The 72,089-nt window shown below is 47.5% G+C and overlaps 1 protein-coding gene across 1 annotated transcript; it reads left to right on the plus strand.

Moving 5' to 3' along the window:
• Positions 1–409: 409 nt before the first annotated feature.
• Positions 410–57,988, plus strand: LOC141207884 (securin-like). The gene is made up of 6 exons (XM_073664449.1): positions 410–517; positions 44,458–44,641; positions 53,771–53,940; positions 54,427–54,502; positions 56,500–56,658; positions 57,915–57,988. The coding sequence occupies exons 1-6, from the start codon at positions 410–412 to the stop codon at positions 57,986–57,988; spliced, it is 771 nt and encodes a 256-aa protein (XP_073520550.1).
• Positions 57,989–72,089: the final 14,101 nt, after the last annotated feature.

Here is a 72,089-nt window from a genome sequence, read left to right on the forward strand (position 1 = left end):
CATTGATTCCAAGATGGTGACAATGGCAGTAAAGTCTGGGAGAAGAACCGCCTATCGTGGGAGTGGACGGCGCCGGAGAGCGCGAAAAGATGTCCAGCCCCTACGAGTTCCGGCCCAAAGAAGGATGGGTCCAGCAGTGAAGATGCGTCCCAGGATGGGACGTCCAGTGAGGAAGAGGGCACGGCATAAAGTGAAGTCCGGCCCCGTGAGTATCCGCGCGCACAGAGAAGGGGCGCGGCTGAAGGCGGAGCTGCCGAGAGTGACGAGTGACGCGTCGGTCGCATCAGAAAGCCGGCCCAGGAAGAGGAGTAGTTGGACGCGCAGGACTCGCGTCACTGGTAAGCGACCAGCGCCATTTTCTGTCCAGCACATGAGAGGAAGGAGGTGCTGCGGTGGATGCTCTGCGAAGATGGCAACCGGAGGATTGAATGACATGTCCGGAATGTGCGCCGAGGAAGAGATGCTAGAGCCTAGTACCCCAGGGGCTGCAAGCGAGAGTCGCTCGCGGATGCCGCCCGTGAGTCTTTACCCCCAGTGGCTGTCCAGTGGTCTACTAGGCCCGATCCGGAGCTGGGCCTGCTTATCCATGAGTTCCGCATGTGGTGCTGGAGCCGGATGCCGGAAGACCCGTCCCCCTTGGCCGAGGGTGGAGAACATTCTGGTGGGGCCGGAGAAACAGCTGCAGCGGAGCCTGACGGAGGTGAGCAGCCTGTACCCCAGCGGCCGGTTTCGCCTGCGGCGCCTGCCGCGACAGCTTCCACGGCGACAGGGGCCCCTAGGCCTGAAGGGGGTGGTGCGGAGGCGGAGGCGAGGCCTCCCAGGAAGAAGGCCCCGCAAGAGAGTTTTTGGCGGTGGAGGCAATCAACACCCCTTCGGCGAAGCGTTACGCCGAGCTCGGGAGTCTGAAGTGGACTGCCCGCAACCCCCCGATGACGCCACGAGAGCAGCGGCGATGGACCGACACCCTCCTCAGAGGCTGGCTGGAAGGGTCCAACGCGGCACGGAGAAAGTCGGTGGAGGCCTCCCAGACTCGGGGACGAGTCCTTGAGTTCCACATCCGTGAGGGGTACGGATTCCTGGAGGAAGAGTGGACCGGGCACGAGGTGTTCATTACTCGCGAGGTAATTAAGCGAGATTATCTGCCTGATTGCCTTCACAATCTCCGTGTGGGGGACATAGTGCACTTCGTTAAGTGCGAGTGTTCCGGAGGGTGGTACGCGGCTGCGCTCACCCGACCGTATGAATGGAAAGATGTCCTGGAAAAGGACGAAGAGGTCTTTAGAAGGCGGGCCAAGAGGGAGGCTAAGCAGCGCTGGGCTAAGGAAGCCCCTAAAGGCTTTCTGCCCCCACCTAAGGCCAGTGCTCTGCCAGCAGAGGAGCCTAGGAGGCGGCAGTGGGGGAAGATTGTGAGCGAGGAAGAGGAATATCTCGCAAGTGGCAAGGAAGCTGATTTCCCTAGTGAGGTGCCAGAGGAGGAGTTGGCGCCACAATACCCAGGAGGGGCTGAGAGAGCTGTCGGGGAAATTCAAGCTGTCACCAGTAATGTCGTCCACAGCTTTACAGTGACCAGCTACGACCCTACCCAGGTCGGCTGTGGCAGTGCTACATCCTCGGATGAGGACCCTGGGCCTACTAAGTACCCCGATCAGCCTTGGAGGTGGAAGAAGCCACCTTCCTCTGCAGCATGGGCCGCCTTCATGAAGGAACGGAAGGAGGCCCGGAAGAAGTGAGCTGGCTAAAAGGTCCGTTGACCTTTCACCTTTTCTTCTACTAGGACCCACCAGCTGTGGTCCTGATTCTGGGACTGTTTCACAATGGGGGCGGAGTGCCCCATGTTGAATTAGGTTGGAGAGAAAAATGGAGGACTGTTCCCCTACCTCCCAGGCCAGGAAGGCCTTAAGCAGCACCAAAGTTGTGTGCCCAGGAGAGCTCCTCTTTTTGTTTTTACTTTCTATTTTTCTTTTGTTGTGCTTGTTGCGCCTTTTTCTGTTGGAATTTAAAATGTTGAGGCACACCTTGAGGATGGATATCCTCCAAATCTAAGAGACTTGCGGCCTAGCGGGAAGAACGGGTGACCCCCGCTAGGGCCAAGAAGAAAGAGACTCATGGGTGTTACCTGTGACTGTGTGCCTCAGAATGCAGCCCTTGAAGGAGAATGGGGGCTATTGAGGTCTTGACCTGTCTTAAAAATATGGACATGGACACTGTGTTTCCAGGGTCCTTATCAAGATGGACCGGTACTTCTGAGAAGTTTTGAAAAGTTGATAATGGACTGTCCTGAATTGCTGTTCCGGGGCCCTTAACCGAGAAGGGCCGGTCTCCCATCTAAGAAGACGACTTCAGGACCAGTCGTATACTAAAGTGTTTTAGTAACTATAGTAATGTGATATGATGTCATAGCTGCTGATTTTTGTTGATTGTTTAGTGTGGTCGGGGACGACCAACATTAAAGTGTTGGGGAATGTAATAGTGGGGAAGGATGTAGCCTTCCCTAGGCAGTGAAGTAGTTAAGGAAAATGTTCCCTTAGTTAATCCTCTCTGAACTGTGGTAGGCCAAGCTAAGGGGTTAGCTTCAGTGGTCCAGTCAGTAGAGTAGAGGGGGAACTTAGTGCCCGGATCAAGCCTTGAGTGATATAGAGCTTGTTCCTGGCATAATTCATTGTGGGCTGCAGTACCTGTAAACAGCCATAAGATGCCACTGTCCTGGGTGCAGATGTCAGGTTGAGTTTGCTAGCAGTGTTACAGACAAGAATGAGTTAATGCTGTGTGATGACAGCTCACTGAGGGTGGGCACATTAGGAAAATCTCTGTTTAGTTTCCAGAATCAGGAAGTGATTCTTCAGTAAGAGATTGGACAGCAAATCGTTCAGGCAGCCTGACTATAGTGGCTGCTAGGGTAGACGGGAGCTCCATACCTTCAGACAGTGGGATCACCATTGTGCAAGTCTCCCCACACAAGAGCACGAGTCCTGTCAGCCGGCCGGGGAAACTCATCAAAGGTAGTGAGGACCCGGGGCACTTCTAGTCTGCAGGAAGCAGAGGAAGATAAATAGGACTCCAGGCTAAGACGTGGGGGAGAGATATCGGATCCAGGTCACTGTCAGTATTACAGAAGAGTCTCTTGGGCCAGAGATTAGAGTCACAGAGATGCTTCACTTAAAGAGGGAACCAGGGCAGAAGGAGTTACCAGCGCCTGTGAGAGAGATGATAACCTATCGGGCCTTATCCATTATATCTGCCTGTAAATATTGTATATATTCCTCTTACCCAAGTAAAGTCCAAGTTCTGGTTAAGAACCTCGTGTCCTCTGAATTTATTACTGGCCTGGTCCCAGAAGAGAAATGCCTGGAGACAGCCGCGATGGGATGGCTTGAAGTAAGTGAAGAGCACTACATACACAGCAACACTTCAGAGGGAGGACACGTATTGTCTGTAGGGTGCCATAGCGAGAGGGGGCTACAGCTCGCCCACGACTACCTCGCTGGGGCACCTTACATATACACGATATATACAAGCTGTATACAGGATACACACAAGCTGTATACAGGATACACACAAGCTGTATACAGGATACACACAAGCTGTATACAGGATGCATACAAGACATAACAAGCTGTATACAGGTTACATACAAGCTGTATACAAGACACATACAAGCTGTATACAGGATACACACAAGCAGTATACAGGATACACACAAGCTGTATACAGGATATATACAAGCTGTATATAGGATACACACAAGCTGTATACAGGATACATACAAGACACATACAAGCTAACATACCATTGGTCAGAATTCCACGAGGACAGCAGATCAGAGAAGAAGGGGATGGTCAGAATAAGGTCCAAGGTCAGGCAGCAGAAGATCAATAAACAGAACAAGGCACAGAGAACAAACCACACACTAGCTGAATGTACAGTACAGACCAAAAGTTTGGACACACCTTTTCATTGAAAGATTTTTCTGTATTTTCATGACTATGAAAATTGTACATTCACACTGAAGGCATCAAAACTATGAATTAACACATGTGGAATTAAATACTTAACAAAAAAGTGTGAAACAACTGAAAATATGTCTTATATTTTAGGTTCTTCAAAGTAGCCATCTTTTGCTTGGATGACTGCTTTGCACACTCTTGGAATTCTCTTGATGAGCTTCAAGAAGTAGTCACCGGAAATGGTTTTCACTTCACAGAGCGAGGGAGGCTGCGTGCACCAGCAGCAGCTGCAGGGAGGCCAGAAGACGGCGGAGCAGGACCGCGGCGGTAAGGGGGCCGGCGTCTCTGCCGGGTAGGAGGCAGAGACGCCGATGCTACAGTTCCCCCCCCTTTACGCCCCCTCTTTTTCAGGCCAGCAAGAAATTTTTTAAGGAGAAGCGGGGCGTGGATGTTCTCACTGGGTTCCCAAGTTCTCTCCTCTGGACCAAACCCCTTCCAATCCACCAGAAAAAAGGTTTTTCCTCTTGCCCTCTTGGTGGCCAGAATGTTTTCTACCTCATAGACGTCCTCAGTGGAGACCGAAGCTGGGGAGGTACCAGGATTGTCGGAAAAAGAATTAAGCACAACTGGTTTGAGGAGAGATACGTGGAAGGAGTTGGGAATCCGTAAGGTGGCCGGGAGTTTTAACTTGTAGGCTACTGGGTTGATTTGCTTGAGGACTTCAAACGGACCTATGAACCGTGGACCCAACTTATAGGAGGGTATTTTGAGACGAACATGTTTGGAGGAGACCCGGACGGAATTGAGGTGGATCCAGACATCTCTTATCAGCATGCTTCTTCATCCGCTCGGAGGATTGAAGAAGTGTGGATCTAGTGTCCTCCCAAATAGTGGAAAATTCGCTGACCAGAGACTCCGCGGCCGGGTTGTCCACTGAAGCGGAGACGGGAAACAGGATCCGGGGATGTTGACCGTAGACCACAAAGAACGGGGACTTGGAAGAAGATTCGCTCTCATGGTTTTTGTAGGAGAACTCGGCCCATGGTAGGAGCTCCACCCAATCGGTATGGTGAGCGTTGACAAAGTGCCGGAGGTAGCTGGTAAGGATCTGGTTGATAAGCTCCACTTGGCCAATGGACTGTGGATGATAAGCGGAGGAGAAATCCAGGGTGACATCCAGCAGCTTACACGTAGCTCTCCAGAAGCGCGAAGTGAACTGGACCCCTCGATCAGACACAATGTGGAGGGGTAGGCCGTGGAGACGAAAGATGTGATGGATGAAGTCCTTAGCCAGCACAGATGCAGATGGGAGACCAGGCAGAGGGATGAAGTGGGCCATTTTAGAAAAGCGGTCAGCGACCACCCAAATGTCTTTACAACCGGCAGAAACAGGGAGATCCGTAATAAAGTCCATAGCAATGTGTTGCCACGGGGCAGCAGGTATGGGAAGAGGCAGGAGACGGCCGGCAGGGAGATGTCTGGGAACCTTGTTGCGGGCACAGGACGAACAGGCCGTGACAAAGTCTACCACATCCTGGCGCAGGGTAGGCCACCAGTAATGCCGGGTAATAAGCAGGAAGGTTTTCTTCTGGCCAGCATGGCCGGCTAATTTGGATGGATGACCCCAGTGAAGAACCTTCTTACGATCCGGGACCGCTACAAACGTCTTACCGGGTGGGAGACGAGACAGATCCAAGGGGGCCACATTCATCACTTTGGAGGATCGATGATATGCATAGGCTCCTCCTCTTGATCAGAAGACAGACAGGATCGGGACAAGGCATCTGCTTTAACCTTCTTGTCCGCCGGGCGGTAATGTAGGGTAAAGTTAAAGCGGGCGAAGAACAAAGACCACTGGGCCTGACGAGAATTGAGTCTTTGGGCATTCTGAAGATAAGCCAAGTTTTTGTGGTCAGTATAGATGACCACCGGGTGCAGAGTCCCCTCGAGCAGGTAACGCCACTCCTCCAGCGCCAATTTGATGGCTAGCAGTTCTCGGTCTCCTATGGAGTAGTTGCGCTCAGACGAGGAGAAGAGCTTGGAGAAGAAGCCGCAGGTTACCATTCTCCCGGATGGAGATTTCTGGGTGAGCACCGCTCTGACTCCGGAAGAGGAAGCATCAACCTCCAGAAAGAACTGTTTGTTGCTATCCGGAGTTGCTATCCGGACGGTGCAGCACAGGGGCAGAAGAGAAGGCTTGTTTTAAGAAGAGGAAGGCCTCCTCCGCTTCGGACGGCCATTCTTTAGGATTTGCTCCCTTTCGGGTGAGCGCAGAGATGGGAGCAGTCAGGGAAGAGAAATGTGGGATGAAGTGATGGTAGTAGTTGGCGAAGCCTAGGAATCGCTGAATCGCCTTCAACCCCTCCGGACGGGGCCACTTTAAGATGGCAGAGACCTCCTGGGGGTCCATCCGTAGACCTGTCTTAGAGATAATATAGCCCAGGAACGGAAGAGAGGACTGCTCGAAGAGGCACTTCTCAAATTTTGCATATAGGTGATTCTGCCTGAGCCTAAGCAGGACCTGACGATGTGAGGGAAGATCCGGAGAGAAGACCAAGATATCGTCCAGGTACACCACCACGCAAGAATATAAGAGGTCACGGAAGATGTCATTAACTAATTCTTGGAAGACGGCGGGAGCATTACAGAGACCGAAGGGCATCACACCGTATTCATAGTGACCGTCCCGGGTATAGACTTCCGTCTTCCACTCGTCTCCTTGGTGGATCCGGACCAGGTTATACGCCCCATGAAGATCGAGCTTGGTGAAGATCTTCGCGCCTTTAAGGCGGTCGAACAGCTCAGAGATGAGCGGCAGGGGGTATTTGTTTTTGACAGTGATTTGGTTGAGTCCTCTATAATCGATAAATGGACGTAGTGAACCGTCTTTCTTTTTAACGAAGAAGAATCCGGTTCCAGCCGGGGAGGAAGATTTCCGGATGAAACCCCTAGCCAGATTTTCTTCGATGTACTCCGACATGGCCCGAGTTTCGGCCAACGACAACAGGTAGATACACCCATGGGGTGGAGTGGCACCGGGTATCAGGTCGATAGGGCAATCATATGGCCTATGGGGTGGCAGAGTCTCTACCTCCTTCTTGTCGAAGACATCAGCATAGGACCAGTAGGGTGCCGGAAGACCGGGTAAATTAGTCGGAGTCAACTGGGGTCGAGCCGGGCAAACCGGAATCAGACAGATCTCATGGCAATCCTGCCCCCATTGGAGCACCTCACCGGATTGCCAATTCAGAACGGGTTCATGTTTCTGTAGCCAGGGTAGACCTAGCAAAAGGGGGTGAGAGAGTCCGGAAAGCACATGGAAGGAAATCCTCTCTGAGTGCAGCATTCCCACCTGCAGGGTTACAGGCTCAGTGATGAGCAAGATGGTCACCGGAAGGAGTCTTCCATCCACGGAAGTGACTGCCAATGGTTCGGCCAGAGGTTTGGTAGGAATCTGATACTTCTCTACAAGGGACTGGGATACGAGATTCCCAGCGGCTCCGGAATCCAGATGTGTGGTTTCGAAGAAGTGGTTCTCTCCACAGGAGATAGAGACGGATAAAGTCAAGAATGGAGAGGATTTACTTTTGCCTAGGACGACCTCTTCGAGTGGTCCTAGACACTGGAGTTTCCCGGCTTCACCGGGCAGGAACGGATCAGGTGCTCCTTACTACCACAGTAGAAACAGCTCCCCCCGGCTCGGCGTGTCTCTTGGCGAGATTTGACCACCTTGGTCTGGTCGATCTGCATAGGTTTGGGCGAGCGTGCCCGGGGAGCTGTTGATTGAGAGACCGGTTTCTGGAAAGCAGGAGCAAGACGAGGAAATCTTCTCTCCCGGGTAGTCTCCTTAGCATGTTCTAGGAAACGGCGATCAATTCGGGTTTCTAGCGACACCAGGTCATCCAGGGTGGTAGGAACGTCCCGGCCGGCTAACTCGTCCTTAATCCGACCGGAACAGCCCTCCCAGAAGGTGGACACCAGGGCCTCGTTGTCCCAGGCAAGCTCAGAAGCGAGGGTATGGAACCGTATGGCATACTGTGCCACGGTGAGACTCCCTTGGCGGAGAGGTAGCAATGAGGAGGCAGTAGAGATCCTTTGTCCGGGTTCATCGAAGACCTTCCGGAAGGTAGTGAGGAAGGCCGGATGATTGGACACCAGGGAATCCCCTCTCTCCCATAGAGGGTTTAGCCATGCCAATGCTTCCCTGGTGAGGTGAGACATGATGAACGCCACCTTGGCCCGGTCGGAGGGAAACTGATGTGGCAGAAGTTCAAAGTGCAGTGTGCACTGGTTCAGAAAGCCCCGACATAGGACGGGGTCACCTCCAAAATGAGGAGGCGCAGAAAGCCGGGGTCCTAAGCTGGATGCCGTGGTATTGGTAGGTTGCGGCGCTGCCAGAGTGGGTGACGCTCGACTTGAGGCGGACACAGGTGGGACAGGCAGCGTGTCCAGGCGAGTGTTGACAGACCGCAGGTAGGTCAGGATGGTTTCCTGTTGGGATCTCTGACGAGAAACCTCCTGGTACAGGTCAGCAAGTGAAGGGGCCTGGGGGCCACCGGGTTCCATGGCCCGTGCAAACTGTTACGGATCCGGGTGGTGGAACCTCTGTGCTGCAGTGCAAGGAGGGACCAGAGGGGTGTAACTAGGTATCAACTCGGACCGACCAAGGCCGTACGGCGGCTCAATTGACTCCGTGACCAGGGAAGGACCGAGCAGAGGGACCAGGTGCTACTCTGGGGACCGACCTTGAATGAGAGCAGGTGACTCTCACGGGTCAGAAGGCAGGGACTGATCGGTACAGCAGATGAGCACGGATGGCAGGCTTACGGGTGACCCGGGCAGACGGACTGGCAGGCACGGCAGGTAACAAGCAGCAGCCTCCAGGTAGGCGGGCCGGTAGGCTCGGCTGGTAACAGGTAGGTGCTTCTAGGTAAGCGGGCTGGTAGGCACGGCAGGTAACAGGCAGGTGCTTCTAGGTAAGCGAGCTGGCAGGCACAGCAGGTAACAGGCAGGAGCCTCCAGGTAGGCTGGCTGGTAGGCAAGGCAGGTAAAAGGCAGGTGCTTCTAGGTAAGCGAGCTGGCAGGCACGGCAGGTAACAGGCAGGAGCCTCCAGGTAGGCTGGCTGGTAGGCACGGCAGGTAATGGGCAGGTGCTTCCAGGTAAGCAGGCGGACAGAGCCCATAGACAGACTGGCGGACTGGACTGTAGACAGACTGTCGGGCTGGAGAGTAGACAAGCAGACGGACTGGACTTAAAGTCAGGTTGGCGGACTGGACTTGTAGTCAGGCTGGCGGGCTGGACTTGTAGTCAGGCTGGCGGGCTGGACTTGTAGTCTGGCTGGCGGGCTGAACTTGTAGTCAGGCTAGCAGCGGGACTTGAGGGCTGAAGCAGAGTATCAAACACAAAGCTACAACCTTGCACGGGCACCTCCAAATTGGAGGAGGTGCCTTATATAGGGGAAGTCCTCCGGCCATTGGCCGGGGACTTTTTAGGAAGGCGCGCGCGGCCCCTTTAAGAGGGAGGGAGCGCGCACGCACGCCCTAAGCACAGAGCCAGGGAGGCTGCGTGCACCAGCAGCAGCTGCAGGGAGGCCAGAAGACACCGGAGCAGGACCGCGGCGGCAAAGGTGACGGCGTCTCTGCCGGGCAGGAGGCAGAGACGCCGATGCTACACTACCGCCCAGATAGCAGTTTTCCCATCAGACAGAGGCAAATCTGTGATGAAATCCATGGACAAATGAGTCCATGGTCTTTCTGGAATTGGCAATTGAGCCAATTCCCCGGCCGGCTTTGACTGACTTTAGAGCGTGCGCAGACCTCACAAGCAGATACAAAACTTTGATATCATTATGCATGGACAGCCACCAAAAAGTCTGGCAATGGCTTTCCGTGTAGCAGTAACCCCAGGATGACCACTGAAAACGGAATCATAAAATTCCTGTAACACATGTAATTTTAGATACAAAGGCACAAATAATTTAGACCCTGGAGTAGCAGGAGGAGCTAATGATTGGGCATTACGGATCTCCTCCTCCAATTTTGAGGTTACCATAGAAACCACAATACCCTGAGGAATAATTAATGGAGGATGGAGGTTCTGGAGGAGAAACTGGATCGAAGCTACGAGACAATATGTCAGCTTTCACATTCTTAGACCCCGGTCTGAATGTAATCGAAAAATTAAACCTTGAGGAAAACAAGGACCATCTGGCCTGTCTGGGAGTTAATCTTTTAGCTGACTCAATATAGGCTAGATTCTTGTGATCAGTGACCACAGTAACTGGATGAACCGCTACCTCAAAAAAATGCCTCCATTCCTCAAAGGCTAATTTTATAGCAAGTAACTCACGATTCCCAACATCATAATTTCTTTCCGCCGGCGAAAATTTCTTAGACAAAAAAGCACATGGACGCAAGTTAGTCAGAGTTTTAGGCCCCTGCGACAAAACCACCAGTACTCCGACCTCCGAAGCATCCACCTCTACAATGAATGGTTCTTGGAGATCTGGTTGGATCAGAATGGGGGCAGACATGAAACACTCTTGTAAATTTTCAAAACCCCTGATAGCACTCAGTGAGCATACCTTGAGATTAGTCCCCTTACATGTCAGGTCAGTAAGAGGTTTAGCAATCTGAGAGAAACCCTTGATACATTTCCTATAATAGTTGGCGAATCCCAGAACTCGTTGCAAAGCCTTAAGATCACGAGGCTGAACCCAGTCAATTATGGCCTGTACCTCCCCAGGGTCCATCTTAAACCTTTCTGTTGACAAGATGAACCCCAAGAATGAAATTTCCTGAACAGAAAAAACATATTTCTCTGATTTAGCAAACAAGGAGTTGTCCCTTAACCTTTGTAACACAACCCGGACATGTTCCTGATGAGAATCCAAGTCTGGACAGAAAATTAGAATATCATCCAGGTAAATCATAACATATCTTCCAATGCAAACAGAGAAAATATCATTCATAAGATTTTGAAACATAGCAGATGCATTGGACAACCCAAATGGTATGACAAGGTTTTCAAACAGACCCTACGACGTTAGAAACGCTGTCGTAGCACCGGCGTATCTGCCTCCTGCCGGGCAGAGACGCCGTTCCCCTCGCCGTCGCGGTCCCAGTGTCTTCCTGTTCTCCCACTGCTAAGGCGCGCACTGCACGCAGCTTCCCAGGCCGTGTGCTTAGGGTGCGCACGCGCGCTCCCTTTTAAAGGGGCCGTGCGGCATTCTAAAGAGTCCCTGGCCAATGGCCCGAGGACTGCCCCTATATTAAGCACCTCCTCCAAAATGGAGGTGCCTGTGCAAGGTTGTTGATTGTGTGCTAACACTCTCCTCGGCCCTCAGGTTCCCTGCCCGCCAGCCTGTCTAACAGTCCTGCCAGCCAGTTTGTCTAACAGTCCTGCCCGCCAGTCTGTCTACAGTCCTGCCCGCCAGTCTGTCTATCAGCTGTGCCCGCTAGTCTGCCAGTTACCTGCCATGCCCGCCAGCCTGCCTACCTGGAGCACCTGCCAGATTACCTGCCATGCCCGCCTGCCTACCCGGAGCACCTGCCAAGTTACCTGCTGTACCCGCCTGCTCATTAACCCGGAGTACCTGTCTGGCTATCTGCCTTACCCACCTGCTCATTTGCCCAGAGTACCTGTCTGGCTATCTGCCGTACCCGCCTGCTACCTGCCGTGCTCATCCGCTGTACCGGTCAGCTCCTGTCATCTGACCCGTGGGAGTCACCTGCTCTCACACAAGGTCGGTCCCAGAGTGTCATCTGGTTCACCTGCCCAGTCTCTCCTTGGTTCAGGGAGTTGACTAAGCCGCCGTGTGACCTGGGTCGGTTCGAGTAGGCACTTAGTTACGCCCCTCTGGTCCCTCCTTGCATCAAAGCACAGAGGTTCCACCACCCGGATCCGTAACAGCCGTTTTCCACTCATCACCCTCCCGGACGCGTATCGAATTGTAAGCCCCTCTAAGATCAAGTTTAGAAATCACCCTGGCCCCTAGAAGATGATTATATAGGTCGAGAATGAGTGTAAGTGGGTAAGTATTTTTAACCGTGATTTTCTTTAGTTCTCAGAAATCGAGGCAAGGACGGAGACCCCACCTTTCTTTTTTACGAAGAAAAATCCGGCAGCTACCAGAGAGGAGGAAGGACAGATATGACCCTTCCGTAATCTTTCAATATAATATTCTTTCATGGCGGTCCGTTCAGGCCCAGACAAATTGTAAAGGCGAGCTTTAGGCAATTTGGCACTAGGAATAAGATCAATAGCACAATCATAAGGACGATGGGGAGGTAGTATCTCCGCCTCTTTCTCCGAGAACACATCTCCGAAGTACTTCAGGTACCCCGGCAGACCCTTCAGACTGGCGGAACATATTTGTACAGTTTTTAGACATTTCTTGCAACAATTGGAGCTCCATTTAACAATCTCCCTCTGACACCAATCAATCACAGGATTGTGAATCTGCAGCCATGGAAGCCCCAGTACCAACCCAGCAGGCAAATTATCCAATACAAAACATGAGATGCATTCAGAGTGGAGAGCGCCTACTTGAAGCGTGAAATCCACCGTTGCCTTCTTGACCAAATTCCGGGATAATGGTGTCTTGTCAAGGGCGAAGATTTGCATGGGTCTTTCTAACCTAACTGTCCCTAACCCTAACTTCCGAACCAGTCCCGAATCAATAAAGTTAGCAGCAGACCCATAGTCAATGAACGCCAATGTTGATAACACCTGGTTATCGAAGGATAACACAGTATTTATCAGTACTTTAGTAGAGAAAGAAAAAGGTACCTGGGAGTCTGGGTGACCTCCTTTTCCATCACCCAGACTCAAACGTTCTCCTGCTGGTTTGCCAGCCTGAGGAGGAGTAGGGCAATTCTTGACAAAATGTCCAGAGAGACCACAGTACAGAGTACAGCGTCCAAGATCTTGTCCATGTTTTTTCTCTACCACACGAAGAGTGGCGACTCTAATCTCTGATGGCTCCACCTCCGGTAAATGGACCTGCTCCGGGGAAGAATAATGGGCAGCCTGCTCTTCATCCCGCCTCTCACGGATTCTATGGTCCATTAGTATGGCCTGGGTCATGGCCTCCGCCAGAGAACAATGGGCATCATGCAGGACCAGGCCGTCCTTAAGGGTTTCGGAAAGGCCTTTGTGGAACAGGCACCTGAGAGCTGCATCATTCCACAGAACTGCAGTGGCATAACTCAGTACAGTAGTCCTCAGCTGTGCGACCCCCTTGTGCCAGGTTCGTGATCTTAGCCTCAGCGACCTGGATCCTGTCGGGTTCGTCATATATTAGTCCTAAAATGTCAAAGAAGGCGTCAACAGAAAACCGTTCTGGGCTTGTGGGGACAAGGAAAATGCCCAGGTCTGAGGGCCCCCTCACAGTACGGACATGATTATTCCCAACCGCTGGAACTCCTCCCCTGATGATCGGGGGAGCAGGGTAAAAAATAACCTACAGCTCTCTCTAAAAAGTCTAAACTGGCCTTTCTCTCCAGAAAATTTATCAGGGAGGGCTATTACAGGTTCGGGAGAGACCAACTGTACATCAGAGGATACTGACGTCACAGCCACTGCCGGCAGTGGAGGGCTATGGGAGGTCTTCATTAAATTAGTTATCTGACCCTGCAACTGACATTGTGATAACTCCAGACTCTGGCATTCCTTAGCCAGATCCTGAGTCATCTGCTTCAGATTCGCCACCTGATCACAGAAAGTGTGGACAGTCTCCATACTGGCGAAAAAGAAAAACGTATGGGCCAGACATAATGTGACGCTGAGTCACTTTTCACGGCCAGGCCGTGAGACGCGATAGTCAAGGAGACCGGAGTCAAAGCCAGGACAGTACGTCATAAACAGAGGGAAGAGGCAAAGGCTTAGTCAGGTAACATACCATTGGTCAGAATTCCACGAGGACAGCAGATCAGAGCAGAAGGGGTTAAACAGACGGATGGTCAGAACAAGGTCCAAGGTCAGGCAGTAGAAGATCAATAAACAGAACAAGGCACAGAGAACAAACCACACACTAGCTGAATGTACGTCTGGCAGAGATCTGTGACAAACAGCTCAGTTAAGTAGCTAGACATTAACCTGGGATAATGAACACCTGAAGATAGCCAGTGCTTCCCAGTCTAAGATTGGACAGCCGAGCTGTCAATCACCACACTGAGCTATTGCATGCCCCTGTACCACATTTGACGGTCGAGCTGTCAATCACAGTACTGACAGCTCCAGCACGCCCCTGTACAAGATTGGACGGCTGAGCTGTGAGCAGCTGCGTCCCACACACAGTGAGGAGTGGAACCATGACAGAAGCAATTCAGAGCACTACTATACAAGCTTATCAGGAGGAAGATACACCATTGTGGTGTCCGTTGACCACCATAAAAGCGAGAGAACAAGATCACCCCTTGTCTATTCAACAACTACCAAAAGGGAAAATCCGTAGAGCACAACGGGAAGATCAGATAATTGGTAGAATACTACTTTATGTGGATCAAAATCGATTTGCAAGTAAACAGGAAAGCGACAATGAGTCACCAGCAGTATCTGTTTTAATTACAGAATGGACGAAGCTCTACCTCAGTGAAGATGGTATCCTGTATCGTAAAGGAGGACAAAACCGGCAGTTGGTACTACCCAGAGTATTCCGTAGGTTGGTCTTCAAAGAGCTCCATGAAAACATGGGACACCTGGGAGTGGAAAGGACAACAAATTTGATCCGTGAACATTTCTTCTGGCCGTACATGCAGAGAGATATTGAGACGTACGTGACCAGGGAGTGTTGGTGTCTGAAAGATAAACGTCCCAACACATCAACCCGGGCACCTATGGGCAACATCCAAACTACATACCTGTTTGAGCTGGTCTCAATAGACTTTCTACATCTCGAGATGTGCAAGGGTGGTTACGAATACATCTTGGTGGTGATGGAACATTTCACTCGATTTGCTCAAGCATATGCCACCACCAATAAATCGGGTCGAACAGCGGCAGAGAAGATCTTCAATGATTTTGTCTTGAGGTTTGGGTTCCTTACGAGGTTATACCACGACCAAGGAAGAGAATTTGAGAACCAGCTCTTTGACAAGCTAGGAAAGTACTGTAGAATTCAGAGATCCCACACAACGCCCTATCACCCAGAGGGTAATGGACAAGTGGAATGTTTTAACCGGACATTATTGTCGATGTTGCGCACTTTAGCAGCTGATGAGAAGAAAAACTGGAAGAGTTCTCTGTCAAAAGTGGTACATGCCTATAACTGTACAAAGAGCGATGCAACGGGTTACTCACCCTTTTTCATATTGTATGGACGATCGCCAAGACTGCCAATCGACATCATGTTCGAAACTCGGGTGTAAGAGACTTACAGAACATATCCGGAGTACGTTCGGAAATGGAAGGAACGGATGGCAGAGGCATACAACATAGCGTCCAAAGTGGTTACGCAAGGACAGAGCAGGAGTAAGGAGTACTATGATCAAAAATGTTATGGAGCAGAATTGGCACCGGAAAGCCGGGTGCTAGTCAAGAGCGTACGTGAGAAAGGTGGTCCAGAAAAACTTCGTTCGTACTGGGAAGACAAGGTGTATGTGGTCGTAAGGAGGAAAGCTGATGACAGCTCAGTGTATGAAATCCGATTGGAAACGGGAGAAAAGAAAAATAGAATAGTCCACTGGAATTTACTATTACCCTGTGATTATCTCCCACCACAACAAGACTTCCCAGAAGTAGACTGACATGGTCCGCGATCAACTAAGGGACCACCACAGACTGAAGCTCCGGAGGTGGATAGTGACCTTGAAAGTTTCGATGGAGAAGAACACACCGTTGTATTTCTCGGACCGGCAAGGAGAGGGATGTACCATCCTCAGGAAAGTGAATTAAGTCCTGAGGTTCCAGAGTTCGTTCCAAGGAGTACAGATGAAGTCCAATTCAGATCTGATGATCGAACATCGGCCCCTGAAGAGAACGATCGACACTCATGAGGAGTGGAATTACCAGATCGTGCGGAAACACGCGATTTAGGAGAAGTACAGGAACTTACATAGGCAGGTCCAAGAGCATCTGAGGAAGCATGGGAAAGGAGTGCGGAGGAAGAAATTCCTGTGACCTAAGAACCCCGGGTGTCTGAGGAACAACTCACAAGGAGGATGTCCACTCGAGAAGTGAGGAGGCCCGTGATGCTGACGTATGAGACACTTGGTGAACCAAGTCAAGTGCCAAGGACTGTCAACTAGAAACAAGTATCTATGGCGGCGGACCAGGTAAGCCCACTTGAGTGGTATTCACCACCGAGAAGCAGTATGGAAGATACTGTAGTAGTGGAAAGACTTGTTTTCATGCTTTGATTTTCCTTAGGCTGTGTGCCCACGTAGCATTTTTCAAGCGTATATGCTGCGGAATTTCTGCAGCGTAAACGCTTGAAAAACACATGTATATCCACACCCCATGGTCCCCAATGGGATTCCGCAAGTTCTATGCACATGCTGCGGATTTTTCCGCAGCGTTTATGCCGCGTTCAAAAATCCGCAGCATGTCATTTAATTTTGCGTTTCCGCAAGCGGAATTGCCTTTGTCCAATGCATAAAAAACGCAAGGCAATTCCGCATGTGGAAAACGCGTGATAAACGCGCGAAAAATGCGCGATAAACGTGTGCGGAATTCCGCATGCGTTTTTCCGGGAGAGGACTTGCATTTATGCAGCAGAAATTTTCTGCTTCATAAATGCAACGTGGGCACATAGCCTTAAAAGACTTTGTAGAAACAAAGAACTGTTAAAGCCTAGTTAGAGAGAGCTGGTTGAAGACGTTTGAAAAGCTCCAGCTGAAGAGATGCTGATTGTTTTAATTGTATTAATTGTTTATTTCTTACAGGCATCCTACAAGAAAAAGGTCATAAGAATAGGTTGTTATCAATGTTTATGAATGTTATACCAATTGGACAATGCCAATTTGTATATAAAGTTATTCAACTTTCATCACTGTCTCAGAATTAGTCAGATTGACCAATTAAGACTAATGTCGAGGACGACATTCAAAAAGGAGGGAAGAGTGTGATATGCAGAAGTAGTGCTGTTGCTTTAAAAGCATCCAGCAACTATTAGAAGTAACACAAGCACAGGAGACAGTAAGTGTTGTGCTCCAGAAGCATTCAGCAACTACAGGGGTTAACAGAGTCACAAGAGACAGGGAGTGTTTAGCAGTGCCCCAGGGGGATTGTGGGGAAGTTGTTTACTTTCTGGCTGGAGTGGAAGAGAAAGGTGGTGTGTAATCTGTATCTCACGGAAGGCAAGTAAATAGAATTCAGGTCAGGAGGGAAGCTAAACACAGGTCAGATAGACGCCATGAACTAACAGTGCAGAGTATTATCGGGCAGAAAGATAAGACTGAAAGGAATCATGTCACAAGGATAATGTCCCTCATCAAACCCTCCCTCCATCTCCATGCAGGATAAAGGATGCTGTGTACTTTTGAGTCCTTGTGAAGGAAAAGACTGTGGTTATGTATGCACAGAAGTGTGCTGCTAAGAGATCTAATCTGTGCTGAATTATGCTACTGAAGAGACTGATGATACTGTGCCTGCTTTATTAAATTGTACTGTAATGAAGATTGTTGTTGTAATATTCCTGAATTGTACTGGCCGTGCTTCAGATTAAATTCCACTGTTAAACTGTTGAAAAAGACTCTTGTCAGATGTGTCTGGTCAGCAACTGAATCTATCGTGTGTCTGAGAGAAGCTGCAGCCTCTGGTCGCCCAAAGTAACGATCTCCCCAGGATTCCAACAAATTCACGAAACCAGTCTCGCCCTATCTGAACCTAACGGCGTGTGTGTAACACAGAGACATAGGGCTTTGAAACCCGTCTCGCCCTATCTGAACCTAACGGCGTGTGTGTAACACAGAGACATAGGGCTTGTTAGTATCCCTCACTAACCCCTCTGCTGAGTATTTTGTAGATGGTTCCAGAGCTCGGGACAGTGAACAAGGACGGTTCATCACCGGGCATGCAGTAGTCCACAATGGTAAGGCAGTAATGCATGAACCACTCTTCTCCAGCTGCTCTGCGCCAGAGGCTGAGCTGAAGGCGCTCGCTGCAACGTGTAATCTGGGAAAAGGTAAAGAGATTTATGTATTTTCAGACTTCAGATATGTTTTAAAGGGTCGCACATGATTTTGGCGCCATTTGGCGGAGTCGTAATTTTCTGACCTCTGCTAGCAATCCTATGAGGCAGTAGAGCAGCTACTCACAGCACTCACCATTACCCGAAGGGCAGCTACCGGCGCACACACGGGAACAAACGCCCCTTGCTGTAGGGAATGCCTTGGCCGACCAGGCGGCTAAGGAAGCAGCACAACTACCTCTGACTGAAATACTGGCCATAGCAGACACGGCCCCGCTAGGGGACGCAGTGACCGAGAGTGCGGTAAGCTACCTTTTCACAGAGGAGACTGTCACCGCACCGGCCTCAGTGGCCGTTGATCGTGAACTGCTGCAGGTCTTCCAGACCCAGGCTCCCCAACACGAACAGAACGCATGGGCCAAAGCGGGTGCTGTACGGTCAGAGTCAGTGGTATGGCAGGTAAACACCAGGATTTGCCTCCCACGCTGCGTGTTCCCCATGATGGTTTCCGAATGCGGCTACCAAGTGTGTCTCGTTTGTGCAAAATATAACCGCGGTAGATCTATTCAAAGGTCCCACAAAATGAACGCCAAAACGAGATTACCCATTTCAGAGACTACAGGAGGACTACATACAGCTACCTAAGGTGGGTACTTATGAATAAGTCCTGGTATGCACCAATCTCTTCCCTTGGTTGGCTGAAGCTTGGGCCGTGACCAAAGTTAACACAAAAAAGAAAAAAGGAAAATTGATAAATGAGGTGGTTTGCAGATATGGGGTGGCCAAACTATAGAGAGTGACAGAGACACACTTCACTAGAGAACTGATGGAACAGATCATGGCCACTCTGGGGATCGAACAGGTTTTCCATGTTCCCTATCACTCACAAAGTAGTGGGAATGTGGAACACCTTAATAGTGCCCTGAAGATAAAAATCCAGAATTGCATGCAGGAAACACACTTGTCCTGGGTAGATTGCTTGCCCATTGCATTATATTCAGTGAGGACCGCCCCAAGGTATAGACAGAAGCTGTCTCCGATGAAATACTGTTTGGTGGCGTCCCTAAGACGGTTGTATTTCCCGCAGCAACTGCAGCCTCCTATGGTTCCCTCACTGAATATGTCTTGGAGTTGCACAAATATCTGACTGTTACTTTTAACCGTGTTCTTTCCTCCAGACCCCAACTGTATAAGCGGCACACACACATTGGTACCAGGAGACTGGGTCGTGGTCAAGAGACATATGAAGAGACCAGTGGACCCAGTTTTAAGTACTGACCACTGCTATTTCTGTCAAGCTCCAAGGCAAAGATCAACGCCAGCAACTGGAAAAGGTCCTGATTCCCGGCCGCAGAGCTGACCCTGCCCCTTTCGACCATTCTGATGGCAATTGCATCCCTAACCCTAACTCTCAATGACGTACTAGGAGAGGACAACAAACTGATAAGTATCACCAAGTCCTGCTGCGAGACATAGTTTCTAAAGACTGTCCTAAGAACTGCTGGATATGCACCCACAGCCCAATATCCTCTGATACTATGCCATATCTCGCAGTGCCCCTAACCCCATATGAGGCTTTCAACTATAGCTGTTTCTACAAAGAGACACTTGATACTGCCCGTTACGACGGAGGAAACCTCTGATGCAAGGACTTTTGACTTATATACGTTGTCTTGGGAGACTCACTGACATCATACCCTGCATATTGCCAAGGATTTATATCTAGTATGTGGTCACCAAGCCTCTAAATGGCTTCTCCCAGGTGCAGAAGGAACCTGCACCTTAGCACGCCTTACGCCTGCAATCTTCAGACTTCTGCATGGTGATCTAGGTATAAATGCTGTCCACAAACATTCCCTATATACAAGAGTTGCAGACAATTCAACCGAATGGTAGACCTCATATAGTGGAAATGGGGATAGGGAATAAAAGTATATTCATTTACCCTTTCTTTACATGAATGTTGGTATTACTAGTGTATGTAACTGCTAGAACTGGTGTATTTGTTATGATGAGATTTGCGGACAAGGTATCTGTCAGTGAATGTGATTTGTCCCCTCCATGCTCCCATAGAATGGGGAAGTAGCTGACGGATAAATTGTCTGTAAATCATAAAAAGGGAGGAATTGTGGTAAATATTTATACTTTGCGTTGATTATTATTTTAGACAATTAAATCTACCTATATATCTAAATAACTTAATATTCTTAATATTAGATTTATAAGTTTTACTCATAAAAGTGATAACACAGGGTGTAGATGTTAGAACCCTCCTGTTTGTTTTTTCCATCTTGTGTTTTGCAGTCACGTGACCATCTGCCTTTATATTCCAGCTTCGCCCTTTTTGCTGTGCTGGACTTCAGTGTTTGACTGTTTCTCTAGCCAGGTACTTCGGTGCCTTTCTCTGTCAGTTCGCTTGGTCCTTCTGGGACCTTTAGTACCTTTTAGTCAGTTTGTCTTTTGTGTTCTGCAACAACTTCTCTGTTTAGGAGGTGTCCCATTTTTGTCCCAGTACTTAGTTCTTTTAGGGACCCCTCCCCTAATGCTATAGGTCTTCGATCAGACTAGCCGAGGACTAAGGCGGGTCTGTTCGCTAAGAACAGGCAGCCCGCTACATCGTAGGCATTCAGCTTAGTCTTACTGTAGGGACAGCTTTCCCCTATCTTTCCTTAGTTCATGTTGCAGATCATAACAGTAAGTCCAGCCCAAAAAACTAAAAAGAAAGAAATTTGGGGATCAGTATGGTTTCTGTCCAGGATTTGGCTCAACGCTTGCAGGGATTGTCTCTGGAGGTGACTGAGCTACAGCAACACGTGAGTAGCTGTCCTGGAGCGCATTTTGTGGAACCGAAGGTAGGCCTGCCTGATGTTTTTTTATGGTAAACAGCAAGATTTTTTTTTTCCTTTAAAAATGCTTGTTATCTTTTTGTTTGAGACCAAAGTCCTCTGGGAATGAATCACAGCGCATTGCTTTTATTATGTCACTTGGGGGGGGTGGGCCTTTTCTCTCCAACCTAATGATCCATGTTTAAGGTCTGTTGAAAATGTTTTTTCTGCTATGGGTCTTTTATATGACGATCCTGATAGAATCTCATCTGCTGAAGCAGAACTCAGGCGTTTGAATCAGGGGTCAGGTGATGTTGAAAATTATTGCACACACTTCAGGAGATGGGCTTTAGAAGTCGGAATGATCCTGCGCTGAAATGTTTATTTCTTGCTGGTCTGAGTGAAAGGGTTAAGGATTTGCTAATTGCATTCCCTGCACCTGAGACTCTGCAGGATGCCATGCAATTAGCTGTTCGTGTGGACAGGAGACTGAGGTCCAGGGTTAATGAGGTAAAAACTCCTGTAACGTCAGGTCCTAGTCCCCAGAAAATCTGCTCTGACGGCGGAGAAACGATGGAGGTTGGGACGATGTCACTCCGCTCTCAGGAAAGAGACCGGAGGTTCGCGGAGGGATTGTGTCTTTATTGTGATAAAGCTGACCATTTGATTAAGGATTATAAACTTTGTTTAAGTAAAGAAAAAAAAAAGGTCAGTTACACCCGTATTGCTTGTTTACGCTCCGCAGGAGTATTTCTTTCAGGGAGTACTACTTTGCAGGAAAATTTGATTGAATTTCAGGTATTTGTGGATTGTGGTTCAACACTTAATGTGATTGATAAAGGGTTTTTGGAAAACCTTAAATTGGAATCCAAACCTTTGTCATCACTTATTTCTGTGATTGCAATTGATAACACTCCCTTGAAATGTATTACTCACAAGGTTGCTGCATTTCCCCTATCAATGGAGTTCACCAAGAAAATTTGGACTTGGTTGTATTAGATAATTTACCCTCTCCGGTCGTTTTAGCTTTGCCTTGGTTAAAACTACACAATCCTTTACTGGACTGGTCTACTAATGTTATTAAGTCTTGGGAGTCCGAAGTACTATGATAGATGTTGTAATGGTCGCATTGCGGCTGTGGAAAAAGGGGAATTACCTGTACCTATTCAGGATTTTTGGAGGGTGTTTTCAGAGGAGGAGTCGCAAGTTTTACCTCCCCATAGGGATTATGATTGCGCCATTGAGTTTGTTCCTGGAGCTACTCTTCCCAAGAGTCGCTTATTTAATCTGACTATTCCTGAAAGAAAGGCCTTGGAGGAGTACATAGACTAGCCTGGCTGCTGGTCACATTAGACCTTCTAAGTCGCCTCTGGCAGTTGGATTTTTCTTTGTTAAAAAAAAGGACGGGAGTTTACGTCCATGTCTGGATTTTCGTGAAATTAATAAGATTACCGTACGCAATTCCTACCCATTGTCGTTAATTCCTGACTTGTTTAACCAGTTGGTGGGGGCCAAGTGGTTCTCTAAAATTGATCTCCGGGGGGCATACAATTTGTTACGAGTGAAGGAGGGTGATGAATGGAAAACTGCTTTTAACACTCCGGTAGGTCATTTTGAGAATCTGGTGATGCCTTTTGATCTTACCAATGCACCTTCATTTTTTCAGAACCTTATTAATGACATCCTGAGACCTTTGATTGGTAAGAATGTGGTTGTGTATTTGGATGACATTTTGATTTATTCACCAAATCTAGAGTCCCATTGGCAGAGTGTACGTGAAGTTTTGCAGTTGTTGAGTGATAATTCACTCTTTGCTAAGCTGGAGAAATGTGGGTTCGCTATGCAGAGAATTAGTTTTTTGGGCTACATTGTTTCCAGCGAGGGCTTTGAGATGGACCCGGTGAAGGTTCAGGCTGTGCAGGAATGGCCTAGGCCTATTGGTTTGAAATCTATACAGAGATTTTTGGGTTTTGCCAATTATTACAGGAAATTCATTAAGAATTTTTCTATAATTGTTAAGCCTCTGACCGATCTCACCAGGAAAGGTGCGAATACGGTCCAGTGGACTACTGAGGCCATTGAAGCGTTTGAGTATCTCAAAGAGAGGTTCAGTTCTGCCCCTATCCTTATGCATCCTGATGAGACCAAGCCTTTTTTGGTCGAGGTCGATGCTTCATCGGTGGGGGTCGGAGCAGTTTTGTCTCAGGAGAACAAGGATGGAGTACATCCATGTGCCTTCTTTTCGAAAAAATTTTCGGAAACTGAACTGAATTATGAGTTGCTGGCTATTAAACTCGCGTTTGAACATTGGCGTCATTTTTTGGAAGGCGCTATTCAGGTTTTCACAGTTCATAAGAATTTGATCTATCTGGATGCTGCCAAGCGCTTGAATGCCCGTCAAGCTAGGTGGGCTTTTTTTTTTTCTCTGTTTCATTTTTCTGGTTCCTATATCCCTGGTACTAAGAATGTTAAAGCCGATGCTTTATCTCGCAGTTTTTCTCCTATGGTTGGTGCCGAGGAGCAGGAGAGCATTTTACAGAAAGGAGTTGTGGTGGCGGCATTGGACTCCGTTTTGGAGAATGGGATTCTGAAAGCTCAAGATGATGCTCCATCTAACACTCCCCATGGGAGATTGTTCGTGCCTAAAGCCTTTAGGAGAGATTTGTTTGTGGAGTGTCATGAGTCTCGGTTGGCAGGTCATCCAGGAATTTCGGAGACTAAGAGACTTATCAGTCACAGTTTTTGGTGGCCTGGATGGCAGAAGGAAGTCATCAAGTGGGTGCGTCAATGAACTGTGTGTGCTAGGTCAAAGGCTTCACATACCCCTGCTGCGGGGTTGCTTTGCCCTCTGGAGGTTCCTAGTGCGCCTTGGACGCATCTCACAATCGATTTCATTACTGATCTTCCTGTGTCTGAGGGTTTTACTGTCATCTGGGTGGTCGTGGACCATTTTAGTAAGATGTGTCATTTGGTTCCATTCATTAAGTTGCCCTGCGCCAAGACACTCGCTAAGGCGTTTGTTAAGGAGATTGTCAAGCTCCATGGCGTTCCCACCGATATTGTTTCTGATAGAGGGCCTCAGTTTGTGGCTCGCTTTTGGCGTGCTTTTTGTGACAGGTTGGGAGTCCATTTGTCATTTTCATCTGGGTATCATCCTGAGTCTAATGGACAGACTGAAAGAAAGAACCAGAATGTTGAACAGTTTTTGCGTTGTTTTGTGGCGGACAATCAATAGGCGTGGTCTGAGTTTCTGCCTCTCGCAGAATTTGCTCTTAACAATCATACATCCTCCTCTGCTGGGAGTTCTCCTTTTTTTTGTTGTACTGGGAGACATCCGTCTTTTGGTTCGTTCTCCAAATTGGGGTCGGCGGTGCCGGAGGGGGAGAATTTTTCTGGTGATTTGGAGAGAGTTTGGACTAATGTACATTGCAACCTTCAAGAGGCTAACAAGAAGTCCAAGAAGTATTTTGACAGGAAACGTAAGGAGGTTTTGTTTATTGTGGGTGACATGGTTTGGTTGTCCTCAAAGAACCTGCGGTTGAGGATTCCCTCTAAAAAATTGGGTCCTAAGTTTGAGGGGCCATTTAAAGTGCTTCAGGTTGCTAACCCGTCTGCTGTTAGGTTGGATATCCCTACTTCCTGGAAGATTAATCCTGTGTTTGATGTTTCCTTGTTGAAAAAGGCTGATGTATCAGATAGGGATGCCACTGTCACAGTTCCGGAAACCTGTGGTGGAAGACGGTGAATATGAAATTTCTCATATCTTGAATTCTAGATGGCATAGAGGGAGATTGCAGTATCTTGTCTCATGGAAAGGTTTCGGTCCCGATGATAACTTCTGGGTAAGGGCGGATGATGTCTCTGCCCCTAGGCTAGTCAGAGCTTTCCACAAGAGGTTTCCGGATAGGCCTGGACCTGGAGGATCCGGAGGATTCTCATAAAATAGGGGGTACTGTTAGAACCCTCCTGTTTGTTTTTTCCATCTTGTGTTTTGCAGTGACATGACGATCTGCCTTTATATTCCAGCTCCGCCCTTTTGGCTGTGCTGGACTTCAGTGTTTGACTGTTTCTCTAGCCAGGTACTTCGGTGCCTTTCTCTGTCAGTTCGCTTGGTCCTTCTGGGACCTTTAGTACCTTTTTGTCAGTTTGTCTTTTGTGTTCTGCAACAACTTCTCTGTTTAGGAGGTGTCCAATTTTTGTCCCAGTACTTAGTTCTTTTAGGGACCCCTCCCCTAATGCTATAGGTCTTCGATCAGACTAGCCGAGGACTAAGGCGGGTCTGTTCGCTAGGAACAGGCAGCCCGCTACATCGTAGGGATTCAGCTTAGTCTTACTGTAGGGACAGCTTTCCCCAGCTCATGTTGCAGATCATAACAGTAGAGTTGTGTTTCTGTTACACTTTCCTCTGTTTTTTTTAAGTATAGTTAATTGGATAGAGCTAATTTTAGTTTCAAGGACAACTGCATATGTTTCCATAATTTACGATTTTGTTATTTCCAATTAAAATGCTTTCTTTCCCCAATTAAAATATCTGCAGCATTAGGTGATGTAAAGCCTGTAAAGACATTCCCCTTTTCATATCTCTGTTGTTGTAATAAATATATGTGACTGGGCTTCTGAGACTCAGACAAGAATTGTGCACTCAGACACTGGCTGTGAGTTATTCTCTTATCTCCGATGCTTCGTATTGATTCTATTTCTCTAATTTGAACCAAAAATGGCAGACCGATTTAGAGAGAATTTGTTATCTCAATCCAAATTAGCTCTTCTTGGAAGGGCTCCCACGACATTACATACAAGCAGCATACAAGATGCACACAAGATACATATAAGAGGCACAGAATCTGCCTACAATTCACATATAAGCTGCATACAAGCTGTATACAGGATACACACAAGACACATACAAGCTGTATACAGGATACACATAAGCTGTATACAGGATACACACAAGCTGTATACAGGATACACACAAGCTGTATACAGGATACATACAAGCTGTATACAGGATACACACAAGCTGTATACAGGATACATACAAGCTGTATACAGGATACATACAAGCTGTATACAGGATACACACAAGCTGTATACAGGATACATACAAGCTGTATACAGGATACACACAAGCTGTATACAGGATACATACAAGCTATATACAGGACACACACAAGCTATATACAGGATACACACAAGCTGTATATAGGATATATACAAGCTGTATACAGGATATATACAAGCTGTATACAGGATAAACACAAGCTGTATACAGGATACACACAAGTTGTATACAGGATACACAAAAGCTGTATACAGGATACATACAAGACACATACAAGCTGTATACAGGATACACACAAGCTGCATACAGGATACATACAAGCTGTATACAGGATACATACAAGCTGTATACAGGATACACACAAGCTGTATACAGGATACATACAAGACACATACAAGCTGTATACAGGATACATACAAGCTATATACAGGATACACACAAGCTGCATACAGGATACATACAAGCTGTATACAGGATACACACAAGCTGTATACAGGATACAAACAAGCTGTATACAGGATATACACAAGCTGTATACAGGATACACACAAGCTGTATACAGGATACATACAAGCTGTATACAGGATACACACAAGCTGTATACAGGATACACACAAGCTGTATACAGGATACATACAAGCTGTATACAGGATACACACAAGCTGTATACAGGATACATACAAGCTGTATACAGGATACACACAAGCTGTATACAGGATACACACAAGCTGTATACAGGATACATACATGCTGTATACAGGATATACACAAGCTGTATACAGGATACATACAAGCTGTATACAGGATACATACAAGCTGTATACAGGATACATACATGCTGTATACAGGATATACACAAGCTGTATACAGGATACATACAAGCTATATACAGGATATATATAAGCTGTATACAAGCAGAGCTGAAGTGCAGGTTTATGTGGATTTTGCTGCAGTGAGTTTAGCTGGAAGAGCCCAGTATAATCCTCAGTGTCTCCGGCCTCAGGTCTATGTTCACACCACGTTCCTTAGACTCTCTGACGTTACCTGAATCTTCTTTTGGGTGTTTTTCTGTCGTCTCCTGAGCATTTTCCCTTTAGTGTTTATCCAGGACTTTTTTTTTATAGTTTTTGGCTATGTGCCCACGATGCAGAAATGCTCCGGATTTTTTCCTGAGCGTTTCTGCATCTCCTTGGCAGAAAAACCGCATGCGGATTGTACATGCGGATTGTACATGCGGATTGTACATGCGGATTGTGCATGCGGATTGTACATGCGGATTGTACATGCGGATTGTACATGCGGATTGTACATGCATTTTCCTGCCAGGGAGATGCGGATATGAAACGTTCTTCACATGCATTTCCGCATGCGGGTTGACAAGCGCTTTCCAAGCGATTTTAGCATCACTTAGAAAGTGCTTGACAACTTGGTCACACTATATAAATCCATGCAACCGACATGGATTTATATAGTGTGACCCTAAAGAATGGTAAAAAATAAATATTATACTTACCTTCTGATGGTCCCCGGTGTCCTTGTCCTGGCTTGCCGGCAGCTCGCGGTGGACTAAAAGGACCTGCCATGACGTCATTTACTCATGTGACGGGTCACGCGACCGCCGACGTCAGAGGTTGAGTGACCCGTCACATGACTAAATGATGTCACCGCAGGTCCTTTTAGTCCACCACAAGCTGCCGGCAAGCCAGGACAAGGACACCGGGGGGCCATCTTAAGGTAAGTATAATGTATATTTTTGATTTTATTCTTTTTTTTACAGGTGCTATGGTACCCAATTCCGGAGGAGAGTCTCCTCTTCTCCAAACCCTGGTACCATCCGCGCATTGAACCGCATGATATCCGCATGTGCAGATGCAGTGATGCGGATTCCATGCAAGTCAATGGCGGCGAAAACGCCTCGATTCCGCAAAATAATTGGTTGTGCTGCGGATTTTTCCGCAATGATAATCCACAGCGAAAATTTCCACAACATGTGCACAGCACATGCGGATCATCATTGGGGAACATGGCAGACCTTCTACCAAGCGTTTTTTTTAAGCGTTTCTGCAGCGGAATTGCCGCTGTGGAAATGCTTAAAAAACGCATAGTGGTCACACAGCCTTTCTCACGGTTTTTGTGGCGTTTTCTTTATTGTGGTTTTTCGGTCTCGTTCCACTAAATAATGAAGAGACACTTGTGGTTTATTAACAAATGGAAAAGCCCAGACCCCCCCAACATCTTCTGCTCCTTCTCCTGCCTTGTCCCGTATAGGCCGGAGCGGAGGACAGAGGAGCGGAGGACAGAGCGGAGGACGGAGGAGCGGAGGACAGAGCGGAGGACGAGCAGAGGACGGAGCGGAGGACAGAGGAGCAGAGGACGGAGCGGAGGACGGAGGAGCGGAGGACAGAGCCGAGGACGGAGCAGAGGACGGAGCGGAGGACAGAGGAGCAGAGGACGGAGCGGAGGACAGAGGAGCGGAGGACGGAGCGGAGGACGGAGGAGCGGAGGACAAGCAGAGGACGGAGCAGAGGACGGAGCAGAGGACGGAGCGGAGGACGGAGGACAGAGGAGCGGAGGACAGAGCGGAGGACGGAGGAGCGTAGGACAGAGCGGAGGACGAGCAGAGGACGAGCAGAGGACAGAGGAGCGGAGGACGGAGCGGAGGACGGAGCGGAGGACAGAACGGAGGATGGAGGAGCGGAGGACAGAGCGGAGGACGAGCAGAGGACGGAGTGGACGACAGAGGAGCAGAGGACAGAGAGGAGGACAGAGCGGAGGACGAGCAGAGGACGGAGCGGAGGACAGAGGAGCGGAGGACAGAGAGGAGGACAGAGGAGCGGAGGACGAGCAGAGGACGGAGCAGAGGACGGAGGTGTGGAGGACAGAGGAGTGGAGGACAGAGCGGAGGACGGAGCAGAGGACAGAGGAGCGGAGGACAGAGGAGCGGAGGACAGAGGAGCGGAGGACAGAGCAGAAGAGCGGAGGACAGAGGAGCGGAGGACAGAGGAGCGGAGGACAGAGGAGCGGAGGACAGAGCAGAGGAGCGGAGGACAGAGGAGCGGAGGACAGAGCGGAGGACGGAGGAGCGGAGGACAGAGCGGAGGACGAGCAGAGGACGGAGCAGAGGACGGAGCGGAGGACAGAGGAGCAGAGGACGGAGCCGCGGACGGAGCAGAGGACAGAGCGGAGGACAGAAGAGCGGAGGACAGATCGGAGGACGGAGCAGAGGACAGAGCGGAGGACGAGCAGAGAACGGAGCAGAGGACGGAGGGGAGGCTGGAGCGGAGGACAGAGGAAAGGAGGACGGAGGGGAGGACGTAGCGGAGGATAGAGGAGCTGAGGACGGAGAGGAGGGGAGGACGAAACGGAGGACGGAGCTGAGGACGGAGCGGAGGACAGAGGAGCGGAGGACAGAGCGGAGGACAGAGGAGCGGAGCACAGAGCGGAGGACGAGCGGAGGACGGAGCGGAGCTGAGGAAGAGCAGAGGACTGAGCGGAGGACGGAGCGGAGGACGGAGCAGAGCTAAGGACGAGCAGAGGACGGAGCGGAGGATGGAGGGGAGGACGGAGCGGAGGGGAGGACGGAGCGGAGGATAGAGGAGCTGAGGACGGAGCGGAGGAGAGGACGAAACGGAGGACGGAGCTGAGGACGGAGCGGAGGGGAGGACGAAACAGAGGACGGAGCTGAGGACGGAGAGGAGGGGAGGACGGAGCGGACACTTCTCTGCGGTTTGATAAGAGACGTGTCTGAGCCGCCATGGGCCCCGCGAGGGAGTACAGAGACTCCGTCTATTCCTGGCAGCGGCCTCCGGCTTCCTCAGGGGCTTTCTGTGGCGGAATAAGCCTGTGAGAGGCGCAGTGTGAACACAGCCTTACTGGCAGACACTGCGAGACTCTGTGCTGGACCCCACAATGTAACACGGGTATCCCCAGCTGAGAATAACCACAAGAGCCCAGCAGGGACACAGGAAACCCCGTGCTTTTATGTATCTTGGAGCCTACAGATTTACCTTACATAAGATAAAACAGATGAGACCCACCAGGGATGAAATCCTATGACCCCCCGAACCCCTAAAAAGCGCAGCCAAGCTCCTCCCCTGTACAGTGATAACAGGACTATTATAGCGCTATTACAGGCGAGTAGGTAACGTGTCTCCAGCCAATAAGAGCGGCCCGTCCATTATCCAATCAGATTACAGAGGTGCCGGGGCAGCGACCAATCAGGACGCGCTGATGACAGCCGCGTTCTGTATCGGCGGTTCCGGCTTCCCGGCCATGCTCTTTATCGGTGCCCGGTCCGCTCTCAGGAGCGGCTGTCAGGCTGTGTCTAGTAACCGTCTGTGAATACGTTCCCGGCTTCCCTGCCTGTTACGCTGCTGGTGGAGGGCGGTTTGTGGTATGGCGTCTTATTACCTCCGTTACATGACAAGCGCTGCCGTGAAACTACAACTCCCAGCATGCCCGCCTATGTCCTGATGGTACTGTCGTGCTGGGAGCTGTAATGTCGCGATGTTGGCGCTCCTGTGGCTTACTCTAGTCTTGCATTGCTGCTAGCCACCAGTAGGGGGAGCCCTGTGCATAGGATTTCATATATGGGCTCTATAACCCAAGTCTGTTCCCTAGGCTCCCTCTGGTGGTGGATGCAGGTATAGCATGGGGCTGAATGATGAGCTGCTCTTCGCCCGGCTTCTGTAGTTAGAGGGGAAACCTCCCTACTAATTCTCTGGGGTTTCCTCTTCTCCTTGTCTCTACAGTCTGTGGTAGTGCAGATGAATCATGTACTGCTAAATACATGGACCTGATGCATGAAGACTAGTGATGAGCAAGCATGCTCGGTGGTGCTCGCTGAGTATTTCCGGGGTTGCTCGGCGGGAGCTCGAGTCCCCTCCCTGCATGTTTGTTGCTCTTTACCGAGCTAATGAACATGCAGGGATTGCCTGCCACTCATTGTAATGCCGCAGCCATGTTGGTTGTGGCATTACAGTGATTGGCTGGCCGCACAGAGTCATCAGGTCTATATCAGACCTGGGGCCGCTGCGCTCGTCAGTCACTCCGGAATCAGACAGTGTAGGGAGAGGTGCTGCTGAGCTAGGGAGAGATTTGCTTGTTTATTAGGTAGTGTAGGGAGAACAGAAGTATGTTACACATATCCATCTCAACAAACAGTCCTTCTGAGGACTAATCCATCTGCAGAGATACCAGTCAGGCAGGGTATATAGCAGACTGCAGTGCAAATAGCACAAGAGGCTCCATTCCAGTTCTGTCTGCTGCTGTTAGACAATTCTAGACATAGTCTCAGGGGCCAGGAATAATTTTTTTTTGGATCTTAATCCTCATTATTTGCTTAAAAAGCAAGTCAGAGAACACAATTTATCTGCGCCATTTGCTTGTTGGCACTGCAGAATACAGCCAGGTCCTTTTCATATTACAGCGCTAAAAGTCCAACTATTTAAAACTGTTTGTCCGTCACACGGATCACATATAATTGCTCTGAAAATATTGCCATTTCTGGCCTCCATTAAAATTTTGTTGCAATTGACACCAGTTTGCTAAAATGGGCAAGAGAAGGGGCAACTGGATGTGATGGTGATGGTGCATGCAGAGGCCAAGGCCGTGGGCAAGCTGAAATTGTGCCGCAACAAACACCCACATCTTCTCGCTCCACCTTCCTCTCCCAATTAATAGGGGACTGCAGAACACCACTATTGAACGCAGAGCAGTGTGAAAAGGTCATTGGTTGGATAGCAGATAATGCTTCCAGTCACTTAGCCACCACCACCCTGTCTTCCAAACGGTCAAGTCTCAGTGGCAAGTGAGTCTGGACCGCATATTCCTCACCCTGAACCTCCTTCCTCCCACCATGCCGCGTGCCCGGAGACAACTGATCCCACACTTGGACACTCTGAAGAGTTGTTCACTTTTCAATTTATAGATTCGGGCCTCTCGCCCGGTCCACTTGAAGTGGGGCAAGAGGAGATCGCATGTAGCGATGCCCAAATATTTGAGCAGCCACGGTCACACGAAGGCGACGGTGGGAAACTGTCACAAGGGGTGGACGATAATGAGACACAATTGCCAGATAGTCAGGAGGACCAGGGTGCAGAAGTGGAAGACGAGGTGGTGGATGATATAGTACCTGACCCAACCTGGCAGGAGGAGATGCAGAGAGAAGAGAGCAGCACACGAGGAGGGAGGCAGAACACCCCAACAGGCAAGAAAAAGCAGTGTGGTGGCCGCAGACAGAAGGCAGGCAACAGTTCCCCGTAACACCAACACAAAGGAAGTTGCCAGTGCAACTGTTAGGTCTTCCCGAGTCTGGTTGTTTTTTAAAGACTCTGCTGATAACCCCAAAAAGGCCATTTGCACCACCTGCCAGGCCAGCATCAGCAGTGGTGACAAAACTAGCAGCCTGACCACCACCAGCATGATCAGGCACTTGGCAGCAAAGCACCCGACTTTGTGGGCCAAACCCCAGGGTCCAGGAACAGTGTCTGCAGGTGGCACCACTGCTTCTTCCGCTGTTGTGCATGCAAGCCAATCCCCTGTCCATAATGCATGCGAAGATGCCTCCTTCCCTGCACCAGTCGTTGCACACTCTATCAACTAGCAGCATCAGGAAGCACGTCCTTGTCCCAGCGCAGCGTCCAGTTGTCCATACCCCAGACCTTGGAACGCAAGCGCAAATACGCAGCCAACGCCCCACAGGCCACACTACTAAATTCCCACATTTCACGACTGCTTACACTTGAAATGTTGCCTTTTAGGCTCATGGAGGTGGAAGCATTCCGCAACCTGATGGCGGCGGCCGCCGTCTCTCGGTACTCGGTCCCCTGCACCCACTATTTCTCCCCGTGTGCCGCATTACACAAGCACGTGTCCCAAAACATTAGCCGTGCCTTCAACAACGCAGTTACTGGGAAAGTCCACCTAACCACGGACACGTGGACAAGTGCTTGTGGGCAGGGACGGTACATCTCAATCACGGCACACTGGGTTAAGGATTGCGGACCCTAGGTCAATCAGGGTTGCCCCCACAGTCTACAGCTCCTCCATCTCCGAAATGACCACATCAGTCACAAGCTGGAAGCACTGCCTCGGCCAAGCGGCAACAGGCTGTGCTGAAGCTAATATGCTTATGTGACAAAGCGCACAATGCTGAAGAGTTGTGAACAGCTCTGAAAGAGCAGGCAGATCTGTGGCTCACACCGCCGAACCTAAAGCCAGGCATGGTCGTGTGTGACAATGACCGGAACATGGTGGCGGCTCTGAGGCGAGGCGAGCTCACATATGTACCATTCCTGGCCCCTGTGCTTAACCTCGTGGTTCAGCGGTTTCTCAAATCCTACCCGGAGCTGCCGGATCTGCTTGTTAAAGTACGCCGCCTGTGTGCCCATTTTAGAAAATCGCCTACAGCTTCCGCCACCCTTGTGTTTCAGCAGCATTTGCAGCTTCCGGCTCAGACTGGTATGTGATGTCCCCATGTGTTGGAACTCTACACTGCAGATGTTGGGAAGGATTTGTGAGCAGAAGAGAGCAGTTGTTGACTACCAGCATCAACAAAGCCGTCGGTATTCAGTTCAGACTCCACACATAAGACCTCAGGAGTGGACATGGATGTCAGACATATCCTCCAAAACTTTGAGGACTCAACCAAGATGGTGAGTGGCGATGATGCCATAATTAGCGTCACCATCCCGCTTCTCTGTCTTCTGAAACGCTCTCTGCTCACAATAAAAGAGGGTGCATTGCAGGCGGAGCACGATGAGATGGAGCAAGGAACCATACAGGGTGATTACACACAGCCCAGCCTCATCTCATCCCAACTTGGATTGGGTGACAATGAGGAGGAGGAATGACAGGAGCTAGGTTCATGCGCTATAGATGGTACTACCTGCACTACTGTCATACCGTCTGTTCAGCGTGGATGACCTGAGGACAGAGAGGAGAAGGAGGAGAGCATGGTCATTCCTCTTGGTGAGGACACGGAAGTCTTGCCTGTTAGCAGTCTGGCACACATGGCTGAGTTTGTTACGTTGCCTTTCCCATGACCCTCGCGTTCTCAAAATTTCTGGTTCTGGGAGAATTTTCTCAGCCTCTCCCATCGCACAGGTCCTGAGGCTCGGGGTAATCTCCAAAGGACTGCAAAGTTTGGGAAGATGCTGAGGGAGTACCTTGCCGACCGTACCAACATCCTCTGTAATTCCTGTGTGCCTTATAATTATTGGGTATCAAAGCTGGATACGTGGAGTGAACTGGCTCTCTACGCCTCGGAGGTCCTGACCTGCCCTGCCGCTAGCATTTTGTCAGAGCGGGTTTTTAGTGTCGCTGGTGGAATTATAACTGATAAGCGCATCCGCCTGTCAACTGAAAATGCTGACAGGCTGACTGTTATAAAAATGAACAAGGACTGGATTGGGCCAGACTTCTCAACACCACCGAATGATAGCAGTGTAACATAAACTGAAAGCCAGTGTCTTTTCTTGGGAGGTGTATTCCCATGCACCTTTTCACACCCACACATGGGTATATGCTTCCTGATTTTGGCTATTTGCTCTTGTCCTCCTCCTTCTCCTCATCCTCCACCACCATATCACCAGTGTGACCGTGCTCCGTGATGCAACACCCACATAATTTTTTTAAAGGGTGTTTATGATGCCGTTAAAATTTTTTTTTTTTTTTATGCCGTATGTTCATGTATACCCCCCAGGGGTAAATGTTTGTCAGCCTATACACTTAGTGCATGGGCATTACAAGTATAGGAGACCCGCTCCTTTCTAATGGGAACCTTTTTTTTTTTAATGAGGCCCTCCTCCACGTCTCTTCCAAGGGGCATTGGAGTGCCTCCCAATTTTTGGCAGCCCAGCCACTCACTGCATACGCAATAACAGTATAGGAGACCCACTCTTTAGTAATGGGAACAACAAAGCCTAGCCAGCTGATGGCTCTCTAAGAATAGTAAAGGCCGCATGATGGCCCTAAAAATAGGTTTGCGGCTTTCAGAGTCCCTCCATCATAAATAAAACAGGATGTGTCTGATGTGTCCTACACCACATGGCCAGATAAGGTTGTAAAATGTTAAAATGACATTTCCCGGTGAATGCATTTGTCACGGGTGAAAGCAATGCAAAAACGCTAAGTTTGAACATAGCCCAAGGTGTGGAGGAGTATTTTTGTTTTTGGTTATTTATTTTGCCTTATATACAAGTCATTACCCTGGAAAGGATGTTCCTTAACATATTTCCCAGGAAAACCCATTATGGTTTCGTTTTTGTATGTTTTATTGTGAGTCCGTAAAAGTGGCGTAATACCTCTGACAACATTGTTGACAGCAGTGACCTGGGAGTCAGAGATGCTTCCAGGGGTCTTCCCCATGTTGTTCCCATGTCATTTGAGCACATTTCCCATTGATTTGGGCAATTTTTAGGCCCTCTGCAGACCGCCGGGGGGAGCCGCCTGAAAAATCCTCGAGTTTCCCACTTACATTGGGCTCGTTGCTTGGGTCGAGCACCCGAGTATTCCAATGTGCTCGACCCGAGCATTTTAGTGCTCACCCATCACTAATGAAGACCAGTGTTGTTGGTGCTGGTCTTGATGAGTGGCTGTCCTGGAGTCCTAGCTCGTCAGGCAAACCACTTCATGAATCAGGAGTGTCGGATGATGTTGTACACCTGTGCCCATAATCCTAATCCACCCCATGTTGGCGTAATACTTGTAGTGAACGTCTCTGCTTGTCCTGTATGATAAGCAGCGGCCGCCATGCCCCTGCGCCACCTCTGCCCATTTTGTTGACCCTGGGAGAAACTGACATGATGGCTCAACTGAGTTGGGCTTAAACTTTGCAGCTTTTGTCAGATTTCTGGTGAAAGCTTTGCTGCATCAGCCCGTACCATTTACATCTGTGGGATTCCAGCTGTTAAAGGGAACCTGTCACCAGTGTGAGTCTATGAACAAATGCCACCACCTTTACTGCTCCTGTGCTGCATCTCACAAACATGTCAGCTCCTGACTGCCCCCTATATACCTCAAATAATACCACTTGATCAGCTCTGTATGTAAATGAGGGTGGTCCGGTCTGATGGGTGTCCTCGCTGCGGTGTCTGTCCCTCTCTCCGCTCCTAAAAGCATCCTCCTCCTATGAAAGATGTGACGTGTCATCCACATAGTGAACCGAGAGCTCGCGCCTGCGCAGTAGCTTCACGGCACCGCACTGGCGCACTCTGCTCTGCCCTACTGTGAGCAGCGCATACAACAGCGCCGCGCATAGCTTTGTTTCATGTGAGCAGCGAGCTGATATCGTTGGCCTGTGCAGTAGCTTATTCCGATGCTGCTAGGCGTACTGCTGATTAGGAGCAGAGAGGGACAGAGGCCGCAGCGAGGACGATCATAAGACTGGACCACCCTCATTTACATAGTGTGGGAGCAGATCAAATGGTATTATTTGGGGTACACAGGGGGAGTCAGGAGCTGATGTCAGGTCCCTGTAATGGGTAATTGCTGCAGTGTAGACATGGCTGCTGATCAGTGCTGCTCATAGCACTATGGATCTGTCAGGACCCTGTAATGGGTAATTGCTGCAGTGTAGACATGGCGGCTGATCAGTGCTGCTCATAGCACTATGGATGTCAGGACCCTGTATTGGGTAATTGCTGCAGTGTAGACATGGCTGCTGATCACTGCTGCTCATAGCACTATGGATCTGTCAGGACCCTTTATTGGGTAATTGCTACAGTGTAGACATGGCTGCTGGTCAATGCTGCTCATAGCACTATGGATCTGTCAGGACCCTGTAATGGGTAATTGCTGCAGTGTAGACATGGCTACTGATCAGTGCTGCTCATAGCACTATGGATGTCAGAACCCTGAAATGGGTAATTGCTGCAGTGTAGACATGGCTGCTGATCAGTGCTGCTCATAGCACTATGTATCTGTCAGGTCCCTGTAATGGGTAATTGCTGCAGTGTAGACATGGCTGCTGATCAGTGCTGCTCATTGCTCTATGGATCTGTCAGGACCCTGTAATGGGTAATTGCTGCAGTGTAGACATGGCGGCTGAACAGTACTGCTCATAGCACTATGGATCTGTCAGGTCCCTGTAATGGGTAATTGCTGCAGTGTAGACATGGCTGCTGATCAGTGCTGCTCATAGCACCATGGATCTCTCAGGTCCCTGTAATGGGTAATTGCTGCAGTGTAGACATGGCTGCTGATCAGTGCTGCTCATAGCACTATGCATCTGTCAGGACCCTGTAATGGGTAATTGCTGCAGTGTAGACATGGCGGCTGATCAGTGCTGCTCATAGCACTATGGATCTGTCAGGACCCTTTAATGGGTAATTGCTGCAGTGTAGACATGGCGGCTGATCAGTGCTGCTCATAGCACTATGGATCTGTCAGGTCCCTGTAATGGGTAATTGCTGCCGTGTAGACATGGCTGCTGATCAGTGCTGCTCATTGCTCTATGGATCTGTCAGGACCCTGTAATGGGTAATTGCTGCAGTGTAGACATGGCGGCTAAACAGTACTGCTCATAGCACTATGGATCTGTCAGGTCCCTGTAATGGGTAATTGCTGCAGTGTAGACATGGCTGCTGATCAGTGCTGCTCATAGCACTATGGATCTCTCAGGTCCCTGTAATGGGTAATTGCTGCAGTGCAGACATGGCTGCTGATCAGTGCTGCTCATAGCACTATGGATCTGTCAGGTCCCTGTAATGGGTAATTGCTGCAGTGTAGACATGGCTGCTGATCAGTGCTGCTCATAGCACTATGCATCTGTCAGGACCCTGTAATGGGTAATTGCTGCAGTGTAGACATGGCGGCTGATCAGTGCTGCTCATAGCACTATGGATCTGTCAGGACCCTTTAATGTGTAATTGCTGCAGTGTAGCCATGGCGGCTGATCAGTGCTGCTCATAGCACTATGGATCTGTCAGGTCCCTGTAATGGGTAATTGCTGCAGTGTAGACATGGCTGCTGATCAGTGCTGCTCATAGCACTATGGATCCCCTGGAATGGGTAATTGCTGCAGTGTAGATATGGCTGCTGATCAGTGCTGCTCATAGCACTATGGATCTGTCAGAATCCTGTAATGGGTAATTGCTGCAGTGTAGACATGGCTGCTGATCAGTGCTGCTCATAGCACTATGGATCTGTCAGGACCCTGAAATGGGTAATTGCTGCAGTGTAGACATGGCTGCTGATCAGTGCTGCTCATAGCACTATGGATCTGTCAGGACCCTGTAATGGGTAATTGCTGCAGTGTAGACATGTCTGATCAGTGCTGCTCATAGCACTATGGATCTGTCAGGACCCTGTAATGGGTAATTGCTGCAGTGTAGACATGGCGGCTGATCAGTGCTGCTCATAGCACTATGGATGTCAGGACCCTGTATTGGGTAATTGCTGCAGTGTAGACATGGCTGCTGATCACTGCTGCTCATAGCACTATGGATCTGTCAGGACCCTTTATTGGGTAATTGCTACAGTGTAGACATGGCTGCTGGTCAATGCTGCTCATAGCACTATGGATCTGTCAGGACCCTTTAATGGGTAATTGCTGCAGTGTAGACATGGCTACTGATCAGTGCTGCTCATAGCACTATGGATGTCAGAACCCTGAAATGGGTAATTGCTGCAGTGTAGACATGGCTGCTGATCAGTGCTGCTCATAGCACTATGTATCTGTCAGGTCCCTGTAATGGGTAATTGCTGCAGTGTAGACATGGCTGCTGATCAGTGCTGCTCATTGCTCTATGGATCTGTCAGGACCCTGTAATGGGTAATTGCTGCAGTGTAGACATGGCGGCTGAACAGTACTGCTCATAGCACTATGGATCTGTCAGGTCCCTGTAATGGGTAATTGCTGCAGTGTAGACATGGCTGCTGATCAGTGCTGCTCATAGCACCATGGATCTCTCAGGTCCCTGTAATGGGTAATTGCTGCAGTGTAGACATGGCTGCTGATCAGTGCTGCTCATAGCACTATGCATCTGTCAGGACCCTGTAATGGGTAATTGCTGCAGTGTAGACATGGCGGCTGATCAGTGCTGCTCATAGCACTATGGATCTGTCAGGACCCTTTAATGGGTAATTGCTGCAGTGTAGACATGGCGGCTGATCAGTGCTGCTCATAGCACTATGGATCTGTCAGGTCCCTGTAATGGGTAATTGCTGCCGTGTAGACATGGCTGCTGATCAGTGCTGCTCATTGCTCTATGGATCTGTCAGGACCCTGTAATGGGTAATTGCTGCAGTGTAGACATGGCGGCTAAACAGTACTGCTCATAGCACTATGGATCTGTCAGGTCCCTGTAATGGGTAATTGCTGCAGTGTAGACATGGCTGCTGATCAGTGCTGCTCATAGCACTATGGATCTCTCAGGTCCCTGTAATGGGTAATTGCTGCAGTGCAGACATGGCTGCTGATCAGTGCTGCTCATAGCACTATGGATCTGTCAGGTCCCTGTAATGGGTAATTGCTGCAGTGTAGACATGGCTGCTGATCAGTGCTGCTCATAGCACTATGCATCTGTCAGGACCCTGTAATGGGTAATTGCTGCAGTGTAGACATGGCGGCTGATCAGTGCTGCTCATAGCACTATGGATCTGTCAGGACCCTTTAATGGGTAATTGCTGCAGTGTAGACATGGCGGCTGATCAGTGCTGCTCATAGCACTATGGATCTGTCAGGTCCCTGTAATGGGTAATTGCTGCAGTGTAGACATGGCTGCTGATCAGTGCTGCTCATAGCACTATGGATCCCCTGGAATGGGTAATTGCTGCAGTGTAGATATGGCTGCTGATCAGTGCTGCTCATAGCACTATGGATCTGTCAGAATCCTGTAATGGGTAATTGCTGCAGTGTAGACATGGCTGCTGATCAGTGCTGCTCATAGCACTATGGATCTGTCAGGACCCTGAAATGGGTAATTGCTGCAGTGTAGACATGGCTGCTGATCAGTGCTGCTCATAGCACTATGGATCTGTCAGGACCCTGTAATGGGTAATTGCTGCAGTGTAGACATGGCTGATCAGTGCTGCTCATAGCACTATGGATCTGTCAGGACCCTGTAATGGGTATTTGCTGCAGTGTAGACATAGCTGCTGATCAGTGCTGCTCATAGCACTATGGATCTGTCAGGTCCCTGTAATGAGTAATTGCTACAGTGTAGACATGGCTGCTGATCAATGCTGCTCATAGCACTATGGATCTGTCAGGACCCTGTAATGGGTAATTGCTGCAGTGTAGACCTGTCTGCTGATCAGTGCTGCTCATAGCACTATGGATCTTTCAGGTCCCTGTAATGGGTAATTGCTGCAGTGTAGATATGGCTGCTGATCAGTGCTGCTCATAGCACTATGGATCTGTCAGGATCCTGTAATGGGTAATTGCTGCAGTGTAGACATGGCTGCTGATCAGTGCTGCTCATAGCACTATGGATCTGTCAGGACCCTGTAATAGGTAATTGCTGCAGTGTAGACATGGCTGCTGATCAGTGCTGCTCATAGCACTATGGATCTGTCAGGACCCTGTAATGGGTAATTGCTGCAGTGTAGACATGGCTGCTGATCAGTGCTGCTCATATCACTATGGATCTTTCAGGACCCTGTAATGGGTAACTGCTGCAGTGTAGACATGGCTGCTGATCAGTGCTGCTCATAGCACTATGGATCTGTCAGGACCCTGTAATGGGTAATTGCTGCAGTGTAGACATGGCGGCTGATCAGTGCTGCTCATAGCACTATGTATCTGTCAGGTCCCTGTAATGGGTAATTGCTGCAGTGTAGACATGGCTGCTGATCAGTGCTGCTCATTGCTCTATGGATCTGTCAGGACCCTGTAATGGGTAATTGCTGCAGTGTAGACATGGCGGCTGAACAGTACTGCTCATAGCACTATGGATCTGTCAGGTCCCTGTAATGAGTAATTGCTGCAGTGTAGACATGGCTGCTGATCAGTGCTGCTCATAGCACTATGGATCTCTCAGGTCCCTGTAATGGGTAATTGCTGCAGTGTAGACATGGCTGCTGATCAGTGCTGCTCATAGCACTATGCATCTGTCAGGACCCTGTAATGGGTAATTGCTGCAGTGTAGACATGGCGGCTGACCAGTGCTGCTCATAGCACTATGGATCTGTCAGGACCCTTTAATGGGTAATTGCTGCAGTGTAGACATGGCGGCTGATCAGTGCTGCTCATAGCACTATGGATCTGTCAGGTCCCTGTAATGGGTAATTGCTGCCGTGTAGACATGGCTGCTGATCAGTGCTGCTCATTGCTCTATGGATCTGTCAGGACCCTGTAATGGGTAATTGCTGCAGTGTAGACATGGCGGCTGAACAGTACTGCTCATAGCACTATGGATCTGTCAGGTCCCTGTAATGGGTAATTGCTGCAGTGTAGACATGGCTGCTGATCAGTGCTGCTCATAGCACTATGGATCTCTCAGGTCCCTGTAATGGGTAATTGCTGCAGTGCAGACATGGCTGCTGATCAGTGCTGCTCATAGCACTATGGATCTGTCAGGTCCCTGTAATGGGTAATTGCTGCAGTGTAGACATGGCTGCTGATCAGTGCTGCTCATAGCACTATGCATCTGTCAGGACCCTGTAATGGGTAATTGCTGCAGTGTAGACATGGCGGCTGATCAGTGCTGCTCATAGCACTATGGATCTGTCAGGACCCTTTAATGGGTAATTGCTGCAGTGTAGACATGGCGGCTGATCAGTGCTGCTCATAGCACTATGGATCTGTCAGGTCCCTGTAATGGGTAATTGCTGCAGTGTAGACATGGCTGCTGATCAGTGCTGCTCATAGCACTATGGATCTTTCAGGTCCCTGTAATGGGTAATTGCTGCAGTGTAGATATGGCTGCTGATCAGTGCTGCTCATAGCACTATGGATCTGTCAGAATCCTGTAATGGGTAATTGCTGCAGTGTAGACATGGCTGCTGATCAGTGCTGCTCATAGCACTATGGATCTGTCAGGACCCTGAAATGGGTAATTGCTGCAGTGTAGACATGGCTGCTGATCAGTGCTGCTCATAGCACTATGGATCTGTCAGGACCCTGTAATGGGTAATTGCTGCAGTGTAGACATGGCTGATCAGTGCTGCTCATAGCACTATGGATCTGTCAGGACCCTGTAATGGGTATTTGCTGCAGTGTAGACATAGCTGCTGATCAGTGCTGCTCATAGCACTATGGATCTGTCAGGTACCTGTAATGAGTAATTGCTACAGTGTAGACATGGCTGCTAATCAATGCTGCTCATAGCACTATGGATCTGTCAGGACCCTGTAATGGGTAATTGCTGCAGTGTAGACCTGTCTGCTGATCAGTGCTGCTCATAGCACTATGGATCTTTCAGGTCCCTGTAATGGGTAATTGCTGCAGTGTAGATATGGCTGCTGATCAGTGCTGCTCATAGCACTATGGATCTGTCAGGATCCTGTAATGGGTAATTGCTGCAGTGTAGACATGGCTGCTGATCAGTGCTGCTCATAGCACTATGGATCTGTCAGGACCCTGTAATAGGTAATTGCTGCAGTGTAGACATGGCTGCTGATCAGTGCTGCTCATAGCACTATGGATCTGTCAGGACCCTGTAATGGGTAATTGCTGCAGTGTAGACATGGCTGCTGATCAGTGCTGCTCATATCACTGGATCTTTCAGGACCCTGTAATGGGTAACTGCTGCAGTGTAGACATGGCTGCTGATCAGTGCTGCTCATGGCACTATGGATCTGTCAGGACCCTGTAATGGGTAATTGCTGCAGTGTAGACATGGCGGCTGATCAGTGCTGCTCATAGCACTATGTATCTGTCAGGACCCTGTAATGGGTAATTGCTGCAGTGTAGACATGGCTGCTGATCAGTGCTGCTCATAGCACTATCGATCTGTCAGGACCCTGTAATGGGTAATTGCTGCAGTGTAGACATGGCGGCTGATCAGTGCTGCTCATAGCACTATGGATCTGTCAGGTCCCTGTAATGGGTAATTGCTGCATTGTGGACATGGCTGCTCATCAGTGCTGCTCATAGCACTATGGATCTGTCAGGACCCTGTAATGGGTAATTGCTGCAGTGTAGACATGGCTGCTGATCAGTGCTGCTCATAGCACTATGGATCTGTCAGGACCCTGTAATGGGTAATTGCTGCAGTGTAGACATGGCGGCTGATCAGTGCTGCTCATAGCACTATGGATCTGTCAGGTCCCTGTAATGGGTAATTGCTGCATTGTGGACATGGCTGCTCATCAGTGCTGCTCATAGCACTATGGATCTGTCAGGACCCTGCAATGGGTAATTGCTGCAGTGTAGACATGGCGGCTGATCAGTGCTGCTCATAGCACTATGGATCTGTCAGGTCCCTGTAATGGGTAATTGCTACATTGTGGACATGGCTGCTGATCAATGCTGCTCATAGCACTATTGATCTGTCAGGACCCTGTAATGGGTAATTGCTGCAGTGTAGACATGGCTGCTGATCAGTGCTGCTCATAGCACTATGGATCTGTCAGGACCCTGTAATGGGTAATTGCTGCAGTGTAGACATGGCTGCTGATCAGTGCTGCTCATAGCACTATGGATCTGTCAGGACCCTGTAATGGGTAATTGCTGCAGTGTAGACATGGCTGCTGATCAGTGCTGCTCATAGCACTATGGATCTGTCAGGACCCTGTAATGGGTAATTGCTAATTGCTGCAGTGTAGACATGGCGGCTGATCAGTGCTGCTCATAGCACTATGGATCTGTCAGGACCCTGTAATGGGTAATTGCTGCAGTGTAGACATGGCGGCTGATCAGTGCTGCTCATAGCACTATGGATCTGTCAGGACCCTGTAATGGGTAATTGCTGCAGTGTAGACATGGCGGCTGATCAATGCTGCTCATAGCACTATGGATCTGTCAGGTCCCTGTAATGGGTAATTGCTGCAGTGTAGACATGGCTGCTGATCAGTGCTGCTCATAGCACTATGGATCTGTCAGGACCCTGTAATGGGTAATTGCTGCAGTGTAGACATGGCGGCTGATCAGTGCTGCTCATAGCACTATGGATCTGTCAGGTCCCTGTAATGGGTAATTGCTGCAATGTAGACATGGCTGCTGATCAGTGCTGCTCATAGGGATCTGTCAGGACCCTGTAATGGGTAATTGCTGCATTGTGGACATGGCTGCTGATCAGTGCTGCTCATAGCACTATGGATCTGTCAGGACCCTGTAATGGGTAATTGCTGCAGTGTAGACATGGCGGCTGATCAGTGCTGCTCATAGCACTATGGATCTGTCCGGTCCCTGTAATGGGTTGTTGCTGTAGTTGGAGGTACAGGCCTCTATTCTCTGGTCCTGGCATCTGTAGGTGGATAATCGCTATAATTCTGGGCACCTGCTTACCAGGAATGGCTTCCTCTCCTGAGCTTACGCTATATTCCTCCTGACAAGGACCAGCATAATGAAGGGCTCCTCTAATATTCCTGAGTTGTGGTGTGAGGAGATTGTCCAGGGGTTGGTGAGGAGGACACTACTTGTTGGTGTGTTGTACAATGAAACGTGGCTCATTCTTATATTTTGCCTGCAGAATCTGACTATAATGGCGACCGTGATCTACACTGACCAGGAGAACGGTGATGTTAATGCTGCACTGTTGTCCAGAGGTCGTGCACAACTATCAGGTGCCGGTAAGTAGTTTCTAAAGGTAACGGCCGATCTGGCCCCAATTCATCAAGGGGTTTAATAGATTTCTAGCAGAACTCTGACAAGTTAAAACTTTTATGCAACTTAATGATTAAAAATTGTGACCTTTTTTAGCACTTTCATGCCAGGTCAGCCAGCTCTGTCAAGTGGGTGGAGCATGAACAGGGCATGGTGGAGCCGCCTGATACTCATGGAAAGTTGGGACTTAGGCTATGTGCCCACGTTGCATTTATGAAGCAGAAAATTTCTGCTGCATAAATGCAAGTCCTCTCCCGGAAAAACGCATGCGGAATTCTGCACGCGTTTATCGCGCATTTTTCGCGCGTTTATCACGCGTTTTCCACATGCGGAATTGCCTTGCGTTTTTTATGCATTGGACAAAGGCAATTCCGCTTGCGGAAACGCAAAATTAAATGACATGCTGCGGATTTTTGAATGCGGCATAAACGCTGCGGAAAAATCCGCAGCATGTGCATAGAACTTGCGGAATCCCATTGGGGACCATGGGGTGCGGATATACATGCGTTTTTCAAGCGTTTACGCTGCGGAAATTCCGCAGCATATACGCTTGAAAAATGCTACGTGGGCACACAGCCTTACAGCACCACTCCAGCTTTTTTTGTTTGGTTTTCAGCGCTGGGATGGCTCTTTTAAATGTAGGGCCTCTGGTCATATACTCGCCCTCCGGCGTCTTCACTGTTTTTCGGCATTGTTATGTTCCTATGGCACTATCTTGTGAGCGCAGCGGACTGGCCATAAGTCAGAAGCTACGACACAAGATCTCAATGCAATTCTATGGAAGCCAGAACAAGGCTCTCATAGACTTGTATGGGAAAGTGACCTCCGCAGCTCCATGAAACACTGGAGCAGCCAACAGGTCACTCTTCACCGGACAACGATGGGAGCAACTCTGGAAAACAAAGGCGGCAGCAAGTGAGTATGAGACCGGGCAATTGTATATAAAGCGCCACTCCAGCAATGCAGTAAAAAAAGCACCACTCCAGTGTTTTGGTTTTTTACAAATTAATTGCGCCTCCCCACAAGTGTTAATTTGGGGTCCACCTCATAATGAACTTGGTTTCTTCTGCCCACCCATCTTTAAAGAAGCAATCATCAAAGTTTTTATTCTCAATATATTGCGATCATCATATTGTATAGCACTTAAAATTTTAGAAGGCAGAAGGCGAAATGTACGTCTGGGTTGGGTTTTTTTTTCCTGGGTTTGGCAATGCAATCCTACATAGGTATTATGTCTCACTGTTGTACTTCAATACATCTACATTTGGCTGTTGGGATCTATGAATGATTATGTCATTCTTAGAAGGACCCTGAGTCAGGTAACCTAATGACTAGTAGATTCACAGCCATCTGGATCTAAAATCCTGTTATGTGAGGTTGTGCTGCCGCCTAGTGGCTTCCCATTCTTTTACATAACCCTCTACACCAGGGGTCCTCAAACTTTTTAAACAGGGGGCCAGTTCATGGTCCCTCAGACCATTGGAGGGCCGGAATATAGTTTTTAAAAAAAACTATGAACAAATTACTATGCACACTGCACATATCTTATTTTGTAGTTAAAAATAACAGTACAGGAACAAATACAATATTTAAAATGAAGAACAAGTAAAGTTAAATCAACCGGTATTTCAATAGGTAGGTAACTGTACCCAATAGGCAGCATAGGTCCCCAATAGGCAGGTAAATGTCCCCAATAGGCAGGTAAATGTCCCCAATAGGCAGCATATGTCCCCAATAGGCAGGTAAATATCCCCAATAGGCAGCATAGGTCCTCAATGGGCAGGTAAATGTTCCCAATAGGCAGGCTGTTTCCCCCTTATAATGCCATATGCAGCCTGTTCCATCCCTTATAATGCCCCATGCAGGCTGTTCCCCCTTATAATGCCCCATGCTGGATGCCACCCCCATATAATGCCCCATGCAGCATGTCACCCCCCCCATATAATGCCCCATGCAGCCTGTCACCCCCCCATATAATGCCCCATGCAGCCTGTCACCCCCCCATATAATGCCCCATGCAGCATGTCACCCCCCCATATAATGCCCCATGCAGCATGTCACCCCCCCATATTATGCCCCATGCAGCATGTCAACCCCCCCCATATTATGCCCCATGCAGGATGTCCCTTTACCCCCATATAATGCCCCAAGCAGCATGTCAACCCCCCCCCCATATTATACCCCATGCAGGATTTCCCCCCCCCCCATATAATGCCCCATGCAGGATGTCACCCCCCATATAATGCCCCATGCAGGATGTCACCCCCCATATAATGCCCCATGCAGCATGTCACCCCCCCCATATAATGCCACATGCAGCATGTCACCCCCCCATATAATGCCCCATGCAGCATGTCACCCCCCCCATATAATGCCCCATGCAGCATGTCACCCCCCCATATAATGCCCCATGCAGCATGTCACCCCCCATGTAATGCCCCATGCAGCATGTCACCCCCCATGTAATGCCCCATGCAGCATGTCACCCCCCCATATAATGCCCCATGCAGCATGTCACCCCCCCATATAATGCCCCATGCAGCATGTCACCCCCCATATAATGCCCCATGCAGCATGTCACCCCCCATATAATGCCCCATGCAGCATGTCACCCCCCCATATAATGCCCCATGCAGCATGTCACCCCCCCATATAATGCCCCATGCAGCATGTCACCCCCCCATATAATGCCACATGCAGCATGTCACCCCCCCATATAATGCCACATGCAGCATGTCACCCCCCCATATAATGCCCCATGCATGATGTCACCCCCCCATATCATTCCCCATGCAGGATGTCACCCCCCATATAATGACCTATGCCTCCATACATTAAAAAAAAAAAATCCAATACTCACCTCACTCCTCCTCACCTGCTGCCGCTGCTCTGGTCTGGTCTGGTCTGGACTCCAGCGTCGCGGCGGCGGCGTCCCGCTCTGCGCTCCCTGTGACAGCACTCGGGATGGTGCGGTGTAAAGACGTCACCGCGCCCTCTGACCTGAGACGTCACAGGAAGCGCACAGCAGGAAGACAGCGGATCTGCGGAGGCACGGGAAGAGGTAAGTATCCGCCTGCCGGGGCCCTGAGCAAGCGGGCGGAAGGGCGGGCAATGGCACCGCTCTCCTCTCCTCCGCCCATAGCCCGGCGGGCCGGATAAAAGTCCTCAGCGGGCCGCATGTGGCCCGCGGGCCGTAGTTTGAGGACCCCTGCTCTACACTGTCCATGTGTCCATTGCCACACACCCATTTTTGGATGTCGTTATATTTACAATGTGATTGGACATTTTTGATAATATTTATAAGCTGTATGTAGAAACAGGAGGTCAGTTTTCCTTGTATGAGTCATAAGTCACTGCAAAAGTCCCTGGCAGGGGGATGAGAGCAGCTGGGTCAGGAGGGGAATGATTTTTGCAGGGAAGAGTCTTCCTAATTCTACATAGAGCAGAGAAAAGAGAATAATTAGCCCAGTAGAAAGGTATAATGAGCAGCTGTAAGTACAGTGCTGTATAATCTGATTACAATATACTAAGAGGATAAGCTCTGATGGGAGAGGGTCTTTAAGCCTGTCATGTATTGGGTAATGAGTTGGGGTGTCAGTCTCCATCAGTGCTGGCTGAACACTGACTATCCTGCTCAGATTACTACACATGGCGCTGCTCCTCCTCCCTGTAGTATGGGCTACGCAGGACGGTGCCGAGGCTCCAGATTCTACCTGCACAGCAACAAGATCCCAACACTTCTACCTCTATAACTTGCCTAATGCAGACGCAAACCTGCAGCCTTTCCACTGAGATCTTGGCGGCCTTCTACACTGCCATGGCTTTGTCTGCACAATGTAGCTTAAAGGGAATGTCCACTTCTTAAGCTTCCTAGAAGTCTACAAGACCACCCCTGATCTCTACAATATAAGGTCGGTGTTCCTCTAACCCCCTGCCTTATTTGGCAAATGGGTTAAATTTTCTATAGAAGTGGCAGAATGTAACCCCTTCCTGACCATGTTATTTCCCGTCTCTGCATTTTTCTTACTCTTCTAAGAGCAGTATCTTTATTTTTCTGTCAGTACAGCCATATGAGGGTTTTTGTTTTTATGCCGTTCACTGATCAGGTAAATTATTTTTATATTTTGATTGGACTTTTACAGAAGTAACGCCCATATGTTTTATTTTAAAATGGGTCATAGAGGGGCAGGGGTGATTTGAATGTTCAGATTATACTTTTTCCTTTTTGTCCCCTTAGGGGACTTGAACATGCAATCATCTGATTTCTTGTGTTATGTACAGCAATACTGCAGTATATAGCCAGCATTCACAGATCTGTCATGACAGGCATGGGTCTTTTCAGCAGACTCCTTCCTGGCAGTGATGGCATCCCATGATCGTGTTACAGGGGCACAGATGGGCACATGGCATGACTCCCTTCTCAGTTCGCTGGTAATGCTGCTGTCCATCTCTAACAGGTGGAGCTCTGGCCTACATGTGGCTATTAAAGGCAGATGATGGCTAAATATCACAGCCATCATCTTCCAGGCGAGAAGTCACATCTGGCATATGATGTAACTGCAAATCATGTTGGTAAGGGGTTAAAGTGCCACTCCAGTGGGATTTTGTCACGTGAAATCCTTTTAGTGCAGAAATGACGTAGTCCTTTTGGGCATGAGGGCTGGGTGCTGGGATTACTAGTACACCTGACATCCAGGTGGGCATAATTCTGTTCCTTGTGTATTGGAAGACTTTTGCCTCTGCAGCTTTGGTGTTGGCAATCTTTCACTTTCATGCCCATTGATGCTCCACATGGTTGGCTCAGGAACCGTCCTCACATGATCTAGATTTCCCTAAAGGAAAGTCGCTGTGTGGGGGAAAAATGGGGGAGTCTGTGATGCACCTTATGCCACGGCGCCTCGTGTGCTAAGGCGTGTTAGGTTGCATGAGGCTAAATATCCGGCTCTTCATGTTACGGCTGTTGGTATTCATTTAATTAAGGGGGGAGGGGATGTTAAATGAGGGAGTGATGGCGGTAAAAGAACAAAATCTACTTTGATTAATACAGACTGTGTATTAGTACAATGTTATAATGTTGATGGTCAGACGCAGGAGTGGGTACAGAGGGGGGCATGTGACAGTTCATTTTCAATCGTTAAAATATGGTTAAGCAGGTTAATGTAGTATCCTGGAATATTAGAGGTATGGGAGATCACAACTAAAGATTTACAGGAGACGGATTGCGATACGGGGGCCGCTGCGGCACTGAGCAAGCTTTGGAGGGGGCCGGCCTATCATTCTACACATAGTACTTATTCTAGGGGGGTTAGTAGATTGATTCATCCGAATTTACCCTTTGAATGTGAAGGAAGTATTTGTGACAGGGAGGGAAGGTATGTATGTCTAGTGTGCAGAGTGGCTGGGCTTAGAACTTGTCTAATTGCTCTGTATGTTCCTCCACCTTTCTCTATACAGACTGTGCGCCAGCTATTCCCGTGGATAACGGAATTTGCTACCATACCCCTGTTAGTCATCGGTGATTTTAATATGTACCTACACGCTGAGCTTGATAAGTATAGGGGTAATGTTGGGGGAGGGGCTGCTCAAGAGACGTCGTTGGCAAGGGTCTTGCAGGAAATTAGCTTGGTAGATGTGTGGCGGGCTCGATTCCCAAATGTTAAGCAGTATTCGTGTTACTCGCCATCCTATTCCTCTGTCCAGAATTGACCTGGCTCTGGGAAATAGTCATCTAGTCCCTCTAGTTACTAAAGTAGAATACTGCACGAGATTGTTATCTGATCATTCACCATTATTGGTTGTTTTGGGGGTCGATCCTGGCACCATAAACAGAAGGGCACTGTGGAGGTTTAACCCCTACTGGCTGGATGTATTTGGGGAACAGATGGACTTAGCAGGTAAATTGGATCGTTTCTTTAAAGACAACATAGGCTCTGCCCCTTTAAATACGGTATGGGAAGCCATGAAGGCATTTTTACGGGGGATCCTGATTAAGGAAATTTCCATGATCAAATCCAAAAACAGGGCCCGTCTTCAGGAGCTGCGGAGGGAAGTAGACATATTGGAACAGAGGTATGTTGGGTCCCCAAGCATAGAGAATAGGGAACACTGGACACGGGCACAGGCTACACTAAATGATCATATATTGAAACAAGCGGAGCATAAACGGTTCTTTCTTAAACAGCAATTTTATGTGGAGGGAGAGAGTACAGGGCACTTACTGGCCACCATAGCCAAGGCCCAGACTGGGGCTCCTATGATTGCACCTATCAGGGATACTAAGGGTGTGGTAATTACTGATTCAATGGAAGTTTTACAGACAATTATACTCCTCCAAACTGACTAAGGCGCAAAGGGACATAGATCTCTATCTTCATGATATGCAAATACCATGTCTGACAGATGGCCAGAGAGAGCAACTAGATGCACCAATTACACTGGAGGAGATGCAGGAAGCTTTAAAAGATTTTCAAAATAACAAGGCCCCTGGTACTGATGGGATCCTCGCGGAAATTTATAAGGAAGCTGGGGGGGTTTTGCTTCCCAGGTTACTGGAAGGGCTTAAGGGGGCGAGGGAGGGGGGGGCTTTGCCGACTTCAATGAAGGAGGCTAGCATAGTTCTTTTGACAAAACCTGGAAAGGATGCATTAAACCCTGAATCATATAGGCCAATATCCTTACTCTCGGTAGATGTAAAAATTTTAGCTAAGGTCTTGGCTACCAGACTGGTGGCGGTTATCACACATTTGGTTGCAGAAGACCAGACTGGGTTTATACTGGCCAAGTCGACGGCAATTAATTCTTAATCTGCAAATGCAGTCCCAAAATGCGGGTGGTAGGGCAGTGCTATCACTTGACGCCGCTAAGGCTTTTGATAGTGTCGAATGGGAGTATTTATGGGCTGTTTTGAGAAAGATGGGGTTTGGTACTGGATTTCGGGCCTGGCCGCGGCTTCTGTATAACAATCCAGTAGCTCAGATTTAAATTAATGGCAATCTTTCTGGTAGCATTGAAATGGGCAGAGGCACGCGTCAGGGCTGCCCGTTGTCTCCCTTACTGTTCGACCTGGCTATGGAGCCGTTGGCTGTTAAGCTTCGCTCCAGCAGCGAAATACAGGGGTTCCGCTATAAAACACTGGAGGAGCGGGTAGCCCTATATGCCGACGACCTTCTGTTGTTTTTGGGCGACACGGAGCAATCTCTGACGACGGCTATGAATTTAATAAGGGAGTTTGGAGATCATTCTGGCCTACAGATTGATTGGGATAAATCAGTTCTTATGCCGGTGGATGGTTTGTCTCTGAATACTAGGGCAGGGAATACTTGATTGAAGATTGTGCGAGAATTTAAATATCTCGGAGTTAGAGTGACCACATCTATCGGAGATTACATTCCTTTAAACTTACTTGAACTGCTTACCAGATTTCAACAAAAGGCCAATACTTGGAGCAAACTCCCCCTATCAGTAGTAGGTCGAACTAACTTCATTAAAATGGTGTTAATGCCCCAATTATTATATATCCTTCATAATTCACCTGTCTGGGTCCCCATGAGAAAATTTTATAAATTTCAAGCACTATTTCGGGAATTGATCTGGAAAAAAGGGGTTGGATACACTTCAAAGGCCCAAAGATCAGGGGGGACTAGCCGCACCTAATCCATGGATATATTTTCTAGCCTCTCAGACTCAACAACTCTGGTTAATTCAGGGGAACCTAGATAAACTGATACGTCTACTCAAACACAATTTGCCAATTACCTCCTTTCTAGAAACGGGAATCTCGGGGTGGGATGCTAGGCGGCATCTTCCGACCCTAGCACTTATGGGGAAAACGTGGCAGAAAATCAAACTGTTGTTGGGAATAGAGGGTTTTACCCCGTTGTGGCATAATGCGGGCCTTCCAGAGATCCAGAAATTGAAAGGATTCGGAATATGGGAAAAATTGGGAATAACTAATGTGGCACAAATATTAGAGGGGGAAATATTTAAATCGTTCCATCAGCTGAAAGAAGAATACTGTATTCCACAAACTAGTTTCTACTTTTATCTCCAAATAAGGCATGCATGGTTTGTACAGCCGCGACATATGCAGAGTAAAATCCAACATCATCTACTGTTTAACACATTATTATGCCATAGAGGTGGGAAGGGATTAATTTCCAGAATCTACAGGATACTTATGCAGCAATTTCAGTGGGACTGACCCTTAAATGTTAAGGGAGGTGGGAGCATGACATTGGTACTATAACCTCGGAAGAATGGGAAGATGTGGTGGGGAGCGTTCCGATACTATCTACATGTGAGGCACATAGACTCTCACAGTTGTACTTATTGCATAGGGTATATAGAACTCCCAAATTTCTACAGCGCATTGGAGCAAGGAATGACAGTGTGTGTCCAAAATGTGGAGAGGAAGGAGCAGATCTTATGCATATGATGTGGACGTGTAGGAGGGTCGCGGTATTCTGGAATGTGTGTGTAGTACATTAATAATGTGTTTGAGTGTAATCTACCCTTATATCCTAAAGTGTGTGTTGGGCCATGTAGAAATAATAGGATGTGACGAGGATGAAATAATAGCCGTTAAGAGGACTCTATATCAGATCAGAAAGCTTATAGCTGCACATTGGTTGGATCCCTCTCAGGTTCCAGGAATTCTTGGATAGATTGCGTCTTTTATTAAGATTAGAAGAGGGAGTGTACAAAAAGCGGAAGGCTATACGGAAATTTGATCAAATCTGGGGTAGATGGAGCACGTTTCATGGTTATCATATTATGTCCATTTTAAATATCAATTGAGTCTGAAATGTTGTGGTCTCTCAGGTTCTACTTAACTAATCACTGACTATTAGATATTATGCTCTGTATCCATGGATCAAATTATCAATGCTTTAACAGTTAGATAAGCTATATGATAATATGCCGTCTGTAATTAAATTTGTCTTTGCCATATGGTTTTTGGGGGTGTAATGGGAGGGGGGAGGGTGAACGGGTGGGTTTTGAAGGGCATTGCCAGTTGGGTGATTTTCTCAATGTTTATGTGCAATGTTAAAAAAGTATTTTAATAAAAGGTATCTGATTTTTTTTTTAAAAAAAAGGAAAGTCGCTTGTGAAAACCCACCAGGGCAAAGTGCACGGTTCTGTATCATGTGGGAAAACATCAAGAAAAGCTCTAGGAAATATCAACAAGCAAGTAATGACCCAGAAGAACGGGCAGCCTCTGAAAGGAGACCGGAAAGTGCCAAAGCCTGCGCCAGCTGTTATACAGGTATAATGTACTACCGCAGCTCTGATCATACACCGCTCTTGTGTTCTGCCCTGTACTGATGTACAGACTTGTATCTACATAATCCTAAAATGCCACAGGAACATCTGCAAGAAGATCACATGGCATTTTCTACTATTACAAGTCCCATTATTATCTGTTGGATTAAAGTGGGCTAATATCCGGCTAATCTAGCTGTGTAACGTGTATGGGGGTCTCCTGGCTGCCCTAACAAATGTTCAGTTCAAATACCCGCTCCTTGTTCTCTAGGCACACATTGCTTAGAGGCAGCAGATTACCCTCCTCCCCACAGAACACATGAGAGCTCATCTGTATGTTGGGAGAGATGGCTGCTAGCCAAACAGTGTATGGCCAGGCCACAGCTAGGCCACAAGGGCTTGGCTGACTCCTTTTCAGATCATATATGGAGAACCTAATGGTAAATACTGGATAAATGAAGCTTGTGACCTGGTTCCCGTTCCCCACTAGGTTTCTGACACTTCTGATAAGACAGACGAGCAGCAGTACCCCGACATTGAGAAGTTTGTTCCCTACAATCCTGCAGGTAACTCTTCCACACCTTGCTGTACCTATTGCCTGCCATTAGCCACTTGCCTTTACATTTAATTTTGAGCATCAGAATCAATTCTAATATTTGCACCTGAAGCTGGATGGGGTTAGTGAATTTGTCACCAGGATTTTGCTGCCCCATCTGAGAGCAGCATGATTTAGGGGCTGAGACCCTGATTACAGTGATGGATCACTTGGTGCAGTTCAGAGTAACTGTGTCTGCTGCAGATCTACAAATGCTCTGAATGCTGGGCTCTGTATAACCCCACCCACACCACTGATTGGTAGCTTTCTGCCTATGCACAGTGTATAGAGCTATCCATCAGTTGTGGGGACAGGGTTGGACTACATGGCAGCAGCTTTACAAGTCCTCTGGTGGCAGTCTACTGCTGGTGGAGGATCACTTATCAAAACTACAGCAGTCAGCCCAGAAAGCAACACGTCTCTGGAATTGGGGATCTTTGTCCCCACGTTGTGCTGCTCTCACATCAGGTGGCAATAAACCTGGTGACAGATTCCCTTTAAATGCAGTTTAGGGCCATCTCTGTTACACTCTTACTCTCTATTAGCTGCAATGTCCCATCTGCCTAATGCAGCCACAGATCTCATGGCTGCAGTATCCGGATCTTCAGAAACTCGCTGACATCGTGTCAGTTAATCCAATGAGTGTTTGCAGTGACAGCAATGTCTGTTAGCTGGGCTTCTGCTGCTGCTCAGTTGTGGAGGAGAGCAGACAGATGTCAGTGTGGTGTTCGGAGGCTCCTGGGGCCCCTGCACGTGACATCAGGAGTGCCAGAGATCCAGAGTGTGGTCTTGGGCTCCACTATACAGGTGGGACTCTGCAGCTATTTGGGGGTGGGGAGAGGAGGGCACAACACTGACGTGTGCAGTGAAGGTGGTTCAAGCTCATTGATGCTAGATGACCCATTTTGGTGCATTGAGCCCATAGGTAAACTAGGAATGCCAAAGAACCAATCAAGAACAACCGAACAAAATAGTCAAATTCTGCATAAATAGGAAATCTACTTAACCGTGTATTCATTAAAGGTTTTTTAGAGTGACACCATAGAGACAGGCGCTCACACCAGTGTACATACAATAGTTAAAATACAAAAATATAGACTAGATCTCACAGACACAGGGCAAAGTGTGTGGTATGGAATCCAATATATAATGTATCAGAGCAAAGATTATAGATCTAACCATGCAATAGCTCTGTCCAAGAGTAATTGAATAAATCTACTATATGACAAGATAAGAGTGCTTGTGCATAATCCAAATAGGGATTCCCAACACAGGAAGTATGTAAAGGTGCTTAGTGCATATCAAGGTCGGTAGTAAATAAAGCATTAGTACCTGTGTGGTCCAGAGACTTGTGTGGAGCCCACCCAAGTGTTGGGAATCCCTATTTGGATTATGCACAAGCACTCTTATCTCGTCATATAGTAGATTTATTCAATTACTCTTGGACAGAGCTATTGCATGGTTAGATCTATAATCTTTGCTCTGATACATTATATATTGGATTCCATACCACACACTTTGCCCTGTGTCTGTGAGATCTATTCTATATTTTTGTATTTTAACTATTGTATGTACATTGGTGTGAGCGCCGGTCTCTAGTGTCACTCTCTTACCTAACCGTGTATTCATTAAAGGTTTTTTCCTATTTATGCATACATTTTCTATATTCGGTTCTTGATTGGTTCTTTGTAATTTCTTCCAAACTGTCCTGTCCACATGTCTGGTGAATGTGTGAATTTCTAACTAGCACCCATGTTGGTGTAGTATTTACAGAGATTTTAGTGCCGTATCTTACTACAATCTAGGAATGCCTCCTAATCTTAAGCACCACATTAAAGCCCTTTTAAACCATAAGATATGAGTGGACTTGCAGCAAGATTGCTGGGTATCTTTGAGCAGCCAGTTGCTTATTCCTTTTCCAAAGATCAACCTATGCTAAAACTATATTATATATTTTTTGCCTTGTAGATTTTGAGACCTTTGATGTCCCAGAAGAACATAAACTGAGTCACCTCTCCCTGGCTGGTGTCGGTCTTATAGCTAATGTGAATGATGCTAAAAGGTTTGCGTCTCTACTAAGCCTAGAGCCGGCCCTCATGGACATCCCTGCACTTAGTTGGGTGTCAGGTAGGTGATTATAATTGAAATGGCAGATAAGATGGTGAAAGCCAGCCTTACTCTGCAGAGATCACTACACATCATGGTACTGTCATCAATACGGGTGACTGCAGTTCTGACACCTTCATACCAAGCACTGTAAAAGCCTAAAACCATTTGGTGAAAACAGTGACTGCCAGCAGTTAGATATGACGCCAGAATTATGGTGCAAATACTTTAATAACACCAGTCTGGATGAATCAGAGCCCCGTTGTTTTGCCATGCAGGGTTTACAGCTCGCTCCCTTTCCCCTGCACTGTCACTGCTGCAGCCTATAACTAGCAGCAGGGGAAGGAGTACAGCTGATGGGGTTAAAATTGTCACCAGGTGATTGCCCCTACATTGTGCTGCACTCAGATGGGGTAGCAGAGACCCTGATTCCTGTGGTCATAAAAATGACAGTAAGCGACATCACTTTTCTCTGTCTAGCAGTTCTCTGAATGCTGAGCTCTGTGTAACCCCACCATTAATTGTACCCATGGTCAAAGCTGCTAATCAGTGATGAGGATGAGCTCTGTAGGACTACATGGCAGCAGGTTTACTAGTCCTCTAGTGGTGGTCTCCTACTGATAATTATTGATATTTATCAACGCTACACTAAGCAGTCCGATAAGTGTCACATCGCTGGAATCGGTCGCTCAGATTATGTCCCAAAATCCTGATGGCAGATTCCATTTAAGTAGTAATCTCGGCCATGTTGGTAACAGGCTACAATCCTCATCCATGTCTAGACTGGTGGGCTGGGTTTTGAGTGACTTGACCATTAGCTTCCTTGTTCTCCTCACTCTCCTAATATAACTGTTATCCAGTGTCACTAGCCTCATTCCCTACAGCAGGGGTCCGCATTCTGGGGCTCAGACCCCCCGTGTGCCTTACAGCTGGGTGCATTTACATCAGGTCTAGCGAACAGCCATAAAGAGCAGGTCTCCAGATGGTGACTTGTGAAGAACCCTGCAAAGAACAGCAGATCTGGATGTGTAGATGGGTGGGAAGCTTGAGAGAAAATTATACTGCCGGTTAGAGGGCGCTTGAAGCTAGAGGTGATGGGAGAATACCTGATGGGGTCACATCCAGGGGTACTCATTAAGTATACCTCCTATAACGGTGGGGGCACCGGATCTTTAACTGCCGTTATATGCTTAATGTGGGTCATTGGACACCACTGAATTGCTATATAGCAGGTCAAATAGGTTTTCTACACTAGTCAAAATAACTTTGTATTCCAGATGCTGCTGACAGTCTTCCATCTTTCCTTGCCATGCTGGAAGAGATCGCTGTGGAGATGCCCCTGACTGACTGAACAGTTTAAACAGTGAAACGTCACTTATTTATTTGTCCTCCATTTTGTTAGTGCGCTTGTTCTTAAATAATAAAAAAAAATGTTTTAATGAATGTATTGCTTGTTACATATATTGAAGGATGGCATTACAGTTGGGAATTTCTACTCTACTTCTGCTAAAGTGTAAATTCACCATGTGTTGGAGGAATGTAGCTTTTCCGGAGCCGTGTATACAGTGCTGGCCAAAAGTATTGGCACCCCTGCAATTCTGTCAGATAATACTCAGTTTCTTCCTGAAAATGATTGCAATCACAAATTCTTTGGTATTATTCTCTTCATTTAATTTGTCTTCAATGAAAAAAACACAAAAAGAATTGTCCTAAAGCCAAATTGGATATAATTCCACACCAAACCTAAAAAAGGGGGTGGACAAAAGTATTGGCACCCTTTGAAAAATCATGTGATGCTTCTCTAATTCGTGTAATTAACAGCACCTGTAACTTACCTGTGGCACCTAACAGGTGTTGGCAATAACTAAATCACACTTGCAGCCAGTTAACATGGATTAAAGTTGACTCAACCTCTGTCCTGTGTCCTTGTGTGTACCACATTGAGCATGGAGAAAAGAAAGAAGACCAAAGAACTGTCTGAGGACTTGAGAAACCAAATTGTGAGGAAGCATGAGCAATCTCAAGGCTACAAGTCCATCTCCAAAGACCTGAATGTTCCTGTGTCTTCCGTGCGCAGTGTCATCAAGAAGTTTAAAGCCCATGGCACTGTGGCTAACCTCCCTAGATGTGGACGGAAAAGAAAAATTGACGAGAGATTTCAACGCAAGATTGTGCGGATGATGGATAAAGAACCTCGACTAACATCCAAACAAGTTCAAGCTGCCCTGCAGTCCGAGGGTACAACAGTGTCAACCCGTACTATCCATCGACGTCTGAATGAAAAGGACTGTTTGGTAGGATACCCAGGAAGACCCCACTTCTTACCTCGAGACATAAAAAAGCCAGGCTGGAGTTTGCCAAAACTTACCTGAGAAAGCCTAAAACGTTTTGGAAGAATGTTCTCTGGTCAGATGAGACAAAAGTAGAGCTTTTGGGAAAAAGCATCAACATAGAGTGTACAGGAAAAAAAAGAGGCATTCAAAGAAAAGAACACGGTCCCTGCAGTCAAACATGGCGGAGGTTCCCTGATGTTTTGGGGTTGCTTTGCTGCCTCTGGCACTGGACTGCTTGACCGTGTGCATGGCGTTATGAAGTCTGAAGACTACCAACAAATTTTGCAGCATAATGTAGGGCCCAGTGTGAGAAAGCTGGGTCTCCCTCAAAGGTCATGGGTCTTCCAGCAGGACAATGACCCAAAACACACTTCCAAAAGCACTATAAAATGGTTTGAGAGAAAGCACTGGAGACTTCTAAGGTGGCCAGCAATGAGTCCAGACCTAAATCCTATAGAACACCTGTGGAGAGATCTCAAAATGGCAGTTTGGAGAAGGCACCCTTCAAATATCAGGGACCTGGAGCAGTTTGCCAAAGAAGAATGGTCTACAATTCCAGCAGAGCATTGTAAGAAACTCATTGATGGTTACCGGAAGCGGTTGTTCACCGTTATTTTGGCTAAAGGTTGTGCAACCAAGTATTAGGCTGAGGGTGCCAATACTTTTGTCCGGCCCATTGTTGGAGTTTTGTGTGAAATGATCAATGATTTTATTTTTGCTTCATTCTCTTTTGTGTTTTTTCCTTGCAAGCAAATTAAATGAAGATAATAAGAACAAAGAATTTGTGATTGCAATCATTTTCAGGAAGAAACTGAGTATTATCTGACAGAATTGCAGGGGTGCCAATACTTTTGGCCAGCACTGTATATCTCTAATTTAGAACGATGACTGCACTTCACTACAAGCTAATTGTGCTTGAGCATTGTTAAAGGTGATCTCTGAGAAATGTAGATGAATACACATTTAACACCTTCCTCTCTTGCAGTATATTTTAATCACAGGTAAAGTTCCCTGCCTTTAACCCCTTTCTGACATGGTAATACATTCCTGTGCCCTTGGCTTTATTGACCAGGGAGGTATTACGACATGGCGATCGCACACAGGTTGTGCGGGTGTGATAGCCGCCAGGTGTCAGCTGATTCTGACAGCTGGCACTCTGTGCCAGGAGCAGTGCCTGCACCGCTCTCCGCACTTTAACCCCCTAAATGCTGTGAAGACCTTGAGTCTTCCATGGGCATAACACTATTCAGACAACGCAGGGTGAGGGTAAAACAGTGTGGCAATACTTTATTGAACCACCAAACATATAGAACAGTCCCAGCAAACACCCAAGATGCCACAACATTGCACAGTCTCACCCGGCCGCTGGCCCGCCCAGAATAGATCAGCTGCAACTTCGGGACTTCCAGGGCCAGCTACCTCACTAGTGGCTCCCCACTTTTGGCGGGCTGCCACAGAGAGGAGGTAGCAGCAAGCTTAGGAAGCTGACAGTCCACCGAGGTACAGGGCAGGAGACCCGATGGTCCCACCTGGGCTTCTCCAAGAGCTTCAATGGGGTCAGATGACCGGCTGGTTCCAATCTGGCTTCTCCGAACGTCTCCATGGGTTCCAGGTGACCAGAGGGTCCCACCTGGCAACTCCAAACAACATATCCATGGGACTAGATGACTTCATCGTCCCAACCTGGTTCCCCCAAATGTATCCATGGGTTCTCTGATGGTCAATGGAGCAGATCTATATCCTTCCAGTCATGGTCGTATACCCTTAGGCCGGAATCATGTAGAATGCAAATCTGGATTGAGCCATGCTATCCATCTGCTGTCCTGAAGAATGTCTATCTGATTCTCCATGATTCCCTTTTCAGCAGGATAGAAAACCCCTTTTTATATTTATATATGTGGCTAAGGTCATCAGTCACGTGGGGAGGGGGGGTACAGTGCTCAGGTCTCATTGTTTGAGCTAAATCCCCTCCTCTTGTAAATAAACTAGCTGACTTTAGTACAATTGATAATCAGCATATTAACAAACATTGTTTCCAAACCAAGAGTAGTCAATATTGTCAACACAACGATAATAGTGTATTTCTCTTGGCTTAACAAATTTAGAAGTCTGGCTAATTAAGATTAGAAGCTGTGTGGTCACAAAAGCGATAAAAAGTCATGTGCCCAATAATGGTACCAATAAAAATGTCAACTTGTCCAGCAAAAAAACAAGTCCTTACATGACTGTCAGCCAAAATATGGAAAAAAGTTATAGCTCTCAAAATATGGCGATGCAAAAACTAGTCTCTGCAGGAAAAAAAAAGCCTCCCAAAGATCGCAGTATAGCTTGGCTCACATTTATCCTGCTCTGAACGCTTATGCCGGGGTATCAGTGTAAATCTCTGAAATACGTGCTTCAGATGGAACTCTCGGCGGAAGATTCCCTGTAAGGAGGCAAATGGAGACGCCCTCTGGCCTGTGATCCCACGGTGTCCGTCTTTTCATTAGGTATGCATAAAAGTGCCTTCGGCAACAGTTTTGTGAACCTCCTTTATTTAAAAAAAAAGAATAAAAAAAAAAAATGCTCGCTACTTCAGTTTGCATCGGGTGCTTGGGTATGCACTGAGTATCAGGGGTGCTCGAGTCTCCGCCCCGCAAGTTTTGCGTCTGTTATACAGCCAAAAAAAAAACAAAACACGGGGGATTGCCTGCCATACACGAGCAATCCCCCACACGTTTATTTTTGGGGGGTGTCTAACAGTGAAAATGTGTGGATTCGAGCATCTCACTTGAGCACCCGCGATACTTGGTGCATATCCGAGTACCCGATGCAAACTCAAGTAACGAGCACTTGCGCGCAAAACTAATGACAACTTATTCAACATGATGACCTAATGTTATTGTCAGGAAAATATTAGTATCAGGAAAATGTTCTTCCATATCTGCCTGACATAGATGTTCACCCCCCTCCCTTATTCCCCTTCTGCTCAGCAAAACTTAGCACACGCCTGAGAAATAGCTAATGCAAACGATGCCAGGCAAGGAGTGTTATAACTTTGTTAGGAAGCAAGCATCTTGTCTCTGAAAGACGCAGGAGGTAATTAAAACACAGACCTGAGATAGATTGACACCTTCTCCCAGGCCAGAGTTTGGAGGAAAGAGGAAATGGTTCGTTAAGTTCAAAGGCACTCACAAACAATTCCCGGCCACCAGCCATAGCCAGATCGACTCCGATATGAAATATTATGAGTTCCATACGTCCGACAGTAACGAGACCCATATGTGTAGTGACCAAATCAGCCCAGGAATGTATAGGTAGTTTTCCAGGGCTGTAACCAAAATCAGGGAGCTGTAGCGCAAAAACACCAGAATAGCAGACTGCAGCTATGTGATGTGTGATATCTAAATAAAGATAAAATCATAAGGGAAAAAATGGCGTAGTTTGCAAGCTTCTGCGATCAACGAGCGATCAGTTATCACAGAAGTTAGCGTTTTTAATAAAAATGTACAGGCTGGAGACCGGCCCACATGATGTCACCACAAGGAGCGTGTGGGCAGATCTCCCCTTAGGTATAAGAAAATCCACGGAGAAGACAGGAGCACTCATTGCCAGGGGGGGAATAAGAATTATAAGCAACGGGTCCTTTTCAATAACAGCATAATCTAACTGGAGAGCCCCTCCTCCACCTATATTGAATCGTCTCAGCGATCGTATAGTGTAAGTTTTCTTCTTTCCTCCTGTTTATTTTATGTAACTGCATATGTATTTTAATGTCCCCTTTGTAACATCCTTGTATATATTTTTCCTAAACACTGCCTCCCTTTTGGATTAAATATAAAATTTAATAGTCCTGTTCCTTTTGTTCTGTAATAGTTCCCTTCCCCGAAGGCATATACGCTACCAAAATGCAGGCGTCCGGCCTGTATGATATTTCAAACTCGGCCGGTGGTGGCAGAGAGAATTAATAATTGGGCTATCTTGAAGCTGACAATGACCGTACGGAGGGCGTTAAACACGAATTCAAGGCTGTGGAACCCAGGGTGTTGTGCCATACACTCACTGGTTGCTTACCGATACCAACGTAAAGAGTAGTCTGGATCGCGTGCTCACGACTCCGAACAAAATACGGACAGCATGACCGCACGGTGAGATATTGCGTGATCTCCCCGGTGTCGTCCCTCTGTGTGTGTTGGAATTCCTGACAGTTATCAAATTCTGTGTCGTACCTCTGGGTTCAAAATGTTCACTGTACCCCTTGATAAAATCCTTGAGGGGTGTAGTTTCCAAAATGGTGTCACTGGTGGGCGGTTTCCACTGTTTGGGAAGCCTCTGATGCACCTAAATGCGACACAGCGTCCACTAATTATTCAACCAAATTTTACATTCAAAAAGTCAAATAGCGCTCCTTCCCTTCTGTGCCCAAACAGTGGTTTTCCCCCACATATGGGGTATCGGCGTGCTCAGGAGAAATTGCACAACAAATTTTGGGGTCTATTTTTTTTCCTGTTATCCTTGCGAAAAAAAAAAAAAATTAAAAATGTGTACAATTTTTGTGAAAAAAAGTTAAATGTTAATTGTTCCATATTCCAAAAATTCCTATGAAGCACCTGAAGGGTTAATAAACTTCTTGAATGTGGTGTTAAGCACCTTGAGGGGTGCATTTTTTAGAATGGTGTCACTTTTGGGCATTTTCTGTCATAAAGGCCCCTTAAAGTCACTTCAAATGTGATGTGGTCTCCAAAAAAAAAAAAATGGTTTTGTAAATTTTGTTGGAAAAATGAGAAATCGCTGGTCACCTTTTAACCCTTATAACTTCCTAACCAGCACAATTTCGGAACCAAAATATTTTTGATGTAAAGTAGACATGTGAGAAATGTTATTTATTAACTACTTTTGTGTGACATATCTCTCTGATTTAAGGGCATGAAAATTCAAAGTTTGAAAATTGCAAAATTTTCGCCAAATTTCTGATTTTTTTTCTCTCTTTTTTTCACAAAAAAAGCCAGTCATATCAAATTTTACCAGTATCATGAAGTACGAGATGTCACGAAAAAACAATTTCAATCAGTGGGATCCGTTGAAGCGTTCTAGAGGTATTACCTTAAAGTGGCCTGGTCATTAATGTGCAAACAACCTTGGGGGTAAAGGTGTTAATGTGGACTTGCACACTGAGCCCACACCTTTCCTTGCACATGATGGCTGATCTAATCAGTCATCATGTGCCTTAACAGCCATGAGTGGAGCAGTTTATCCACTTGCAGCTATTAACTGGTTAAATGTCTGTCAATCACTGATGGCAGGATTTAACACGTGCTGGCAGAAATTGCATCATTGGTCTCCCTGTCACGTGATTATGGGGTGCTGATGGTTTGTTATGACAACTGAGGGTCTGCAAACCCGCCCCCCCCTCCATGCCAGTCATTACAATCCTCCTGTGAACACCAGCCCGTAGCCGGCGTACAGTATATAGCAGATCGTGACTTCTGCTATACATGGCACAGGCGATCAGACAATCCCAGCTTCAAGTCCCCTAAGGGGACTATTAAGTCGATGTGTTCTATTTTTCATACTTTTAAAACCTACGTTTAAACCCTCTTCCTTTTGCTCCATTAAAAACCATTTGAAAAAGTGCACATTTGGTATCAGCGTTCAGAAATGTCCTATTTATCTAAATATAAAAACAAGTAATCTGAGGGAAAAACTAACAAACCCTATACATGTTTGGTATCTGTGTACTCATACTGACCTGGAGAATAATATAACAAGGTCAGTCTTACCATATAGTGAACATGGGGTAAAAAAAAGCCCTCATATGACTATGGGGACAGAAAAATTAAAGGGTTATGGCTCTTGTAATAAGGGGAGGGAAAAACAAAAGCAGAAAATCACAAGGTCATGAAGGGGTTACATAGTAAACACTTTTCTAAATACCTTTTTGCTTGGTCTACTGCACTCAGGATTCCAAGATGGCGGCTACCATCAATTACAACCTGTCCTAGATCTGAGGACACGCGCTCTGAGTAGGAAAGGCTGTCAGGCACAAGACCAAGGGCAGAGCAGCGGCATTATGATCGCACATGCCCCCGTTCAGTCAGCCTGACCGTTTTACTGGGTCAGTCCTACTTCGTGTCCTGGCAGTTGCCATGTTTAAAATCCTGAGTGTGCAGTAGATAAAGCAAACCTCTGCTAAATGAAGGTATTCAGAAATAGGAATAGTTTGTAAATGTTTTATTACATTTCTTGGAGAACCCTTTTAAGCTTTTCACACACAATCTTGCAGACTAATCCTGCAAACAGGCTGCCAAGCAAGGAGCAAAACGCTCAATGGGGTGAAATGATCTGAGCAGCACAAAAGTCATTTTCAGCAGTGCGTCATCCTGTGTGATCAGTAAGTATCCCAACACAAATGATGCCGTCCACTATAATACGCCCTTCCGAATAGATCTACCCGAAAGAAAGAAAGGGGAGCAGAGAGATGCGTCTAAGGATTAATCCAAATAAAATCAGATTCTTTATTGAAACATTAGCAATATAAAATTGATATAAAGGAGAAGTGACAGAGTGCCACACCACCACAGGTATACAGGTTCCCACAAGCAGCAAACAATAATTATAGGACAGCGATCCAATGGTAGAACAGCCCCAAATTCATGCACTCCTCACTCAGTAATCAGGGCATAAACCGCTCCAACAAATAGAGAAAATACAGAGGTATAAAAGGCAGGCCAATCAGTATCAGACGGTATGAACTATGCTTCAAGTTAGAAAAAGGTAATTTTTATATATAGACCATCAGATATACGATTAGACCCATCACCTAAATGTAAACATATATAACCTGATGAAACGGCTATAGTATCAAGAGGGACAAAAGGAATGATTTCATAAATCCAGTAAAGATGACAAGTAATTCTCAGGGGAAACAAAATACATACATAGTGTGTAATCATATACAACCTGGTGGCGGGATGTAGGTACCCCCTGAGGAAGCCGACGCAAAACGCGCGTTGGGGTAACGTACATCCCACCACCAGGTTGCACAATAATTCTGCTATGTTTAACTGTTCAAGCAAAGTGGATGTGATTTCATGAGACGTGCGCCTGCTATTAGAATTCAACAAATAGTATTTTATGTTATTTATAAGTTAGTATTTATCTATATTCCTGTCTCTTCACCTGTTTTTGCAAGTGTTCTTCCTTTCCCTTTTCTTTCTTTGCTTTTCCCATACCTTTTCTTCCCCTCCTACCTTTTTAAATGTTTTATATATAAGGTATCTTATATGTATATCGTAACTCCTTTCTCTTGCTTATCTTGTCCATACCAATCTTTTCCATTTTCCCTCTATCCCTTTAATTTTTTCTTTTTCCTTAATTTTCTTTAATAAACTATATTTTTCCTTCCCCCTTCTCATCCTTAACCCTTTATTTTGCCTATATCTTTCATCCCTTTAAATTTTGCTTTTATTTTGTTCTTGTTTGCTTCTATATAACTGTGTATTTATAATATGTATCCCCTCCTTTTTCTTTACCCCATTTATGTAAAAAATCCTTAATAAAAACTACTTTACCAAAAAAGGCGCTCACTGTGCGCCCAAGGACGCTGCTGCGGTTTTGGTGCTTTTTTTTCTCTAGATGCTTCTATGTGTGTAATGCACACGCCCGGGCTGGGCGGCGTGTGCGTGTGATTGTAGTGATTCCACTGGACCGTGCCGGAGAGTGAATGCCTGGAGGGGCGTAACTAGGTATTCACCCGATCCGACCAGGGTCGCACGACGGCATACGACGCCAGTGCACCAAGGAGGAACCGAGCAGAGGGACCAGGTGCTACTCCAGGACAGACCCCGGACACGGCTGTTGACCCACACAGGGGAATACAGGAACAGACTGGTAGGCTGGCACACAGACTGGTGGGTATAGGCAGGCACGACTGGTATGCAGGCAGGCGGGTATGCAGGCAGGGGGGTACAGGCAAGCACAGCTAGAGTGCAGACAGGGAGGCACTAGCAGGTAGGAACACAGGCGGGATAGGACCCAGTACACACTGGGACTCAGGAACAATACAGGCAGAGGGGTACAGGCAAGCACAGCTAGAGTGCAGACAGGGAGGCACTAGCAGGTAGGGACACGGGCGGGATAGGACCCAGTACACACTGGGACTCAGGAACAGAACCACAGATGTGGCGGACAAACACAGCAGAGTGAGGCCGCCCAGAGAGGTGAGCGAGAACAGGGCAGGACAAGGCCGCCTGGAGCGGTGAGCAAGAGTAGAGCAGGACAAGGCCGCCAGGAGCAGTGAACAAAGGGTCAGAGCTGAGCGAGACTGCCGGAGCAGTGAGCAAGAGTAAAGCAGGACGAGGCCGCCTGGAGCGGTGAGCAAGAGTGGAGCAAGACTGCCGGAGCAGCAAGCAAAAGGATAAGAGCGGAGCAAGGCTGCCGGAGCAGCGAGTAAAGGAGTCAGAGCAGGCTAGAACCGCCGGAGCGGTGAGCAAAGGAGTCAGAGCAGGCTAGAACTGCCGGAGCGGTGAGCAAAGGAGTCAGAGCAGGCTAGAACCGCCGGAGCGGTGAGCAAAGGAGTCAGAGCAGGCTAGAACCGCCGGAGCGGTGAGCAAAGGAGTCAGAGCAGGCTAGAACCGCCGGAGCGGTGAGCAAAGGAGTCAGAGCAGGCTAGAACCGCCGGAGCGGTGAGCAAGGCAGAGCAGGGGGGACAGGACTGTTCACACGGAACAGACAGGAAGAGAAAGGCAGAGCCAGATACCCACAGGATACTTGCAGTGAAGTAGCGAGTGGACCACAAACTCACAAACGGGAGTACAGAGACAACAAGCAAGAGTTAGGTACGAGTTCAGACTCTGCAGAAAAAGGAAGGGAACGGACATAGAGGCAAAACAGGTAAAGGATAGGAAAGAGTTCAGACTGGAACTGAGTGTACGGAGGAGACTGACACTGCAGCGGGATACAGGAGCGGGTCTGGGAATACGGCCCCCAGAGAGGCAGGACGAACAGGCAAGGAGCGTGTTCAGACAGGACAGACAAGATACAGGAACAGGTCTAGGTAATCGGCCCCTAGAAGGCGGGAGGAACAGGCTAGGAGCGAGTTCAGACAGGCCTGGAAATACAGCCTCCAGGATAGGCAGACAAGAGAACACAGAAAGGACTCAGTTCAGACACAGGAACTGATACCGCAAGGCAGAAGACAAAGAACGGGACCTGGCACCTTCAGAGTGAAGGCACACACTGAATGAAACACTATGCTCAGGCAGGGATAGATGGGAGCAGCTGAGCTATATACCAGGTGACAGACAGCAATAGGCTGAGGACGCACAAGGGGTGTGACCCACAGCAGGTACAAAAAAGCAGGAAGTGATCGAGCGCCGCCCTTAAGCAGCAGAAACAGACACAAACAGACAGCATGGAGGGAAGCCAGAGAGACATTCTGGACTGGAGATCAAGTGCGCGCTCTTGCACAGTGGGAGATGGACCACCATGCAAGAACGCCGCCAGGTATGTTACAATGTGAAGCCTAAAAAAAAAGGCAGATACTATATTAAGTGCAGAATCAGTTTTTCTATACTATTAAAAGCACATTAAAAAAAGCGGCTTCACACCTGCACCAAAAATGCATCAAATAAGGGGGAGAAGATTGTTATTGCGTAGTTTGGTGCGGACATCTGCTGAAAACAAAAAACACAGTATTTCTGCAACGTGTGAACTCGCCCTTACAGAAACAAAAAAAGTCATATGTCATGTAGTGAAGCTACATAAAGATGAGAAAGTTCTGGCGGCTCCGACTGTGAATGAAGGAACAAAAAATAATTCACAGGTCCCAACTAGAGAGGAGCAGGACGCACAGATGACGTTGCGCTGCCCCGGGTGATCAAAAGCCGCCGGGGACACCGGAAGATAAGAGACTCGCGGCCTCCTGTCCAGCCGCCCAGTACCACTCATCTGGACGCTGGACCAGAGACCCGTGAATTGATCCGCTCATCTCTAGTCCCAACCATCCCGGACACAGCAGCCAGTCCCAGATTTGGGTCTTCGCCCTGCAGTCTCAAGCGTCTGCTGAGTCCCTCACTGCCAGAGCCCCTCTGACAACTCTTCCTGCCGGGGGATAAAGATAATGGTAAATGGCTGTGAATTGGGGTGTGGCCAGGGGCCAAAAATTGCCGTGGTGTGCCACATGAGGTGTCCCTCTTTCGGTTATTCAAAAGTTGGGAGGTATGGTAACGTCATCTCTTAACCATCTAACATACTGTAAGTGTTGTATCTAATCTACGGTGGTGTACCGACTATTATAACAATGTAGCAAACCCTATTCCTAGTGTCAGAAAACCTGGATAACGTGTTACTTATTCAGTGTAACAGGCTCTAAGTGAAGATGGTCTTTAATGTGCCTTTTTGGCTTGCACCACCCATGGTATCACCACTGTGTGTGTAATGTATACTTCGCAGATACAGAGGATTATAATGTAAAAGTCAGTTTATTTGAGATAAACTTGAGTCAAACTGGCGTTCAGCAGATTAATCTGAATAATCTGTAATTGTTTTTGCTATGTATACCCCTTTCACATCATGGAATAAATGGCGCTATAATAAATAAGAATAATTAATGTGCTGTAATATATTTCTGGGATAGTTTCACAGAAACCAGCCTGAGGGGTCTGGTGGCTTTTGGGCAGCTGATCTGCTCTCAGGATGTCCCCAGGGCAGGCTGTGGAGTCTACGGAAGCTGCAGCAACAAGCGGCTGACCAGAGGTTCCTTTTGAAATAACATGAAGGGGATGATTAATGGAAATCAATGAGTCTACAGTCATATTCTGTTCCTCTAAGATCTAGATATTAACATGTAGTTTAATGATAGGTGGCATTGTGGAGAAATCCAGGTCTTTGTACCGCTGCCTGCAGGTAGTAACGGTTTAAGGGGCTGGAGCCATTGCCAGTTGATGAGAGAATCCTAGGAAATTCTGTAGTCACCGTGCCTTCATGGCACTGCACCAGAGCACAGCTTGGCATACTAAGTGGTGACGAGCCGCCTGAGGCCTGTGCCTAGTTTCCTTTGGTGGCCCCTGTAATATCAGCACTTAGTATCTGATTCATCAGGACTTAAGCCTGGTTTAGAAGTTATTCCAAAATGTTGCAACACTTGGAATTTCCTTGCTAATTCTGGCCAGATATGCCAAAGTGAGCAGAGGAAGGGCGGGACGGGGCATGTGGAAGCCCACGCGACAGATTCTTTAAAAATTCACTTTTGTGGCATAACCTTACACCAGAAATGTCCTCCAGCCCCGCACACCAGTAAGATGTTCCATCATTATGTGGCATGCATCTCTTAACGAATTAGGTGCATTTACTCCTGCTCACCCATCATTAAGACTTGTGAACACAACGCCAGGCTTAATGAATGGGGCCCTTAATGTACTGGGGGTGGGGGGTTAATGGGAAGAATACTGTTAGAGTAGAATGGAGCAGCACTGGAACAAGAAAAATGTGCATTATTATCTTGTAAAATGTTTCCTTTTATTGGACATCATAGGATCGATGGCTGGTATAATGGGGCATTATGACTTAAGGCAATGTGGCTGCAATGAAACAATATGGCTGTGGGCACTATAAGCGTTATTTTGAGGCACTATTAGGTCTATTCTTCAAACAGTTTCTAGAGTAAAAATACTTGAACTGTCATAAGATTTTTGTGCACTTTTGATGTTATTGCGCCAGTCCAGCCCAGCCCAGCTTCGCCAACTTATTGATATGTATGGGAAATAACGACCGTGACATACAGTTGCACCAAATTCATTCACCCCTGAGCCTGTTTTCACCTTGCTGACCAGTGTCACTTTATGTTTTAATAATTCTGGAACTCTTCAACCAATCCCAGTTATTCTGAGATTGTTTCTCCGTGACACATTATAATTTATGTTAGTCATAAATTTAGGTCCAAAGTTTTTTTTGCATTTATTAGTGAAAATATCGGAATTTTGACGAAAATTTAGAAAATTTTGCAATTTTCACACTTTCAATTTTTATATCCTTAAAGCAGTTGGTCATGCTGTACAAAATAATTTCTAAATAACATTTCCCATGTATCTACTTTACATCTGCATCATGTTTTATTTTTTTTTTTAAGAAGTTAGAAGGGTTAAAAGTTTATCAGCAATTTCTAATTTTTCCAACAAAATTTACAAAACTTTTTTTTAGGGACCACATCAGGTTTGATGTGACCTTAAAGGGCCTCTAACACAGAAAATGCCCAAAAGTGACATCTTTTTAAAAAATGCATCACTCAAAGCGCTCGAAACCACATTCAAGAAGTTTATTAACCCTTCAGATGCTTCAGAGGAATTGAAGAAACGTGGAAGTAAAAAATGAACATTTTAATTTTTCCCACAAAAAATGTTCATTTATCCCCAAATTTTACATTTTTACAAGGGTAATAGGAGAAAATAAACCGTTCATTTTTTCTGTAATTTCTCATGAGTACGCCGACAACCCATATGTGGTGGACAACTACTGTTTGGGTGCATTGCAGTGCTCGGAAAAGAAGGCGCGCCATTTGACTTTTGTACTGCAAAATTGGCTGGAATAGATAGTTCACACCATGTCGCGAGTGCAGAGCCCCTGATGTGTCTAAACAGTCAAAACCCCCCCACAAGTGACCCTATTTTGGAAACTACACCCCTCAAAGAATTTATCTAGAGGTGTGGTGAGCAGCTTGAACCCACAGGTACTTCCAGGTACTTCACAGAATTTTATAATGATCCGTGTAAATGAAAAATTACATTTTTCCAACAAACATGTTCCTTTTGCCCCAAATTTTTCATTTTCACAAGATTAACAAGAGAAAATGGACCATACAATTTGTTGTGCAATTTTTCCTGAGTACCCCATGTGTGGTGGAAAAATACTGTTTGCGTGCATGGCAGAGCTTGGAAGGGAAGGAGCGCCAATTCAATTTTGGCTGGAACAGATTGCGGATGCCATGTCACATTTAAAAGCCACTGACATGCCAAAACAGCAGAAACCCCATTTTGGAAACTATACCTCTTGAGGAATTCATCTAGTGGTCTCGTGTGCATTTTTAACCCTCGAGCCTCAGAATTGTATAACTTTGGGCTGAGTCAATGGAAAATTACCATTTTT

The sequence above is a fragment of the Phyllobates terribilis genome, unplaced genomic scaffold (genome assembly GCF_046119375.1).
Source record: "Phyllobates terribilis strain yellow unplaced genomic scaffold, ASM4611937v1 Scaffold_162__1_contigs__length_4246735, whole genome shotgun sequence".
NCBI classification, from domain to species: domain Eukaryota; kingdom Metazoa; phylum Chordata; class Amphibia; order Anura; family Dendrobatidae; genus Phyllobates; species Phyllobates terribilis.

What these genes read in the sequence shown, in the direction of transcription:
- LOC141207884 (XM_073664449.1), top strand. Translation starts at nt 410, where the DNA reads ATGGCAACCGGAGGATTGAATGACATGTCCGGAATGTGCGCCGAGGAA. An exon ending in TGCACAACTATCAGGTGCCG is followed by an intron (nt 44,642 to 53,770) that starts GTAAGTAGTTTC and finishes TTTAAAAAAAAG; the next exon opens with GAAAGTCGCTTGTGAAAACC. An exon ending in CTGCGCCAGCTGTTATACAG is followed by an intron (nt 53,941 to 54,426) that starts GTATAATGTACT and finishes GTTCCCCACTAG; the next exon opens with GTTTCTGACACTTCTGATAA.